The sequence below is a fragment of the Nicotiana tomentosiformis genome, chromosome 7, assembly GCF_000390325.3.
Source record: "Nicotiana tomentosiformis chromosome 7, ASM39032v3, whole genome shotgun sequence".
Classification (NCBI taxonomy): domain Eukaryota; kingdom Viridiplantae; phylum Streptophyta; class Magnoliopsida; order Solanales; family Solanaceae; genus Nicotiana; species Nicotiana tomentosiformis.
Window position 1 is genome coordinate 70,982,028 of NC_090818.1, and position 72,089 is coordinate 71,054,116.

Below are 72,089 nucleotides of genomic sequence, written 5' to 3' on the forward strand. Positions count from 1 at the left end.
AATGTATTTTTTTCCCAACAAAATGAGTACTTTCTTTTCGAGATATAGAAAAAGTATTTTCTTTCATTTTAACAAACTATCTTTTCCTGATGTAGAAAAAATATTTTCCTTCATTTTAACAAAACGAGTAATTTCTTTTCATGATATAGAAAAAGTATTTTCTTTCATTTCAACAAATTGAGTATTTTCTTTTCATTTTCATGATATAGAAAAAGTATTTTCTTTCATTCAACAAAATGAGTAATTTCTTTTCATATTGTAGAAATGATACTTTCTTTTTTAACAAACTAAAGTATTTTATTTTTAATTATCGAGCTCAAATTTCAACGTTGTTGTTCTGTGAAAAAGTAAAGTAGCACATTAGTTCCTTTGACTTTGTGTGAATCTTGCAAAGAATAATTAAATTTTTAAAGAAAATAGAGTCGGGGGAGGGGGGTGGAGGAGAACAGGAAACATGGGGATTTCGGAGAAGGTTGGTTGAGGAGAGTAGCATAAAAACTTATTATTCTAAAAATATTTTATACTCTCTAACCAAACACTAGAAAATATTTTCCGAAAAAAGTTACTCACCAACCAAACAAGGAAAAATAAATGATAAAATCACTCATTTTTCAGAAAAATATTTTCTAGAAAAATATTTTCATGAAAAATATTTTCCTTCGTACCAAACACACCCTAAATCAAACAAAGAGTCATCACAGTAGAAATAGTAAATATTCCAGCAATCATTGTTCAAGTGGATGTAATGAAAATAGTCTTTGATAGACTCGATCGATTGAGTCACATGTGTTTATAAGAGGTGTTAACCGGGCGGGCTCGTCCGGGCTGGACACGAAAAAAATAGCCCGTTCTGTTATTATTCCGGGCTAGTTAGTGAACTCGATAAACGGGCTGGGAAATTTCGGTCTATTAGGGTCCGTCCGGGTTCGGGCTTAACGGATCCGGGCCGGGCCGGGTTACTTATATTGTATTATTTATTTTTTAGTATATTTTGTCTTTATTATACAATGTTATTGATATTTAAGTGTTTGCAAACTTTTAAGGCTTAGAATTAAACTTTGAAATTTGAATTTTAAAATAAGTGGTTACAAATAAATTATTTAATAAGACCAATAGGTAATATGTAAGGATCAAACTCTGAAGGCTTTCGTTTAATATTTTCATTGAATAATAAATATGTGATGACCCAAAAGGTCATCTTATATTTTAGAACTTGAATCTACGCTCTTAAGCCTTAAAAATCTTATTTTACCCTCTTCGATTTACGTGCGCAGTCCGGGCAGGTTTTCCGGAAAGCTTTTATGTTGAAAACTAATGAAAATAAGAATTTTTGCCTTAAAAGTTGATTTTAGTTGATTTCGGTCAACATATTTGGTAAACGAACTGGATCCGTATTTTTATGGTCTCGGTGGCTCCGTGTCGAATTATGGGACCTGGGCGTATGCCCGAAATCGAATTTGGAGGTCCCTAGCTCAAGTTATAAATTTTTGATGAAAATTAAAAGTCTGAAAATTATTTATTTTTAAGAATTGATTGATATTTGGCATTGTTAGTATCAGGTCCGTATTTTGGTTCTGGATTCCGGTACAGGTTCATTATGATATTTAAGACTTGTCTGTGAAATTCGGTGAGAAACGGAGTTGATTTGACGTGATTCGGACGTCCAGTTGAGAAAATAGAAATTTTAAAGTATTCTTAAAAATTTTATTTGATTTGGTACTAAATTCGTAGTTCTAGGTGTTATTTTGGCGATTTGATCGCGTGAGCAAATTTGTATGATATTTTTAGACTTGCGTGCATGTTTGGTTTGGAGCCCCGAGGGCTCGGGTGAGTTTCGGATAGGCTACGGAGTGAGATTTGGCTTGAAAAACACTGCTGGTGCATCTGATATTGCAGGCCTCTGATCTCTCATTCGCGAGATCAGGCATCGCAATTGCGACCTCTGAGAGGTTCTCATTTGCGAGTTTCTCATCGCAAATGCGAAGAGAAACTGGGCCAATAATTTTCGCATTTGTGAGTCTTCTTTCGCATTTGCGAAGGGAGTCGGGGAAGGGCAGTGATCGCAAATGCGATCATTTAGTCGCATTTGCGAAGATTCAAGGTTCGCATTTGCGAACTTATCTTTGCATTTGCGAAGGCAGCAGAAGTGTGAAGTGCTTCGCATTTGCGATGACTCCTTCGCATTAGCGAGCTTCGCATTTGCGAAGCTCAGGTCGCAAATGCGACGTCTGCAGCTGAACAAAATGACTTTTGGACGGGAATTTTGATTCATTTTCCAAATTTTCAAGACCTAAAACACAAGAGGCGATTTTTCAAAGACCATCTCTTCCCCAAATCATAGGTAAGTGATTCTAAACTGGTTTCTTTCAATCTTTCACTATATTTTACAAGATTTCAACCTAAAATCTAAGGTTTTTATGGTAGAATTAGGGGTTTTGGGTAGAAAGTAGGGATTTCGAAAATTTGGGGATTTAGACCTCAATTTGAGGTCGGATTCCAAAACCAATTATATATTCGGGCTCGGGGTGAATGGATAAATGGAATTTGGTCCGAACCTCGGGTTTTGACCAAGCGGGCCCGGGGCCGATTTTTGACTTTTTGGAGAAAAATTTAGAAAATCTAAATTTATGCAATATAATTGATTCCTTTAGCAATATTTGATATTATTGAGTCATTTTTGAATAGATATGAGTAGTTTGGAGGTGAATTCCAAATGAAAAAGCTATGATTGAGAATTAAGTGGCCTTCGGAGCAAGGTAAGTGTTGTGTCTAACCCTGATTTGAGGGAATTAGGAATCTTAGATTACTTGCTAAGTGAAATTCATGTGAGCGGCGTATATGTGAGGTGACGAGTACTTATGCGTCGCCAATTTACCTGTTTTCCATGTTTCTCAGTTTTTCTTATATTGTCTCAATCCTATGCCTAATTGCGATGTGTTATACTAGTGTTGTTCAATTTATCGTTCTTATCATGTTACGGATTTTTCTGGTGATAATTGAGTTTTTATTTCAAAGTTGAGATTGATGTTATGGAACCAAATGTTGAGGTAAGATTTGTACTTGCTATTCTATCTCCCTGTTGATATTTATGCATTGCATTATGGTAAGGGAGAGTGTTAATGCACGAAGGGTGATGCCGTGCCATATTGTGAGAGTTAATGCATGAAGGGTGATGCCGTGCCATATTGTGAATGTTAATGCACGAAGGGTGATGCCGTGCCATATTGTGAGTGTTAATGCACGAAGGGTGATGCCGTACCATATTGTGAGTGTTAATGCATGAAGGGTGATGCCGTGCCATATTGTGAGTGTTAATGCACGAAGGATGATGTTGTGCCATGATATGAGAGTTAATGCACGAATGGTGATGCCGTGCCGTTTCTATTGATTTTTATGGTGAGATTGAGAGTAAAAGCACGAAGGGTGATCCCGTGCATGTTTTCCTTACTGTATTCACTATTCCTGTTTATTCATGGTATATTGACTGCTCTGGTGATCATTCTGTTGTAGTTCTTTATCTTGTATTCCCCTCAGTATGTTCCCCTCCCGACATTTTCTGTTTAGTTCTTCATTTCTATTTAGTTCTTCATTTCTATTATTTGCATATACACTGTTAAATTGTACAGGTTGATTTGTAGGTGCCTTGCCTTAGCCTCGTCACTACTTCGTCGAGGTTAGGCTCGACACTTACCAGTACAAAGGGTCGATTGTATTAATACTGCACTCTGCACTTTCTATGCAGATTTTGATACCGGCTCGTGTTGATCGAGATTTTGCTATTGGTTCGCTGTCCGGAGACTCAAGGTAGATCTGTCGGCGTTCACAGACCTTGAAGTCCCCGTCTATCTTTTCTGTTCTACTGTTTCTTTCATTCAGACAATTGTATTTCTTTCTGACTATTATTTGTAGCAAATTCTAGAATGCTCGTAAATTGTGACTCCAGATCCGGGTAGTAGTAATTAATACAGTTTTATGATATTTCGCGCTTATTATATTTCATCTTAGTTAATTATTATTATTTACTGAATGGAAATAAGGAATTGGTTTAATGATTCTCTAACGTTGGCTTGCCTGGCAAGTGAAATGTTAGGTACCATCACGGTCCCGTCGGTGGGAAATTTCGGGTCCGTGACATACTTCAAATTAATTTGCAAGTTCTATTTTAATTTTTTTATTTTTGAACTTGCAAATTAAAAGTTTACAACAATTATAAAAAATAAGAAAGAGTATATCACATGCTTTGCATCATTTTTGTAAGTTCATCCATGTCAACATGAGGTTCTTGATTTCTGGCATTGCTTGAATCGGAACCATAAACCATTATATCTCCAATTTCTTGGTCCTCCGCTTCATCTACCTCTTCACGCCCTTGATTTCGCCGTTCTAATCTTATCCAATCTCTAAAGCACACTAGAATTTTCAAAGCGTTGCTACCCAATGAATGACGAGTATCTCCTAGTTGCTGCCTTGCTTGGCTAAATGCACTCTCTGATGCGACTGTTGAAACCGGCACATTTTGCACGTCTCAAGCCATGGCCAAAAGAACAGAAAATTGATTTGAGTTGCTCCTCCACCAACTCAGCGGTAGAAATTCCTTTGTGCGGGGCTCTGGTGACTTTTGCAAGTAGAATTGAAGTTCATCAATGTTCCTACTACTGGTTTGTTGATGCTCTCCTAGTGTAGATCAAATCAAATAATCTTTAACACCATCATTATCCTCTAAAGCACCGGATGCAGATGTTGAAACTGAACTTGAAGGAATATTTGCATCTACAACAGCAGAAGCATCAACAGTGTTAACATAATAATTATATAAAGTTTGTAAATATTTGTGAAGCTCAGAAATACAAGTTTCAACATCAGGGGTTTCAATTGGTCTAATATCCTTATAAACATATAAAGTAGTGATTAGTTAGCGACAAGTGGCCATTTTGATAAAAGGGTTTAAAATAGCACCAATTAGGTAAATAGGGAGAATTGGGTAGAAATATTTCTTAAATTTATCTAGCATAGATTCAACAACAGAAGAATATCATTCTTTCTTCTTCAAATTATGGAGTAAAAGATAAATTTCTGCAACATGAACTAAACCATTTGCAATAGTAGGATAATAAGCTCCAGAAAACTCAAGTGTAGCCGCATAAAATTTTTGTAAAATTTTTACAACATCTTCAATGACATCCCAAGTTCTAGACGTTAACAAACGGTTAGGATTGGTACAATAAGAATTAGCAAGTTTAGTTATAGGCATCTTATATTTATGACAACATCTTAAGAATAAATAAGTATAATTTCACCTAATAACTATTTCTTCAGGCATGAGTCTTGGTTTTAGTCCATACTGTACATATTTTTCCTTAAATGTATTTAATCTAGCACTTCTATTATTTTCTTGAATTACACCAACAACTTTTCTAACTAAAGTGATGTCATCTCTAAATAATTCAAGGCCACTCTTCATAATTAAATTATAAATATGACATGCACACCTAACATGAAATATTTCAGGAAGTGGTGGGTGTAGATGCTATTTTAATATTGTAATAGCATAATTGTTGTTAGAAGCATTATCAAATGACATACACAAAACTTTTTCTGAAAGATTGTAAAATATAGCAACTTTATGGATAGTATTACTTACAAATGCACCGGTATGACTTTGATTTTTACCATATTTAAAAGCAATAATATATTTTTGCATACAAAAATTATCATCTATCCAGTGGCATGTAACAGTCAAATAATCATTTCCATTAACAGTACGACCAATATCAGAAGTAAGAGACACTCTACAAGAAAGACTGGCGAACAAATAATGAATATATATCTGATATTGTCCAAAAAGCCGAAAGATATTAACTCTACAAGTACTTCTAGAAATACCTTTAAACAAAGGGTTATAAATTCTTTGAATATAAGTAACAAGATATGGTGAAGCAGCAAAACTAAAAGGTAAACAACCTAAAACAATCATTTTAGCTAATTCTTCCCGATTTTTCGCTATATTAAATTTACTCATTAAATCGCCAGTACCCGAGTTAAGTTTTTGTTGCCCACCTTCCTCATCAGCACCCCATACAATAGGGTGGTTATCCACCATGTGCCTACGAAGTTGACCCGTTCCTCTGCCTTACCTCCAGTCTCATGTTTATAAACTTCCTTACAAATTTGACATCTTACGTAATTTTTGTCTTCTTCTAGTCTTTCAAAAAAATTCCAACACTTACTTCTTAATCTTCGATTCCTCTTAATAGGGATGGGAGGCCTACCTGTATTACAATGACCTTCACCCCTAGTATTTTGAATTTGACTAGCATTACCAGGTGTAGCTGGTGGTGTTTCAAGATTATCAGGTGATTGAATATCATCTATACCATAATTTTCTTGAAGTTGCTCATAATCTACATTTAAATTTTCAGGTGAACTTTCAGAAATATGTGTAAAGCTACTAGAAGAACTAGCACCACCTCTTGATTTTTTAGAAGTTTTACTCTTACTACTACCAACCCTACTAGTACGCGCTTTTTTAGCTGCTCTAAATATATCCATTATATAAATTAAATTAAAAAAATTAAATCAATAATTCTAAATAATAAAATAAAAATATCTACCAAAGAAGAGAAAGAGATGGAACGAGTGTACCGGAATTTCAGATGCCGCACTAAATTTGATATCAAACTTCAGTTGATATTTGATGATATTAAATAATGATACCATACTTCACTTGAATACTTGATATTTGATAATTATAATTTTGTAGTGGCTAAAGTAAATATTTGATGAAACTTGAAATAATAAGTAATTGAGAATTTAAGAGCAATAAGCAATACTATCAAGAGAGAATTGAGAGAGAATTAGAGTAGTAAGAGAGCAAATTGTGAGAAAAATATGAAGAACAAGGAGGGATATTTATAGTTTTTAAAAGGTTAAAATTATAATTTATCAATTATTAGGGATGGGAGGGGGCTATTTTCTTAAGGGGTAGGCCGAAATGGCCATTTTTATAAAAAAAAATGGTCATTGCCAACGGTCATTTTTGAATTTGACCATTGGCAACGGTCAAAAAATTTACAACGGTAACTGGGCTGGACCGGGTTGTAGCCCGGTAAAAAACCGATAAAGGGGAACCGGGCTAACAGGGTTCCAGGGCATCGGTTACCAAATATTATTCGTTCCCGCCCGGCTCCCCAACCCTCCCCAACCTGTCCCACCCCCTACTGTACTCGTGCTGAACCGGGTCGAACCGGGTTGTTATTGTGTTGTCCTGACCCGATTAACAGGTATACAGTTTATATAGATAAAATGAAGATTTCTTGTAAAAACCGAACCTGAAGGGGTCGTTTGGTTGATGGGATAATCTCTAGATATATGTGGGATTATTTTATTCCGCATTTGGTTAAATTTCTGAATCCAGAATTAACAATTCTGAAATTAATTTATATTATACCCTTAGTATTATTCTATTTTCGGATATTATTTGGGTAACATAGTAGAAGATCGTGGAGCGTTTGGAGATCGTGATCGTGCAGGTGATAGAGATTTCAATGAGACGGTGTGAAACTGAAGGCTTACGTGACTGAAGGGTCGTGTTCACGCTTCAAGAGGTAACCCGAAAAATTCTGTATATGCTAGTTGTCTAGATAACATGTGAATTGAATATTGGGATTGCTTCTGCCGTTTATTATAATCCATCAATTACCCCTTCAACTATTCTTTTTGTTTGATTTCAGTTTGTGTTGTCCTCTAAACATGTGTGGAAGCATCGACCATGGAATTTTATGTATGAACAAATTTGGAAGCCTTCAACTGATATTGATGTGTAAATAGATAATCTCTATGCTTCTAAGAGCCCGTTTGGTCAAACTGCCAAAATCTGCTTATTTTGAAAAGTACGTTTTTTAGAAATACTTTTGAAAAAGTACTTTTGAAAAAAATAATTATTTGTGTTTGACTAATTCATTTAATAAGTACTTTTTGCAACATTTGGTACTCAAATTTTGTTTGGCCAATCTTTCTAAAAAGTGCTTTTGAGTGTTAAATTACCAAAAAAGATAGTACCAAGGTCTTATAATTCTTTTAAAGAGAAAAATGAACTTAAATAATTATCGTAAAAGATTTTTATTATTTTTTATTTAATTTAATTAAAATATAAAATATAAAGCAAACAAACATATTAAAGATTTAAATTAATTTTACATATATAGTTATACCAAACACTACTAGAAATTCGGCTAAAATCGACCACGATCGACTAACCGACTTCGGTGGTAAAAACACCGGCCAGAAAACCGACTGAAGTCGGTTGGTTTTTTAAAATATTTTTTTTATAGTTTTTTTTAACGAAACCGACCAATTTGTTTTTGTGCAAAAATGTAGGAAACTACTTTTGCTTCCCGAGAAATTTATTTTTCAAGAAATCGAACAACGTTGGTCGGTTTTTTATTTAAAATAAAAAAAATTAATATTCAAAAAACCGACCAAAATCGGTCGGTTATGTCGGCCGGTCATTTTTAAAAACCGACCGATTTCGATCGGTAATTTTATTTTTTAATAAAACCGACCGACATTGGTCGGTTATTTTCGCGCAAAAATACAATTAAAGAATATAAATGAAATAAAAGACAGTCTTAAAACAAAAAATATTAATGGTCTAGTGGTAGAATAGTATCTTGACACAGTATAAACCCCGGTTCGATTCGCAGATGGTATATTTTTTAATTACATGATTAAAAATACCGACCAAATTCAGGAATTTTTTATTTTTTGAAATTAATTGACCGACCGAAATCGGTCGAAAAATACCGACCGAAGTCGGGCGGTTGGCTCTACCGACCATACGATTACCGACCGCCACGAATCGGTCGGTTTTTGGTCGATTTTTGTCAATTACCGATCAACATCAGTCGGTTTTGGCAGTCGATTTCCCCCTCTTTTTTAGTAGTGTAAGCATATAAGATTATCTAGTATAATTACTTATTGTTACATGATAATTTGAATAATCAAAATACATCATTCAGTATAAATTAGAAGTCTATTCCACAAATTGCTATATATTGATAATCCACCATGAAATAATAAGTAAAGTCACTCACACATGATAATATTTCTCAACAATTTCATCTCTACTTCTATCACATAACGCCTCCATATTAGTAAAAGACTTGTCTTGTATTTTTAAAAGAATATCAGAATGCCCATCTCATTCCTCAATCTCTGCAGTAATGTCTTCATTAGCATAATAGTTGAATTCCTTATTGGTAGAAGAATGTCGTCGGATGAAATTATGTATAGCTATGGTAGTTATAACTGGATGATTTTGACTGTCAAACTTGAGAGATGACATTGAGCATAAAATAGAAATATTTTAAATATATATAAAAAAATTGTAAACAACCTTCCTATCCTCACAAGGTAGGGGTAAGATCTGCATACACACTACCCTCTCCATACCCCACGGTGTGGGATAATACTGGGTATGTTGTTATTGTTGTAAAAGCAATTGTAAAAAAATAGTTAAGTATGTTTAAATTCAAATTCAAAAAGAGTAACTAATTATTAACAACACATAATGTATAATTTAATTTTTTTTAAATTTAAATTCAAAAAGAAACTAATTGTTACCTAACTTTACTAACTTTGTTCTAAATTGCCAAGTGGCCTATTGTGAGGCTGCCACTTGGCTTAATGTGGACGTTTTTTCTTCTTCTTTTAATAATATATAGATAGATTATGCGACGCAATTGTAAATTTATTACCTATTTGTAGGTAATTTTCAGAAATTAGATTTGATAACTATTTTAAAGATTGAACTAATTGCATATAACAGAAGAAATTATAAATGATTATTAGTAGGAAGAGAATTGATAATCCAAAGAAGGATGTAGATAATTTGCTTTAATGTGAAAAAAGAAGAAGATAATTTGGAAAGTTACAAGACATTACACAAAAAAAAAAATCAAAAAAAAAAGTCAATAAAGAATTTGGAAAGCTACAATATGATTCATGTATATGATATCTTTAATTTTAAAAGAATGGTAAAAACTAGAAAAAAAAAAAAAAAAAACTTAAATTAGTAAGGGATAATTTAGAAAATATAAATTTATGGTGAGGATAGTTTTGTCTTGAATAAATTAATTTTCTATTTCTGCTTCTGCTTCTGCTTCTTGGAAGAAGCTGGAATTTTCTGTTTCTTTCTAAAAGCAGAAAAACTGCTTATGTTGCTGGCCAAAAGTACATCTCTGTATTGGCCAAACAACTTAATTTTTTTTAAAAAGTACTTTTTTGGGAGGAAAAAATACTTTTGGCCTCCCAGAAATTTGGCCAAACAGGCTCTAAGTCCGGAGATTATTGTTTTTTTCTGCTTACGGAAAATAAGCCGATTAACTACAACAAGAATTACAAAGCCATTGTCATTCAGAACATGCTTACATGAAAATTTCTAATTGCATAAAAAGATAAAAATGTCTCTGTGGAAGACTCCAGAAGCAGAAGATCTTAGCAACAATTTTTCCTTATTTCTTCCCTGTTCCTTTACACATTTATCTTTGGCCTGTTAAAAAAGTCATAATTAAGCCAATTTGTTCAACTAATTTGAATTAGTATGGGCCTATGGGGTTGCAGAACTCTCCTAAAAAAATATCCTATACGTATTTATCACTTTCAGAAACAAAATACAAGTAAATATCACACTAAAATAACTAAGACAACAACAACAACAACCCAGTAAAATCCCATTAATGGGGTCTGGGGAGGGTAGTGTATACGCAGACCTTACCCCTACCCCGAAGGAGTAGAGAGGCTGTTTCCGAAAGACCCTCGGCTCAAAAAAAAAAAGGGCAAAAAGGGAGAAAATATTAGTATCACAACAACAATAAAATAACTAAAGTTAATTGAAAACATAAATACAATCAATCATATCTATAACAGCCTCGTATGTTTCAATATATTTTGGCTTTTATAGTGAATGGTTGTTATACACCTATAGCAGTATTTGATGTTTAAATTTTTTGGCTGTTATAGATAAAAATTATCCAGAAATCGATTTTTTTCCTTTTTTAATGTTACATATAAAAGATAAAAAAATTATTCAAATTTAAAATCTCAAAAGATATGCATATTTTACTAGTTAAAAATTGATGAGCTAATACATTATTAATAAATTTATAACAAAACGTATAAAGATTTAAACTCTAAGACAGACATTTTAAAGCTACCTAGAAAAGTAACTTCTTTCAAGATTGATGAAAGAACTTTAAATTATAACTTGTTTCTTAGATTTCATTCTCTCACTATAGATATAACGCTTGAATTGGCGAAGGTTCGTGTCCAAACTTTTAGCAAAATGTATCCAATAGTTTTCCTTCGTGACAATCTATGAACTTAACAGTTAGATTTTCTATCTAAATATTTTTTGAAATTTGTCCAATGGAAAAGATATCATGTGCAAATCTTCAAATCTTATATTTTATGAAAGATAGAATCTTTGTTGAATGGAAAAGATTATGTACATATTTTTAGAATTATTATTAGTAATCTTAAATATTCTGTATGCTGTTACAGAGATGTAATTTTACAAAGACCGTTCTGCTATAAATATGGTTGTTGTAATTATAGGTAAAAAGATGTTATAAAGAGGTAAAATATAACTTAAAGAATCGATTTTGAGGAAAACTTGACTTTTATAGTGAATGACTGTTATATAATGATGCTATTATAGAGAAGTCTGACTGTATATTCAAGTTTATCCAGTTTTAAACCAAATATATATTTTAGATTATACACCGTATATCCTTTTTTTAATCCAATAAACCAAACGAAGTACTAGCACTAAATAATCCAGGGATTATTAATCTCAGGATTACAATTCCAAGATTATAATTCCGGGATAACTCTATCCATGAAACAAACGACTCTGATTTAGGTGAAATACAATTAGCCTAACGTACTACTAATAAAATGTTTCACGACATCAAAGAAATCACTGGATATTTGCATAATTACCTAATATTATTTGACATATGGGAGATCATTATAATTAATCATTTGACTTAATATGTGAGCCATCTTTTTCTAATTTTCCACTCTGGTAAATGTTTTAGAACTCCGAATAATTATTTGCGTCATGTAAGGCCTATTAAAGGAAAAAATATTTCTTATTATGAATTTTTTTATTACAGCCACTTTAACTTGAAATCACTAGTTAAAAATCGAAAAATTTTACCTATGCCACGATAATCTTCGATGATTGTGAGCCACATTAAATGTCGCATTTGTAACAGAGGCTACTGCCATCGAAATAACCTCTCTCGTCTGACCCATTATTTACAGCCAAAATATGTACAGGGTAAGGGTCTGCCAAAAGATCTTTGTCAAATGAAGCAACTCGTGTCTCTGTGACAGTCCCATGTGATTGAACGTTGTGATTATAGGGACATCATAAAATTGACTATATCTAAGGGTTGAATTCTTTTTCAATTGGTGCACAAATATCAAGCTGGCCATCACTAAGCTGAAGATTGTATTTGTGTGGGAGAAATTTCAAAAGAAAAAAAAAATGCACATACACGGACACAGTAGTTATACTATAGCCATTTGTAGAGCAGAAAAATAATTCTGAATACTATAGCCATTTATAAAGATGTAACCGTAGTACCTCCATTTGTATCTATTTTCAAGATTGGTGAGGTGAAGTAACGTAGTCGGCAGAGGCATTAAAAGTAGTAATTAAGTACTATTGGTTTGACAAATAATATAATAATGATATTAAGTTCTACCGATGGTGGCTAGACTTTTTAACACACGGGTTATAAGTTATTGGTGGATTTAGTATTTAAATTTTATAGGTGTAAGATTCAAAGACAGGACCTCAAATACTAATTATCCGATCGAAATTATATATTTGCTCATATATATGAATTTTTTCAACACATATAATTTTTGGGTAAAACTTATTGGGTTCGGCCGTTCATATACACAGTACATTCATCGTGACATAGTCATGATACCCAATATAGAACAACTAATAAATAACCTAGATTAAATTGAATTCATAGTGTTAAAACTATTTAAGCTATCAATATCTATAACTTACTAATAATAACAAGAGGAAAAAATCAATAAATAGTCTTGACCAATATAGAGACAAATACCATACAAGTTGCAGAAAAACTTGGTCAAATGTTTTCCCCACGTTAGTTTGCTACTATAAATAGGCTTCTCCTTTCCTTCAAAACTCCCCCAACCATTCATTCCTCTTTGTATTGTCCTTTTTCTCTTCCTTTCTCCTTTTATTTTCTTTCATACACTATAGTGGAGAATTTTGGAGTTTTTTTTTTCCTTATGGAAATGTGTGGGAGAATCTGTAAAGCTCAGGAGGGATAGCGCCATGGATGAATATTAGTAACACTATTGCTTGTTTTAGCCATCTGTAGCGCTATCCATCCTGAGTTTCATAGCTTCTTCATGCTCTCTTTTTAATGCATACAAAGCTGGATCCAAAATTTTCAATCATATATAGAGATTCTTAATATTAAACTCATCGTATTTCATATATATGCAGCTATTTGTGACAATTTAGTGGATTATTTCGCATCGAAAATATTGAGTTTAGATGAATCCGACGTTGCAACACCGCGTCTGCCTTTATTGCATGATGCTACATTATCTCCTTTACTACACTCATTGTGTACTTCAACTTTCAGCTTCTGAGAGTAAATGGTGATTCTGGTTGTCTTTGATATGCTTAACTTTTTCATGTCCGGCGTTTTGTTTTAGAGTTTAAGTTAAGGGTAGTGATCGGGTATACTTCTTTTCTTACACCTAACATATACTCCTTCAGATCCACTTTAATTAATTTTTTGGTTTTTTTTTGTGATCCATAATATTTAATTTTTTTAGATATCAAGAAAGAATTAACTTCTTTTTTTCAAAGTTGCCCTTGGAGTATAAGGCCTATGAGTATTTGTTATATTTTTAGTGAACAAATTAAGGTTAATATGGTCAATTTGGTTGTTAATTAATGCTAAAGAGTAGATTTTTTAATATGTACGAAAACAATTAAAAAATTAATTAAAATGAACCGGAGGAAGTAACTATTTATAATTAGCTCATATAGTATCCTGAAAAACTGAGATAATAACTTGTTATAACCGGGGGCGAAGCTATGAAGGTTAAGAGTTTCAATTAAAGCCCTTTTATCGAATAAAAATAAATTTGTATGGGTAGATATAAATTGTTGAATTTTCTTAACATAAGGGAAGTTTTTGGTGTACTAGCAAATTAAATGTGATTCAAAAATTGTTTCAAGTCGTAAGCTCAAATTTGCGGCATTCTTGCATTTTTTGAAATCCGTTATTAGAATTTTTAATTTTGAGACATAGCCTAAAACTTACAAATTACATTGACAGTGTCAAATTTGCATATTCAACAATATATATAACTTAAGAGTTAAGTCTTTGGTTTTAACTTCATAGAGTATATGGTATACTGTATATGATACTTATCCAGGGCGTGTGCATATGTGAAAACCTTGTGTGGAACAGATGTTTGTGCATTCAATTAATTCGACTAACACATAGGGGACTCCTATTCTTAGAAAAAACAAATTTCAAGCCATTTTTATGGTTAAAATGTTATTACGGTCAGAATTTAAATTTAGATTAAAAATGTAAAAGAATTTATATTATCAAATATCGATTTGATGGTAAACTTTTTAAAACCGTCAATATATAAGCTTCTCTTTCAGGATCTCACTTTAGAAATCCTAGCTAGAAATCTTATTTGATTTTACAAACAACATGCTTAAAATAAAAGGAAGCTAACAAAAAAAAACTCAAATTGTCAGAGAAACTCTTATTGCTGTTAATAATAATTTTTATTTTATATGCCTTTTTTTTTTTTTTTTTTTTTTTGTGAAATGATATTTCATTGGCATGACAGCTAGCTATGAAATAATAGTTGTTGGGTTCTTTGATCATTTTTGTGGTGCTAAGATTCGGAACTGTGTATTCATTATTTCTGCTTTAATATTTGTTTCTTGTGCAGGTACAAGGAATCTTGTTTATTATCAGAGTCCTATAACTATAGCATAGTCCCTTGAAAAAAAACAAAAGAAAGCTAATATTGGGTGAGTTGTCAGCTCTGAATATAACTTGGACCTAATTCCATTTTTGGGTAACTCATATTCATAGGCTTGATAAGTCTTTTCCTTTCTTTTTCTTTTCTGCTGATGGACAATAGATTCTGGATCTAACGCATTTTCATTTTCAATTTTTATCATTAAGTAGTGTTTTATGTGTGTATAAGAATATAGACAGAACTCATCTACCTAAGTTTTAATGAGCGATATTTGTACTGGTAGAATAATTGAAATGCACAAACAAATTATTCTAGACTATCACTTCATTAAAAAAGAATAGATAAAATTTGCAATTTTCTGAGATTTATTCCCCTCTTTCCAGGTAGCTGTGTTCCCACGTTTGCCTTTGAATGATATCCACTAAGATACAAATAGCAAGTGGCTGAAAATATATTTTTCTTTTTTATAGGAAAACTCAAATTACTTGGTCTTGCAAACTTTTGTACCCTGCAAACATTGATGAGTGATATTGAGGTGGCAAATGGGGGAATTGGGCTAAATTTGGATAGATCTAATTATTTTCTCCCGTTCACAATAAGTAATTATTTTACATTTTTATTTTAGTCTAAAATAAGTGTCAATTTACATAATCAAAAAAAAATTAATTTTATTTTTCTAAAATTTATCCTTATTTACATATTCCAATGTGTAAAGATAACAATTAATTAAGGTTAATTTAGTGAATACATATTCTTCTTCTTTTTCTCGGGGAGTTCGTATTTCCTTAATGGGTGTGCCAAATGTAAAATAGTCACTTATTGTGAACTAGAGGGAGCAATAAACAAACACGATTCAGCTCGTCCAAATTTGTTCGAGTCAAGATGGATCGGGTCATAAGTAGCCTTGTCTAACATGACTCAATCTCTTTTCATTTTTTATTTTTTATTTTTTATTTTGCTATTTGAAAACAGATGAAAGCTAATGTATATTTTTAAAATTATTACTTTAAATTTACATAATTCTCAACCTTCAAATCTGATTTTGTATGTTTGGATATAGATTGCATTTTAACCAACTAGGTTATACTAGCTTTACCCAATAATTTGATAAGTTATTTTGAGTTCAATCTATTGAGTCAAAGTCTGACAAATAAGATATGAAACAACTCATTTAAATTTGAGGAATTTTCAGAAACCACTATTGTTTAGTGGCTATTAACTTCCTATATCTATTATATACATAATTACTTCTTATAGCTACTATTTAGTTGTTACGATAGTGTATTCGTTGTATTCGCGCTGCTGTATTCATGAATACAATAGCAAAAAAGCCTAAAAATCAGGGCAATCCAGCTGTACGCGCATGTATTCACATGTATTCGCGTCATGTATTCATGAATACAGTAACGACAATTACCTTAAAAATAGGTCTGTCCAGCTGTCTAATAACGGAAATAATATCAATTAGCGTGATACACTCCTAATATAACTTAACAAAATTAATTCTAACATGCCTCATTATCAACCCAATTAATTAGAATAATTTTTCAGTTGTATATATCTGTTGTATTTAACTTTTGTATTTAGTGTGTTTCAATATTTTTTTTATTGTTGCATTCATTATATTCAATATTTGTATTTACTGTATTCGTTATTTTATATTAAGTGTATTCAAATGTATTTGTATTATCAGTATTTTAGTTATTCTTAATACATGTTATTACTGTTGTATTCAGTATATTTCATTGGTTGTATTCACTGTATTTTTATTTGTATTTAGTATATTTTACTGTATTTTACTGTATTTTAAAATTAAATATATTCACTATTTATATTCTATTCTATTTTAATGTTTGTATTCACTGTATTTCAAAGTTTATATCATGTATTCATGTATACTGTATGTACAGTATGCATGAATACATGTGTATTCAGATGTATTAAAAAATACAGACCTTCGAAATACATAAATACAGGCAAACAAATATATTTATATAAAAATACAATGTGTTTGAGTGAATTTGTAAAGAATACAATGTATTTGTATCATTGTATGTGGCTAAATCGCAAAGAAGAGAAGAAAGTTCGTCGGAGATGACATTTTTCGGCCAAGCAAAATACTGTATACATTATATTAAAACTAAAAATGGAGACGAACAAAAATCCTGGGCCTCAAATCTTTTTTGGCATAGAAAATATTACAGTATCCGTCATTCATGTTACCGTACCCATGCTTTACTCGGATTATTCCGACATCGTTTTTGCTCCCCGCAGAGTGGCCCTATCCTCAGAACGACAAGAGAGAAGAGAGAGACCACATTGATTAGAAAGAAATATGTAAGTGGCCATTTGCAATAATCAAACAACAAAAAAACTCTCTGTTTCAAATTATCTCATCCGAAGGAAGTTTCGAGGCATAAGATAGCTAGAGAAGGTAGGAAAAGGGAGAAACTCCAATATGTAACTTCCATAAGAATGTCTTTCATGTAGTTGCACATTAGATAACATGAGATTTGAAGAGAGTTAAACACAACATATTATCTCATAAGAGAGAGAAGGAAGAAAAATTCTGAAAGAGAATCGTGTGTTAATTGAAAGAAAGAGAGAGAAAAATCATAAATAGCGCATTTTATGCTTCAATTGTAGTATATACCATAAATATCTATTTTGGTATAAAATATAAAAGATAGCTATAAAAAATAATATTTTAAAATAATTTTGCTTTCAATAAATAAGGTGTATACAAGGCAAGATAAAATTTCCTTTAAATTTGGGCCGATCGGGTTATTATGGGAGAAGTGGGTTGATTTTTGCCACCTGAAATATTTGCTATTCAACTCGTACGAATGTTCCTTGTTTATATTAGGATAAAGAAAGTATATTTTCTTTTCCTTGGGAAGTAGATGTGAATATAAAACTGAAAATTTGTATTCCATTGAATTCAAACTCCACGTGAACTATTAATTGTAAAATACTGACGTAATAGTTCCCTAGATATGCAAATCAGCATGAAATCTATGAGTATCAACTCAAAATTGTTACATTATCGAAACATTGTACAGTTTCAAGATAAATCTCATCATAACTGACTCCTTCCTTTCATTAAATTTTCGTGAATTCTATTAAATACTAATTCCTGGCCTGGGAACAATCATTATACCCACTCCTCCCTCTCCTAAACCAGAGGCCAGATTTAGGCATGTCTAGTGACAGAGTCGCCGACTTAGTCGTTGTTCATGTGTTAAAAATTCATTACTTGAATTAAATAAGACGGGTATAATAAAATTTCGATCTGAACTCATAAAGTTCAAGTCATGAATTCGTCTCTGGATTAATTGTTCAAGCTGGTGTAGGTGATTGTGCAATGTTAGTAGATATACTTGGTGTTCAAGTTTGATAGACATTATCCATGTAACACTCTCAATATACTTAGGTATTTCCAATAATATTCATGATTATGCTAATGTTTTTAGCTGATGCAGAGAATTCTAATCATCCTAAAGCAAGGAAATAATGTGATACAAAAGAGATAATATTTCAATAGTGCAACCCAAATGAAATGTAAGAAGAGTAAATTCTTTTGTTTTTTCACCATAACTATGTATTTTCTTTTTGTAATAGGAAGCTGAAATCACACTGTAGCATGACTTTGCTTAACATATATCTATTTATCTTTCTATGGACTAAATGCATATTCAAAGAGATATGAACTCTAACCTATAAACTTCCTATCTCTAGTTTGGACAGACTCACAATGCCTAAAAGGATCGGTAACTTTTTCGACGTCAAAAAATATCACCTAAAATGCTGGAGATATCAAAATCAGAATTCGGAATGTACGAATCTTCCATATTAACCTCTGTTCCATGGTCCTCAAGTCCAGGAATATTGATGCACCGCTCATTGGATTCACCTCCTTTACTTAGTACTCCATTTGAATGATTCAAATTGCTTACACCGAATGATTCGTCTAAGAAAGACTGAAGGCTATAACTTTCACCAATATTCTCATTTAACCAAAATATATCTGATACAGTTGTTGTTTCGGTTGTGTTATTGTCTTCCATTAATAAGTACTCCGCGTATTCTAGATGACTACGAATATCTGCACTCGTATTATCGAATGACCTGAAATCCAATGGTTGTTCTTGCAATGCATACACCGAACAATCATAGTCTGGTAGAGCAATGGGATCACAAGGAAACAATACTTGGTCACCAGATTCATAATTCTCATTTGGTCTCAAAACATCATGTTGAAATATGCTGTCATTTGGCTTCATATCAGTGGTTTTCTGGTGTAATATGTGCAAACTATTTGACACCTTGTTAGGATCATCTACGCATTCCAAACGTCTATCTTGCACGAAGTCATTGTCCGAGGGTGTCTCAACTTTAACACAAGAACTTGTAGGCTCGAGAATTGGCTCTGAATCAATTCCTGTGCTGCAATTCAAACCTTTTATATCGTCTAAAGAATCGTCCATTTCCATTACTACTGATTCCATATTCAAGCAACAAACAGAAGAATCCTGCTGTGCCCCATCAGCTCTACCATCGGAACATAAATTCGTTGGATCATCCAAAATAGTTTTTTCATCTGTAATTGCAACCATACCATCATCTGATGTTTGTAAGTCAGGTTCAATTCTTGATGAAGTTGTTTGCGCAATAGAAACACTCGTGGAGTAATTAGCTAATTCGGAATTCTGTACACAGTAATCAGGGAAGTTAAGTGTAGCATTGTGGCCATACATAGCCTTAGCAGCCTCATCATAAGCAATAGCAGCTTCAATAGCTGTAGAAAAAGTACCAAGCCAAAGTCTCTTTCCATTACTATGATACTCATAGTCATTGCTATTATAAACAGGTTCTCTAATTTCAGCAACCCACTTTCCCCAAGTCCTTTGCCTAACACCTCTGTATTTACACCCTAAATTCTCTGGTCCACCTTTACCTCTCATACAACCTTTTTTAGAACCTTGAGCAGGAAATTTTCTTGTTTTTTTCTTTATCCCGCCATCTAAAGTAGCATTAAGCTCTTGCTTTTGATTCTTCCACATTGACAAAGTCTCCTCTATAGAAGCTGATCCGTTACGCCTTCTTCTCATTCTACAGTTTCCACAAAAATCCATTAATTTATAAAACAAGTAAAGATTACAAAAGGGTTCTTCCCTTTTTGCAAAATAAACCACTAGTATTACCCAAGATTCTTGTTAAAGTAGGCAAAAAACTATACAAGAACCCCTTATTGCATATAACTTTTATAAGATTTGAACTTCTTGAAGACCAAATTGGACAAGGAACTCAATTCCTACTATAGCAAAGAATTACCAAAAGCCTTTCTTGCATGGCAATTTATAAGTTATCATGACGCAATAACCAATTCCTAATTAAACTTTCAAGATATGTCTGTCAATTGAAAACCAATAAGCTTAAGGACTTGGACAACATTTATAATACAAAGACATAAATTAGAATTCATATAAAGTTTCCATTAGTACATAGGAAAAGGATAAAGGAGAAGAAAATCACCTTTGGAAATTGTGAGAAGACATTCAGTGTCAAAAGCAAATTGATAAAAGTCTTGGTTTTGCTATGGGAGATTGTCGTTTTCGCAGTCTCTGCTCTCTGATTATTTTATCTTTTAGTTATTATTATATATACTAAATAAAATAAATATTTCAGTTATTTTTTCTCTCGTAGCCCAAATCCTTTTCCTTATCAAACTAGGATTACAACTCTTTCTTTAAGAATTTGAGAAAAAGACAAATATAAATAAAGGCGTCAGGCGTGCGTTTGGTTTTTCTTTTTTTCTTGGGGATTAAGTAAGTCTGTTAATACCCTATGGTTGAGGAAACAGATAATTACGTGGCGCGTTTACGACTATGTAGGTTGATGTTGAAACTTAACACACTAGCTATCTGATTAGGTACGTTTTTAATTTACCTTAAGTGTCATTTTCTTGGGACCCAAGCATTTGTCTTCTTCGTGTTCTTTGCAAAAGAAGTTGCGGCTTTGTTTCTTGCGGGCAAAGAAATTAGCAAAAATATCCCTATGACTGTTATAAGAAAAATTAAATTATGGTGGATGTCTACTCTTTTTTCATGATCTTCTCAAATGCTTAATGACATATTCAATGACATATTTCTATGCTTAATGATATATTTAATGACATATTTTTTTTATTTTTCATACATATATAAAGGCCTTGTAATAAGTAGAAAAATACACACAATTGAAGAAGAAAATCTCTTCCTTCTCTCTATCTCCATTTCTGGTTCATGTTTTACTAAATTGCTTTTATTTCATAACAACATGTCTTGTTCATGTTTTACTAAGTTGCTTTTATTTTATAACACGTTATCAACACGAATTGCTCATTTCATGATCTTCTAAGTCAAGACTATGTAAATTATAAGCAAATAATGAGATCAAGTACAATGAAAAATATCTTGGATGATAATACAGAGATAAGTTTTACATCCATCTAAACCCATTCATACTTTCATATCTTTGCATTAACTTTATATGCAGTGTTTAGTAAAAATATATTTTTCAATTGTATCCAGTGAAATAAAGAACTGGAAAGGTATGTCTTTATTTGCTACATCTCTTATAGGACAAAGATAATATTCCAACGTATATATATGTTCTGACCTTTTACATACTATGATAAAATATTATTAAGGTAATTTAGTAATAATATTTTTATCATAACATGATGTATTTCATTGAAAGCAAAATTGGCATATATCCTAACTAGCATTTTTGTTGCAGAGGAACTGTTTCAAGATTGAAATAGTTATATATGTCTTCTTGAAAGTTAATTTACTTATACATATAATTATGAAGTAATAATATTTTAAAGGTTCGAGTGCGAGTCCTAGTGAATTTTGGCCTATTATGCCAAAGATTGAGGGTAAAACGATGGGTTCAAGTCCTAACGCACTATGTTGATGAAAAGACGTTGGATTCATGTTCCAACGCATTATGGCCTAGCATGCCTTTATATGGGTAAGGCATTGGGTTTGAGTCCTAATGCACCGTATTGATAATGATAATAATAATAATAATAATAATAATAATAATAATAATAATAATAATAATAATAATAATAATAATAATAATAATAATAATAATAATAATAATAATAATAACTAAAGAAAAAATAATGTAATTTTCATGAAAAAGTATGAAGCTTGTCCCACTTGATTTGCTCCATTCTTGAAGTGAATGTGATAGCAGTGCATGATAAGTCTAAATAAAGACAAGTGGTTGACCAATGAATGTGGGCGTGCGAAAGGCCAAAATAATAATAGTTATCACTATAGTAATTATAAAAAAGGAGAAATTCTTTGAAGAGAATGTGACTTGTGATAAACATTGAGATTGCATACTCATTCCTGAAAGTGAATATAAAAATATAGATTATGCATAATAATGTACTTGTGCATAGTTGGATAAATACTACAACTCACCTCTAAGGGAGGTTTGAGACAAAGAAAGATAATGAATATTATTGTGTAGTTACATGAATATATCATTGGTCGCATGCATATGATACACCAAAAATATTTTGTCATGCCTTATGAAAGTTATTAAAAGCAAAATTAAAGCAAGAAATTATTTTACTTGTGATGATTTTGAACATGACAATTATTATGATATGATTCTCTTTGTGAAGGAGACATTCATTATATGGATGGTGTGACAAAAGATCTTGTAGTACAAAAGCAGTTAAGAGCTCTGAAAGAACTAATTTGTTACTACCCGGATAAATGAAATTGTTCATGACATTAATATTGTAGTAAATCTCAAAAGAAATATTTTGATTTACAAATATATTAGCCAAAGTGGTTGGCATATTGAGACTATAAATGAAAAGAATATTGAATATCTTTATATTACTATAATCATACCGGGTAAATATAAAAGGTTACCTGACTTTTCTTCTATTTGTACTACACAAGTATAAGCATTATGATGCAATCATAAGCCACAAGTAAACTAGAGGTTTACTGAAATAAATATTAGTTGACATGACCGGTTGACCATCTCGGTTCAATTATGATACGAAAAAATTAATTGAGAATTATATTGGCATATATTGAAGAAATATAAGATTCTTCAAGAATTATCTTGTGCTGCTTATTCTCATGATATACCAGTTAAGGTTGAGATTGAATCCCTTGATTTCTGGAACGAATAAAAGGTGATAAATATATGGGCTTAGTCACCTTCCATGTGGACCGTTTACTATTATATAATTTTAATAGAAGCATCTATTCTATGGTCACATGTGTATTTGTTATCAACTTGTAGTTTGGTTTTTGCAATATTGATTGCTCAAATTACTAGAGCACAGTTCTAGAATATAAATTATGATGATTTATCTTGATAATACTGGTTTAAATCCAAGTTGGTTTAGCAGAAATTGTATGTCTCAAATTATATCTAAATCATTTGTTATGAGAACAAAATTGCCAAAATAAAATTTGGTATGTGATGTATTATTTAATATACAACAGCACTTGTACGTATCTAGCCAAGTTATGATAAGTTCTCCCTATCACAATCGGTTCAGGGTCAGGAACCAAATAATTTCCATCTAGAAATATGAATGTACTATATGATTTAATTATTCCACCACAATGCACAAAGATGGATCCCCAAATAAGGCTAGGGATATGTGTTGGTGATCTCAACAATAGGGGGAGAAAATGGGCAGCTGAAAAAGTAATGCATGTAATGAATTATTATGAGTACATCGAAATCCTCGTACGAGAAAATGTGCACTTGAAGTTCAAGTGATAATTCATTTGAAAATATTGCTAGGCGTATTTGCTGACCCAAAGCTAAATGTCATGTTCAGCTGCTAATGCTCCAAATAAAATAAAGTTCATAATGAATAGAGTCCATGGCATGCATAAAGCATAATAGACTAATCGATTCCAAAGATAAAACTCCTTGAAGAAGGAGATGAGCAAATGTTCAAGATGGTCATAATAAGGAGGCAAGTGCTCTAGAAGAGCACCACGACATAACACTTCATAAGACCTCATGGGAGAGGCTCAGGTACCTGAAAATAATAAGATAAAGAGATCTCAATAAGTTATGTCTTTATTGGGTAATAGTAGAACCGATATAAAATGATCGTCAACGATATTGTTAATATAATGTAGCGCTCAATATTATTAATATTGACGAGGATCTTGAGCTCAAATCTGTCATGAAATTTGGACAGATAAATGATTGGCCAAATGAAAAATACGCAATGAAAATTGATTTCACATGAAAAATATGAAGTTGGACGGATAGTCCCAACACCTGAAAGTATAAAGCCAGTGGAGGTATAAATGTGTTCTTGTGCGGAAAAAAAAAGGTCAAGTCGATAGACATAAAGACGACAAAGATGACTTGTGTCACAAGAAGATTTGTAAATATCCTGGCATTGATTATATAGAGACATGTTCTCCTGTGGTGGATGTCGTCATTTCAGATTTTAATCTGGCAATACAAGAAAAATGTAATATGCGTATTATGGAAATCATTGAAGGATTTAAATTGTTCTAAAGCATATTAAGGTTTCCAAAAAATTTATTAAATAAAGCTTCAAAAATTCTTATACGGATTGAAACAATCAGGGCGCATGTGGTATAATCGCCTGAGTGAGTACCTGTTGAAAGAAGGGTACAAGAATAATTCAATTTGTCCTTGTGTCTTTATAAAAAGATCTAGATCTAAATTTGTTATAAGCACCGTGTATGTTGATGATTTAAATATCATTGGAACTCATAGGAAGCTTCCTAAAGCAGTAGAGCTTCCTAAAGTAGTAGACTATTTAAAGAAAGAATTTGAAATGAAAGATCTTGGAAAGACAAAATTTTGTCTTGGTCTACAAATTGAGTATATAAAAGATGAAATTTTTGTCCATCAATCAACATACACTAAAATGATTTTAAAGCGATTTTATATGGATAAAGCACATCCATTCCGACCTCATAAAAATAATAAAGAGTTTCTTGGTCCCGGCGTACCATATCTTAGTGCAATTGGTGCACTAATGTATCTTTCTAATATTACAAGGTCTGACATAACTTTTTCAGTTAATGTCTTAACAAGATATAGCTCTACTCCTACAAAGAGACATTGGAATGAAATCAAACACTTACTGCGGTATCTAAAAGGGACTACCGGTATGGGATTATTTTATAGCAATGATTGCAGTCCTGATCTTGTTGGTTATGCCGATACTGGGTATTTATATGACCCACAAAAAGTTCAATCTCAAACAGGCTATGTATTTACATATGGACTTATGGAGGCACTACCATATCTTGGCGATCGACTAAGCAATCAATCGTGGCTACTTCATCTAATCATGCTGAGATAACTGTTATTCATGAAGTAAGTCGAGAATGTGTATGGTTGAGATCTATAATACACCTTATTCGAGACAAATGTGGTTTGAAGTGTGACAAACTACCCACAATTTTGTATGAAGATAATACAGCATGCATAGCCTAGTTGAAGAGAGGATTCATAAAAGGGGATAGGACAAAGCACATTTCACCAAAGTTATTTTTCATAAATGATCTTCAAAAGAATGGTGATATCAATGTGCAACAGATCCGTTCAAGTGATAATATGGCTGATTTGTTCACCAAATCTCTACCGACGTCAACCTACAAGAAACTAGTGTACAAGATTGGGATGCGAAGGCTCAAGGATGTGAATTGATGCTCTCATCAGGGGGAGTTAATACGCGTTGTACTCTTTTTTTCTTACAAGGTTTTGTCCCACTGGGTTTTCCTTGCAAGGTTTTTAACGAGGCAACCAAAAAGGCATATTTCTAAACATGTGTACTCTTTTTCCTTCACTAGAATTTTTTTCCCATTGGGTTTTTTCCTAATAAGGTTTTAACGAGGCACATTATCTATGGACATCCAAGGGGGAGTGTTATAAGAAAAATCAAATTATGGTGGATATCTACTCTTCCTCCATGATCTTCTCAAATGCTTAATGACATATTCAATAACATATTTCTATACTTAATGATATATTTTTTTCACTTTTCATGCCTATATAAAGGCCTTGTAATAAGTAAAAAAATACACACAATTGAAGAAGAAAATCTCTTCCTTCTCTCTATTTCCATTTCTTGTTTATGTTTTACTAAATTGCTTTTATTTCATAACAACAGGTCTTGTTCATGTTTTACTAAGTTACTTTTATTTTATAACAATGACGAGCATTTAATTCTAATTTTTGTTTTCTTATTTAAACCTTTACCTCCGTTAGAGGATATTGTGAGGGTTCCTTAACTTTTGACCTACCCCATCTACCTGTTAATGCTGGAGTTTCTTATACTGAGCCAATTCTCTCTCTCTCTCTCTCTCTATATATATATATATATATATATATATATATATATATATAAAGCCAATTCTCCCGTAATTTCCATTTTTCTTTTGCTATTTTTGGTTTTTCTTTCTTGTTTTTTTTTATATGACCAAGAAATCGTTTCCCCACTTAAATATCATGCTTAGTTCGCGCACGTTAGATCTAAATCACCAATCTCTCAACCTCTGCCATCCTTTGTCACTTGACTAAAGTCCTGACTCCTGACCGTTTCTTCTTCTTTACTTGTTATCTATTTTTTTCCTTTAAACTGCTTGTCCAATAAAATAATAGTTTCTAAGCAATGGTGCGCAAAAGTAGATTCTAAGCAGATTCAATGGATTCAACTGAATTCATCTCTGGACTCTGATGGTGTGATGCTAAAAGGTCAATAAAACAACGATACTTAAAACAAAGAATGTAATAGAAAGTGGAAGACCGTGAAAGTGTAATGAACTCATGAGTGGATTTCCATGTCTCATTCTTTTCCAATGTAGAGTAAAATCACGCAATTCTTAGTGAAGAAGCTAACAATTTCAATATTTGTTATCACTATGTTCAAATAAAAATAATCGGATGAAAACTAATGCCGCAATTTTTTTTAAAATTTTTTGAAAAGTAATCAAAGATAATATATATGTATGCACTAAGCCCGTGCATCAGGCATAATTACAGGTTGTGCAAACCCTCTATTGTGTCTAGCATTCCATCTATATCATGTTCAATTACCAGATTGCACCAAAAAGCTAACAAAATAATATATCTCAGCACCAAAAAACTAATGCCGCAAAAATTATAGTCCTTCAACTCTTCTAAGAATTTGCCAAGTCGAACGTTAGGAATTGCAATGGATCAGGATGCGCGGAGGTGGGACTGTGCAGGAAATTACTCAATTTTGAAGTCCTCCCTCAGTGCCATCCCAATTCTGGATAAAAACTTACCCGCATCAAATATTTACCCTAATGCCGATTGCTATTTGCGCCAAAAAGGACAAAAGCAAAGTTCTTCACAATACAAGTGTATATAGAAAGAAGAAAAAGTCCAAACCACACGTCTCGGAGATTCAATCCAAAACAAAGCGAAATTTTTAACCAGCTAGGAAATATGAACAAGAAAGCAGTCTTTTTTTGGGTAAAAAACAAGGTTAGACATTCGGGAATGGCAGAACAAGAAGAGGATATCTTCAAATCTGTTCAACGAAAATGCACACCCGCAGTAAGCAAGCAATTCTATCATTTAATCTTACACATCAAGCTGCAAAGCTTCATCAGCAGTTATCCTCGCCACCCAGTGATCTACGAGCAAGACAAAAATTGAGTATCTCAGATAAAAGATAAACACTGCTCTCCTACTTCTTTCCAAGCAGCTATCAAAGCAAGAAAAATTTTGTGCTTTCATCATTCGGTTGACCTAAATATATGTAGGTTAATGCAAAGTGCATAGCTAATAGGGTATAAGAAAATAAAGACTTCACAAGTGCAACTACAGAAATGTTTCAACGTTCATTCTCCTGCAAGAAGAAATGGCAAACCTTTGAATTTTAAAGAAGGGAAAATACATAATTACCCCATTGGAGTTATCCCATTTTACCGATTGCACCCTCACACTTTGCGGGAGTCCTATGACCCCCTTGCATTTGTTAGAAGTGTAATAAGTGTACCATCCTTTGAGCTGATGTGGCACTTGCTTTGATTTGCACGTAATGTCCGAGCGTTAAAAGTTCTAAAATTTCATTTTTTTTTATTTTTTATTTTCTTTTATTCACTTTTTTTGTTTCTCCCTTATTACTCCATCCGCCATTTTTACATCCCTGGCTAGCTTCTGCCCTTTCCTTTTCTTTTTTCTTTTCTTCTGCCTTTTTTTTCTTCTTTTCTATCCTTCTCTATTAATGCCTTTTCTTTTTTCTTTCTTTTTTCTTTTTCATCTTAGGTTTGTCTTCATTGCTATATTACTCGCCGGAAAAGTTGGTGATTCCGGCGAGAAGCAAATCTTGTTTTTGTGTGTAATGACCCGACTTATTATTTTGAACATTTACTCTCCTTCCAACTATTTGAAGTCTTGAATAGCTTCATATGATGTATTATGACGTGTGTGAATCGTCGGTTTTGGTTTTCAAGTGTTTCGGGATTAGTTCGAAAGAATAAATTCCACGTTAGAAGCCTTAAGTTGAAAAGAGTTGATCGGAGTTTGACTTTTGAGCAGAACGACTCCGGAATGGGATTTTTATAGTGTCAATAGCTTCGTATGGAGATTTCAGACTTAGGCGTATGTCCGGATTTGGATTTGGAAGTCCGTAGGAGAATTCAACGCATTTTGGCGAAAGTTGGAAAATGGAAGATTTTAAGAAAAATGTCGACTGAGAGTTGACCTTGATGTATCGGGCTTGGACTTCAATTCCGAAAATTTGAATAGCTTTGTTATGTCATTTACGACTTGTGTGCAAAATTTGTGGTCATTCCGGATCGATTTGTTATGTTTCGGCATAAGACCTAACTTAGAACGAGATTATCTACATATATATAAGGTGTTATGTGATGCACAACCTATCAAATAAAAGATCTTCGAGTCTAGTTTCTAGCGCTTCAAACCGTTCGTCATTTGGACATTTCTACAAGAAGTTATGACCAAATTACCAAAAAGGGGCTGGCAGTGAAGTGCTGCCATAGCATCCGGGGCAGCATCCGAAACCCAGAAATCTGGGCCTATAGATACAATTTCGGGGTTCATTTTCCCCACTTCATTTGGACGAATTTTGGAGCTCTTCTCCGCTCTCTCAAGACCACCAACTCCTCTCTTCTTCAAGGTAGCAATCCCCCATTATCTTGATGTGAAATTCCATTATTTCTACACTAGTATTGATGAAATCTACATATAAAATACTTAGATCTTCAAGAAATTTCTTCAAGAATTCAAAGGAAGGTTTTGCAAGATTTCTTCCAAAAAGGTAATCCTACACCCTTAGACTTACATGTATGGATATATTATGGGAATATGAGTATCAATTAAGTATTAGAACTTATGGTATGGCGATTGGAAGCCATATGTTCTCAATTTAAATACATGACCATTGTAGAGATTGAAAGGTGATTATATTTGATGAAATTTTGTTGGTTGGGTGTGGATGGATGGTCATGTATGTGATGTTGGAAGTTATGAATTGTTTAAGAATGATGGTGGGATAAATTATTGGTAAATGGTAGTAGTTGGATGAACTAATTCTATGGTTAAGATATGTAGAGATTCATGCCTACTAGGTGTTTGATAAAATGCCTAAATGACCAAAAATCTAGAAACTTGTTTACTAATATTGGTGCAATTGTTTTGCATTGTTATAGATTGAAATTTGTTTAGTGTGGTGGACCATCGTAGTATTATTAAGGGGTGAATTTCAGATTTGAGCCGTCCGAAGGTAGCTTCACTCACGAAGATCATTTAAAACATTGACTTAGTTTCGTCGAGGTAAGTGTCTTGCTTAACCTCGAGTGGGGGAATTACCCCTCAGGTATTGAGTATTATGTGCAAATTGTGTAATTGAAATCCATGTACGCGAGGTGACGAGTACGTACTTGGTTTATATGTGCAAATTTCATGGATTAAAAATCCTTAGACGCCCTTATGTATTAAATTGGAAAGTATAAGACAAATTAATGTAATGACCCGACTTATTATTTTGAACATTTACTCTCCTTCCAACTATTTGAAGTCTTGAATAGCTTCATATGATGTATTATGACGTGTGTGAATCGTCGATTTTGATTTTCAAGTGTTTCGGGATTAGTTCGAAAGAATAAATTCCACGTTAGAAGCCTTAAGTTGAAAAGAGTTGACCGGAGTTTGACTTTTGAGCAGAACGACTCCGGAATGGGATTTTTATAGTGTCAATAGCTTCGTATGGAGATTTCAGACTTAGGCGTATGTCCGGATTTGGATTTGGAAGTCCGTAGGAGAATTCGACGCATTTTGGCGAAAGTTGGAAAATGGAAGATTTTAAGAAAAATGTCGACTGAGAGTTGACCTTGATGTATCGGGCTTGGACTTCAATTCCGAAAATTTGAATAGCTTCGTTATGTCATTTACGACTTGTGTGCAAAATTTGAGGTCATTCCGGATCGATTTGTTATGTTTCGGCATAAGACCTAACTTAGAACGAGATTATCTACATATATATAAGGTGTTATGTGATGCACAACCTATCAAATAAAAGATCTTCGAGTCTAGTTTCTAACGCTTCAAACCGTTCGTCATTTGGACATTTCTACAAGAAGTTATGACCAAATTACCAAAAAGGGGCTGGCAGTGAAGTGCTGCCATAGTATCCGGGGCAGCATCCGAAACCCAGAAATCTGGGCCTATAGATACAATTTCGGGGTTCATTTTCCCCACTTCATTTGGACGAATTTTGGAGCTGTTCTCCGCTCTCTCAAGACCACCAACTCCTCTCTTCTTCAAGGTAGCAATCCCCCATTATCTTGATGTGAAATTCCATTATTTCTACACTAGTATTGATGAAATCTACACATAAAATACTTACATCTTCAAGAAATTTCTTCAAGAACTCAAAGGAAGGTTTTGTAAGATTTCTTCCAAAAAGGTAATCCTACACCCTTAGACTTACATGTATGGATATATTATGGGAATATGAGTATCAATTAAGTATTAGAACTTATGGTATGGCGATTGGAAGCCATATGTTCCCAATTTAAATACATGACCATTGTAGAGATTGAAAGGTGATTATATTTGATGAAATTTTGTTGGTTGGGTGTGGATGGATGATCATGTATGTGATGTTGGAAGTTATGAATTGTTTAAGAATGATGGTGGGATAAATTGTTGGTAAATGGTAGTAGTTGGAGGAACTAATTCTATGGTTAAGATATGTAGAGATTCATGCCTACTAGGTGTTTGATAAAATGCCTAAATGACCAAATATCTGGAAACTTGTTTACTAATATTGGTGCAATTGTTTTGCATTGTTGTAGATTGAAATTTGTTTAGTGTGGTGGACCATCGTAGTATTATTAAGGGGTGAATTTCAAATTTGAGCCGTCCGAAGGTGGCTTCACTCACGAAGATCATTTAAAATATTGACTTAGTTTCGTCGAGGTAAGTGTCTTGCTTAACCTCGAGTGGGAGAATTACCCCTCAGGTATTGAGTATTATGTGCAAATTGTGTAATTGAAATCCATGTACGCGAGGTGACGAGTACGTACTTGGTTTATATGTGCAAATTTCATGGATTAAAAATCCTTAGACGCCCTTATGTGTTAAATTGGAAAGTATTGGCAATTATTAAATCCTCTATTTGTCATGCCTAGATCCTTGTTTGTTGAAATTGTTTTTACATGATGATTTGGTGTGATTGCCACCTTGATTTTTATGTGAAATATTATTTTGTTGAGTTGTTCACTTCCGGATATTTTGTTAAGATTTTTGTACACATTATGGTTGAGCCATGTGCTCTTTATTGTAGAAAATAATGTATTGTTGATTTATGTGGCAAGTTGTAATATTTGGGCACTTGATGTGCAATTTGTGATATGTTGAAAGATTTGAGCACCTGATGTGCAATCTGTGATATGTTGTAAGATTTGAGCACTTGATGTGCAATTTGTGATAAGTTGTAAGATTTGAGCACCTGATGTGCAATTTGTGATATGTCGAAAGATTTGAGCACCTGATGTGCAATCTGTGATATGTTGTAAGATTTGAGCACTTGATGTGCAATTTGTGAAATGTTGTGATATTTGGGCACTTGAGGTGCGACTTGTGAAATATTGTGATATTGATACGCATGCGGTGAGATAAGGGTGGCTTGAAACGCGTGGCTAGTAGAGGAACTACTAGAAGCCATGCGGTGATATAAGGTCAGGGTGTTGAAAATGCATGCGGTGAGATAAGGGTGGCTTGAAACGCGTGGCTAGTAGGGGAACTACTAGAAGTCATGCGGTGAGATAAGGGTGGCTTGAAACGCGTGGCTAGTAGGGGAACTACTAGAAGTCATGCGGTGTGATAAGGGTGGCTAAAACGCGGGATGCTATTTCGGAAAAATGATTTCTTTAAAAATTTAATGTGAAGGCTCCCGCGGTGATATAAGTAAATGAGATATTGTGAATTTATTTATGATTTGGGACTACGAGGCGGTACCTCGGGAGTGCCCTGTTGATATTTCTTTATTCATGTTCTTGCCTTGGGTGATTTGGTTTTATTTAATATGTAAATTCTTGTCTTCTTCCGTGGTGTACTAGTTGACTTTATTATTATGTGTTTTGTGCTCCTAGTTGTATTGTGTAGACTTTGGCTTTTTAGCACGAGACTCTGAAGAAGTATATTTCTAGTTTTTCTTACTGATTTTCGATGATTGAGTTGATTTAAATAAAAAAGTTATTATTATGTTTTAAATTAAATAGTTTTACAACCAAACCGGTAGTTTATCTGATGCTTTGATATAAGTGCAAGGATATTTTTTTCACCCAAATGATTTCAAAAAAATAAAATAAAATAAAATTCAATTCTTTGTTGATTTCTTACTTGATTTAAAAACTTTTAAATTCACTTTAGTGGAAATAAATTGATCATGTGGATCTTATATACATTGAGGATATTGGCATGTGAATTGTTCGTGTGATTGTGATATGAAATGTGGGCACGAGGTGCTGTGACTAAATGATAATGATATTTGGCATGTGAGTTGTCTGTGCAGTTGAGATATGAAATGAGGGCACGATGTGCCGGAGAAATATAATGATTTAATAATGGGCTGAGACCCATATTTATGAAAAATATGAAATTGGGTTGAGACCCGTATTTTTATTATTATGAAATGAGGTGTCACATGGTGACTTTTTAATTGAAGAATTATATTCAAAATATTTATTTGGAAGGATTTCTTTTTATTTAGAAAGTATTATATGAAAGAATTGTATTTGAAAGATAATTATTTGAGGAAAATTATATTTGAAAGAGAGTTAATTGGTAGAATTATATGTGAAAGATATTTAATTGAAGAACTTGATTTAACTGGGTGTAATTGTATTTATTAATTGTTGAGCGATATTAAATGGTGATCTTATAGTCTTACTGTGCATATCATTGGTTGTTTTATGTTGCCTTGTTGTGATATCACTGATTGAGTTGTTGTTATCATTGTTAGTTATTTTCCAGTACCATTGTATACTGCTATATTGCACAGGGTATTAGACTAGTGAGTGTCTTGACTGTACCTCGTCTCTACTCCATTGAGGTTAGTCTTGATACTTACTGGGCACCGCTGTGGTGTGCTCAATCTACACTTTTGCACATTTTTGTGCAGAGCCAGGTATTGTTATCGATAACAGACTTGAGCAGAGTTAAAGTGGGGTCTTAAGGATTCAAGGTAGAGCTGCTTGGTCGTCGCAGTTCCTTGGAGTCCTTTCATTTCATTGTACTGTTAACTTGTAATCAAACAGTATTGTATATTCGGTTCTCGTGATCATTCTATGTATTCAGTTAGAGTTCGTGACTAAGTACTACCAGTCTTGGGAGGTTGTATATTGTAATTATTTCCACTGTTAGTTTTGGTTACTTATTTAATTAAAAAAAAATGGCTTCAAAAATGAAATGGAAATCGGCTTACCTAGTCTTAGAGACTAGGTGCCATCACGACGCCTGTGGTGGGATTTTGGGTCGTGACATTGTGTTTTCTCCTTTTCTTTTACTTTTTTCTTTCTTCTTTCCTTTTTTTTTTTTTTGTTCTTTCTTTTTTTTCTTCTTTTTGTTTTCCTTTTTTTTCTTACAATGTTTCTCACCGGAAAAAAGGTGATTCCGATGGTGCCATCTTTCTGATAAGTCATCTCCACCATTTATTGCCCCGTTCCCACAGATTTAGAAGATCATTTTCACGCTAGTCAAAAGATGCTCATAAAATTTTATCTTTTCTATTATTTTCAGGCAACCTTTTGATTTAAGATAAGAGTTTCTTGATGGGTGATGGGTATCGACGACGAGGAGCAGGGGGCGGGGGATGTTACGGGTATAAGGGGGAGAAAATGGTGAAGCAAAAGAAAGAGATAAAGAGAAAGAAAATGCAAAAGAAAAAATAAAATAAGACAAAAAAGACAAATAAAAAGGTAAATTGAAAAAAAAAAATGAATTTGACAAGTGGCAAGCAAGGATTGGTGTGTAATTTGAACTTCTTTTTTTATTCAAACTGGGATTGGCTTGAAAAGTTGGTACTTATTACACTTCTAACAAATACAGGGGAGTCATAAGAGAAGTATGAGGGTGCAACTGATAAAGTGCGACAACCCTAAAGGGGTAATTATGTATTATCCCTTTAAAGAATGCAAGATCAATGCCCAGATATTCCACTATGCATGTTCGTTTCCGCCTCATGTGATGCGATTCTGCTGTTGCCCACTCAGGCCCGACATTCCACCTCTACCTCTACCCCTTCCCATCGGCGGTTGCATACCTTGTTCACGAGGGTGTGCCGTCGATAAAGAAGCTGTTGTTGATCCCACTGGCGGCATCACGCCACCCATACTTCTCACTGGGCAAAAGCGCATGATATGATCAGGCTGCCCACAAGAATAACACAAATCTGAGCCCTGGCGGCAACGCCCAAAATAATTCCTTCCACATCCGCCACAACGTGGCATCGGGGATCTCATCCTGCTAGTGTCTCCACTATTCTGCGAACTCTGCCCTCGAAAATCCCGACCCTGACCGGAATAAGTGGCCCGTTTTCGATACTGGCCCTGGGACTGTGACGGCACATTGGCCACCGAGCTTGGTGACTGCCGAGGAAATGGGGATCTAAACCCGCCTCGAAGCTCTCCCGTATCTCCCGTGGACCGGGCCCTCTTAGAGACCTTGGTCGTGCTCTCGAGCAGCTTGCTGTAGCCTTTTGCGATCCTCTATGTTCTGTGCGTAGGCCTGAATACGAGTAATATCCATAATCGAGTTCAGAGAAGTTGTGGTGCATTCATTTATCAGATGCGACCCCAAACCGGCCATGAAGCAATGCACCCGGTCACTCATCTCGGCCACCACCGATGGAGCATACCCAGCCAAGGAGTTAAACTGCATGATGTACTCCCGGACGCTCATATTACTTTGCTCCATCCGCAAGAATTTGTCTTGTCTAGCCCGGTGGAGTTCAACAGGCATATACTGTTGCAAGAATGCCTCAGAAAATTTCCTCCATCCCGCAACTGGGGCTAGAGGTCCCCTAGACTGTTCCCAAGTCTCATACCACACAACCACTATATCCCTCAACCAGTAAGAGGCAAGTTCTACGGACTCAGTATCAGTGGCATGCATCACTCGTAAGGTCCGCTGCACTTGATCTAGAAAGTTATGAGGATCTTCGTTTGGATATGTTCCTGTGAATACCGGGGGGTCTACATTTATGAAATCTCGAACTCTTGTACTGATTGCTTTATCTGAAGTGGCAGGGGCCTGACGTTGGGCATGAGAGGCCACTAACCGAGTTAACAACTGCGCTGCACTTCTCATATCTAGATCCTGTTCAGGCTCATCCGGGGGAGAAATATGAGGGACATTAACTTCTCTATGTTGTTCCGGGGGTGGTGGTGCTGTCACCAAAACCTGTGTCCCAACCTTATCGTGGGGTCCATGTTGACCCATCAGGGCAGGCGACACCTGACTGGTACCTTCTCCTGCTTCTTCGTTCAATCCTTGGGCAAGTGCTTGACGTCTCGTGGTAAGCATTGCTATAAACACAAGCAAGATGAGAATTAGAAGCGAATACTTATGACTCAGCTCTATCACACGATCTAGATTAGAAAGAAGGGTATTATTCATCCAGGATATCTTGTAGCCTCCTGTTTATAAGATTGGTGCACAACATACTCATAAACAAGACTCTACTGGATACAGCTTGCAGACATCCTAGGATACGACCGGCTCTGATACCAAATTTGTCACACCCCAATCTTGGAAGGTGTGACCGACACACGATGCCCGGAGGCCCGTGCGAACCGACATCCGTGCTTACATCCTTCTTATTCATAAAATTTGGGCCGTCGAGGCCTCCAAATAATAGTCACCAAAATTAAGATGTGTGCAATTGATTAACAAAAGAAACATTGACATTTTATCATGATTATCACTGTCACCAACATCGTCATACTCGACCATTAACACTAGTCTGCAAGCCTCTAAGAGTACTAAAAGAGATATACATATTACATCACCTGGTCGGGACAGGGCCCCACCGTACCCAAAACGTTTATGATATCTGCTTCAGTACCTATTGACTTCTGAACGGATACTCTGAAGGAGTGAAGAGCAACAACCAATCAGCTGGAACAGCACCCTACGGGGGAGGGACGCCACCGGGTCTATCTGCACCTATGGGCATGAACACAGTGACCAAAAGAGGAGGGCATCAGTACGGAAAATATACCGAGTATGTAAGGCTAAATATAAAAATCAGAGATATAACATAAGAGATATGAGGGCATGGTTTCAACCTGGTACCGGGGACGAGCTACCGAGGGCATAAACTATAAGAACTATGAACTTAACAACATGCAAGCCTTAAAAGGGTTAAGCCACTCTGGGGGTTATACACTGAAGTTAATATAACATTACTTAGCCCTATTTTGGAGCATATCACTTCATATCGTACCCGGCCTCGTAGAGGACTTGGTAAGTTTCTTTCTTTTATCATATCGTATCCAGCCTCATGAGGTTTCGGTCGTACCCGGCCACATGAGGGCTTGGTAGTGTCTTATCTTACATTATCTCGTACCCGGCCTCATAGAGAGCTCGGTGGTACCCGGCCACACAAGGGCTCGGTAGCATTTCACATCGTACCCAACTGATCAGTGGTTGCACAATAGGTGTCGTTCCCGGCCGTCTATAGCGCGGCTCGGTAAAGTGTAATGGATACATACACATACAAGTAAAACGTAGAATCAACTTCAAGAAATATTAAGTTAGACTCATAACTAATTATACTTCCCGACCTCAGGATACCAACTGGGAACATTTTAGACTTGAAATAAATGCTACCAACAAGAATGTACAAGAACATAGCAACATCGTTGAGAGGGGTTAGAACTACCAAACCTTACAATGCAGGAGTCATTTAGGAGGAAGGAGGGACTTACACTAACTCGTGCCAAGAAAGAAGGTTGCCCTACATACCTTTGTTGAAGAACTAACTACGCTTCTATGGTGATTAATTTTGCCACTAACGAATCTTCAGAATCAATACCACCAGATGATAGATGTTACGACAACGATTCTCAGTTTCTTCAAGCTAAATCTTAACATAACCGTCTTCTAATTCAATTTAGGCTATTTTGGAACTTCAAAGGAGATGTGAGAACGTTTTTGGTGAATTATAGGGAGTGATACTCCTGGAAAAAATAAAGAGAATGAGCCTTACTGCATTTATATATGTACACCAAGCATTGGAAATTCCGCCGCTCCACATGCAAAATGGGTCGCCCCGCTTTGGCTGTCGTGCCGGGGGGAGACAGCTAGCGAAATCTGGTCGCATGCAGTTGCCTCCTCTGCTCGGTAACGCGTCACCATCTGATTGGTTGCGCTTAAACCTCATAGATCCTCCAACTTCATATGTGGGGTGTAACATCTTTACGTGCCAACGCTTCAGCAGATGCGAAGAAATTTATGTGCACGTCTTCCTTATTGGTGCCATGATTAGCAAATTTACAGTTTCTTGGAATCTATTGTAATGTTATCATCTGTTCGTTGAGCTACTAGCTCAAAGACGCACATATCTAACATCTGCCTGCAACACCTCCTAACCTAAAAGAGTATAAGGAACTATGCTCCAGAGTTTCTCTTAGGCATAACAAAGCTAATGCCTTAATGGGGGCATCAAATAGGCAACTTAGGCAATGAGCAGAGGCAAGAAGGAAAATGAGGAAATGCCTATAGGAATAATAAGACAGCAATCACTGCATAGCATGCAATTATGGAAGTACCACTACCACAAAAAAAATTTGGAAAACATAGTTAGAGATGTGTCCATTTCCTTAGAGAGGAGAGAATGTAGTTAGTTATGTGCAAAGCATCCGACTCTCTAGTCGGGTTTACTTATATAGTCCGCCAGCTGTTACATGCTAAGATGATTGGGCGAGTTGTATTCATTAAAAAAAAAGATGATTGGACGAGTTTTGGGTAGGGTTCTTATACAGTGCTCAATGTGCATGCATCAAGCAAATTGCCCTTCTTTCACTGGCATATGTAATGTGACTAATCAGATATATATACATCCACTGTGATGAGTCCATAAGAAACCTTTTTCTTCTACAGGTTATAAGGGAGTCTTTCAGAAGTCTTGGAAGAAATGAAGTTCAAGAATGCAGTGATTAGAGAAGGAACGGGACAGCTGATGTCTACTCTCTAGCAATTACAACCGCAGAAACAGTTCAACTTAGATGAAAAATAGACATAGTACGAAGATGAAATCAGTTGTCTGAGCCTCTCATTTCCTTTATCAACTCCACTGAGCTAGGAACACAGCACTCTACCTTCATCCTAGCTCAATGGAGTATATAAAGAAAATGAGAGGCTCATACAACTGATTTCCTCCTCGTACTAAGTCTAACATGTACAAGATATTATGAATTGAGAACCTAAAGAAACAAAAAGTTCAGAGACATAATTACAGTACATATACATTCTTAGTTGCTCTTTTGAAATATCTTAGTCCATAACAATGACCTAATCTGATTACAATGACCACTTTTAAGGATATCACATTCAATTGTTGTCTCAATCTGCTAAAGTTTTCTTCTTCACATCCAATGGCTCTCTATGAAGAAATAATCCAAGGTGACATTCATTTTAGCTACAATCAATTTAGTTACTACAAACATATTAAAAATATATCACATGCAATCAGAATAAACCACTTTTAAATTTCACACCCGAATGTTGTCTCTGTTGGTTAGAATGATTTCTTAATCAGAGACGTATGCCGTGTAGAAGCTATGGGTTCAATCGAACTCGTAACTTTCATTCATACCCTGTGTTTTTGCCCAAAAAATCATTAAATATGTACAAATAATAAATTTTGAACACATTAAAATAGATGAGATGTGGCAGAATTGCGAATATGAACCCATAAAGTTTAAATCCTGGATCCGCCTCTGTTCTTAATCACATAAAATGGTTGTCTATATCGCGCATGCAGTTAGATGAGTTCGGATAAATATTTTCTATCCACTACGGTCTTCGCAAATTGATCGGTTGCTTAAGAAGGAAACACAATGATAACAAAATATCATAATTGTCCAGCATCTGTGTGGGATAACCGAAATTTTAGTAAACAACATTACTGCACAATTTACTAACACGGCAAACAGTTATTACCTGGAAAAATCATATATCTGCAGAAAAGGACGAATTTTTACCTTACAAAAGGAGAAATGCCACCTGAAACATCAGAATTCATTTCAAGCCAGCAACTTTGTACCTCAACTTCATATTGTGGTTTTCCTGCCAGCGTTATTGTGAATACAAAGCTCAATCCACCAATATCCTCACCAAAAAAAAAAAAAAAGAAGCAAAGACAACTATGCCTCAATTCAAAGCTAGTTCGGTTCTACAAAATTCATACAGAAGATGAAATCCAAATGTTACAAATGTTATTTCTTCCTTTCTAATTTATCAGATGTGTTTGACTGAGCGGAATTTAGGGAAGGAAGACAAACTTTTATAATTTGTGATCTCATTAAGCCATAAATATTTATGTGACTAGAAATCATCTCATTGAGTTAAAATATGAAGTTTAAAGGTAAATTATTTCTAAATATTGAAATGTGCCATTTTTCTCGAGATCGACTAAAAAGGAAATACTATCACATGAGTATACTACAACTCAACTAGATCCCAAACTAGTTGGGTCCACAATCCATACAGAACCCAAAATCCAACTACTACTCAATCCCAAACTTTATTCATGCATACAGCATACCTGCTCAAGAACCTTAGCAGAACTCGTTTCCACCAATCTAGCCAAACTATCAAGCTTAACAAGCATTTTATCATACAAATGCTCCAATTCAACAGTATAATTTGAAGCATCTGAGCCCATCAACTTGTTCAATCTCCCAATCTCAAATCCTTCAGCACATAAATCCAACTCCTTCTGATCCTTCAAACCCCTTTTAATACTCAACAAAGATTCCACCTTTTCATCTTCAGCCATTGCATTTGGACCCCTTAAGTCACATGAAATTAAAGGAAATGGTGAATTAGGACTAAAAGAACCATAATGGGATCGAAAAGATGGACCAATGTTGATAATATCTAAACTTTTTGGGTCGAATGAATCAGTGGAAATACGGTACTGAAAAGCTTTGTACTCGTGGGTATGTATCAGCTGTTCATGAAACGGCGTCGTTAACAGAAGGAACAAAGAGGGGGGCAGAGAAAGTAAATACGGAGCATTTTGAGGGGTAAAAGAGTGAGAAGCAGAGGAAGTTAAAGAAAGGGTAGTTGTAGAATCCTTTAAAGAGGGTCTTAAAGGGGTTTTTCGGCGACCGGAAAACCAACCAAGAACGGCGGCGGAAGGATCATCAAGCTGGTGTAAAGGGAGGGGAAAGTGGGAAGGGATAGAGAGAAAATCGGTGATAGTGGCGGTACGAATTGGGCCGTCGTCGGAGGCGATGGTTACGGCGGTGGAGGTAGTGGCGGGGTCGTCGGAAAGAGGGATGGTGGTGGAGAATGACACGTGGCCGAATAATAGGCCGTGGATGTCGCCGGAGGATGAGAAAAGACGGTGGAGGATAGAGGCTAAAGTAGTGCCGGAGATTTGAATCTTGTGTATAGAGAGATCATCCATGATTTGCTGAAAAAATTTGGGTGAAGCTAGAAAGTAATAAATTGGTGGTGACCAAATTGGATACAGAAAACGGTTTTTGTATTTTCAAAAGAAACAATGCGACCTGTAATCTGTATATGCAATACGATTTGTTTTTTTTTTTTGGTATCGCTCCAATTTTATTGGATATTGAGTCAGTCACTTCAATCTAATCTGTGTTAATTTGTATTTGTGTTGAGTTTCTTTTTTAGAATGTTCCTAAAAGAATAATATATTTTTAATAAATTTTTTGTATTTCAAACTTTTTAATATATTTTTAATAACTAATCTTAGGGTAGTGTAATTATATTAATAAGAATAAACGTTTTGATAACAACATAAATAATATTCAAAAAATATTTTTGAATTGTAAAATAAAAAATTAACAAAAAAAAGTTTCTTAAAGATAATTATTGTTCGTATTTATATTTAGGGCTTTGCATCAACTACAAACTTCGGGTTTAAATAAATTTCTTTTTTAAAAAGAGAATAATCACTCTATTAAAAGAAATTCTTATTATATCCTTTCAAATAAAGCCTTACGATGTATCTTAGTAGCTCGATTGGTTGGCTAATTAAAAGAAATTCTTATTGGTGAGGATTTGATTTCTACTTTATAATCGGCTTCCCATTTCCCTTCTCCTACCTCCAATGTAATAAATAAATAAAAAATGAAGCATTGCATGTTTCAAAAATTTTGGTTATCTCAAAGAAAATGAAACAGTAAAGAAAATAAACAGGTAATAGGCCTATCTCACACTACAACTATTTAGATGAGAACTTTTTAATCAATAGGCATACTGTTTGATTCTTAGCATAATGTATTCATTTTTGTTGTGATTTAGCCAATGTAATATAGGTAGAAAATATTAATAAAATTTTTTAAATATTTTTATTTTCGAAATACAAAGGGAAAAAGGACGAAAAGTCACAAAAAAATCAATTTATAGGCATGTGGTACATATGTTACATCCTCTCTTCCGCAATTTCATGTATAAAATTTCTACCATATCTTTCTTTAAGTCTCCTAGCAAACTCACTAATACTTCGTTGGTCTTCCATAATTTATGAACAAATAATATAAAGTTGCTAGAAAATAAAATTTTCTTTTGCTGTCAGAGTTAAATTCGGTATCATTAATAAAAATCATCTTCGCCCTCTTCCCCGTCCCTTCCTCATCATTGTCAACGTCTGATTTGCTTTTGAGTCGGAGAACTGTTAAATATATTTGTATAAAACATGCAATTCACTTCTCAAATTTATTTAGTAAAGAGATTCCTTTGCAAACATGATTATTCAGTGATATTCTATTACAAAACTGTCTATAAAATTTTAGTTAATTTTAAAGTCCTAAATCTTGGGCAAGAGATTTTTTTTTATAAAATCTTGATTTAAAATCCAAAAATATTAAAACTTTCCAATATCCTTAATATTACAGCATAGGGTTCATGCCTTTGTCACTGAAAGTTAGAAACCAATTCCAACTAACTAAGCTAGAGGCAAATAACTATGCTCCAAAAGAATGAACCCAATAACTAAAGTTTTAGGAAATTTAACCTTGCAAGTAGAGGTTGGACTCCTCAATGATAAAAGTGCATATCAGTGTAGATAAGTGTTTAAAACTAATAAGATCGTGAGACAGATAATTAGAAATTTACAACAAACTTTATGTTTTCGTAATTTGTGTAGTCAACCAAACCAAAGTTTCTGATATGAATAATAAGATTTAGAATTATACACATAAGCACAGTCAAAGACAAGTGATTGCGTTCCTTGCATATTAATTTTTATGGGAATAATAGGGTGGAGTTATTTGTGTTGCTAGAATTAATCGGTTAGAACAAAGACTCCTAAACTAAAAAGAATTCTAAGTTCGAACTTTTCCTACTTTGATTTTTATTTATTGCTACTTTTCTTTACAAATATGGTATATCACATAGTGCAAATTAGAGAAAATTTAACATATTAAATCTAATTAATTTCAAATGCTTAAATATTAGGAAAATAATTAAAAGGCTATTTCTAAATATTAAAAAAATAATCAAATAACTATTTTATCCAATGTGAACTCTTATTTAAAAGGATAAAAAGGGCGAATGATATTTCGATAAGGGCCTTCGTTCATACGCATAAAGATTTGGTGTTATTTAATCATACTTTAATTATTAAATTTATATAAAGTAAAACTTTAATGATTTTAAAGTCCTAATTATAAGGACTTCTTACTTAATTCAAATAAGCAAAATTTAATAAGTAATAAATCTGATTTAATTTAATACTCCTAAATATTAGTTAGGAGAATAATCAAATGACTATTTTGTCTAGTATGAACTCTATTTTAAAAGGGTAAAAAAGGCGAACGATATTTCGTTAAAGGTATTCGTGCTTTTACGCTACTGGTCATAGGGTGCATGCTTTACGTGTATCTCACATATCAATAAATATATTATTTAAAAAAATAATAAAAATATTATTAAATAATGTGTTTGAGTTATAAAATAAAAATTAAAAAATAATTTAAATCCTTAAAAATGATGAATCTCTTTTAACTAATTTAATTTAAAAAAAGGAAATCTTGTCTCGCAGAATTTTCCAAATGCGTTATTATGATTCCTTAAGACTTTCTTGGTAAATCAAACAACAACAACAACAACAACAACAACAACAACAACAACAACAACGACGGCCTAGTGAAATCTTACTAGTTGGGTTTGGGGAAAGTAGTGTGTACGCAGATCTTACCCCTACCCCGGGGGAGTAGAGAGGCTGTTTCCGAAAGACCCTCAACTCAAAAAGACGAAACATAAAAATACTTTACCTCGATTCATCAAAAGTTTAATTAAAGTGACAAGCATTCAACTTAGTTCATAATACGCTAGATTTGAATAATTTTTCTTTGGACTCAGTTTAACATATCTTACCAAGTTAATTTAAACTTCTAAAAGTTATTTTTATATTATGATTTAGCTGCTCATCTCATAGTGATTTTATTTGATTCTTGTTAATAATTAATATTCGTTTGTATAAACTTTATCTCAAATTGAGTTCTTTTTCAAGTACACTCAAGGGTGTCATTAATGACTTACTGTAATGACTCGACCAGTCATTTTGAATATTAGACACCCATTACCCTATTTGATATTTCCCATAGGTTCATTTGATGATATGTGACTTGTAGGGACGGGTGATTTGGTTTTTGTGGGGTTCGGGAGTGAATTGGAATATTTACACTCTGTTTGGATCATTGTTACCCATTTGTTTTAAAGTATCGTATTGTATCGTATCGTATTATTTTATGAATACAACGTTTGGATAGATTGTATTGTTCGCTGTTGTTAAATAATATTTTTTATGTTTGGTTTGACTGTATCGTACTATACTATAACTGATAAGTTTACTAAAATACCCTCAATTATTTTAAATATTAAATTTTTAAGAATTACGCATAAAGATAAGTAAGGGACAAATTGGTAAAGGGAAGAACCCGGTGGTTGATAAAGAAACAAAGAAAGAAACGAAAAAATAAAGAAAACAGGGTAGAAAGGAACAAAGAAACAAAGAAAGGGCCGAACCTATTCTTGTTATCTTTGACCGTGGAGTTGGCAACGGCAGAACCAGTTATGAAAAAAAAAAAAAAAAGACGAAGACAAAGTAAGTTATAGGTTGGAGGTTTGGAAGTTTAAAAAAAGGTAAAAGGTAAAATAGAATTATGGAGTAATAAATTAGGGCATAATTGAAAAAAAAATAGGAAACAATCCCACCACACCAAATCGGCTGTTTCAAAAAATAGGACTTTTCATTATTCCGAAATAATGAATTTAACAATATAATATAATTAATTTTAACTAAACAATCAAAACAGACATTGCTTTGCGATAACAATATAATACAATACAATGGGTAACAACCATCCTAACAAGCTGTTAATTTCTATTTGAAAACTTTAAGTTGTAAGAGTTGACCAATCTCGCCACTACTTCGCCGAGGTTAGTCTTGATAATTACTAGTATATTGGGTCGGTCGTACTCATACTATACTTGTGCATATTTTTATGCAAATCCAGGCGTCGGCTAGCAGAGTTGAGGAGTAGATCATTGCAGTTCTAGGAGACTCGAGGTAGTGCGACATGTTCATCCGCAAACCTCGAAGTCACCTTTTTCATGTTTTAAGATTGTTGTTTACGTAAGATAATATTGTATTTATTTCAGACTGTTGAATTTTGATATTTTTAGAGCTCATGTACTCGTTGATATAAGTTTCTGGGGCATTGTATTACTGTGACGCATATTAGTGCTGGTTTTAGACTTATTTATGATAGAAATATTTATTAGACTTGTTATATTTCTTCATTTCTATTGTTCATTCGATTGTCGTGTGATTGGTTCGCCTAGCTGGCATGTTAGGTGTCATCATAAGCATTGGTGGGATTTTGTATCGACAACTTGATATCAGAGCCTAGATTGCATAGGTCCTACGAGTCATGAGCATCTCTAGTAGAGTTTTGCGGATCGGATGGAGACGTCTATATTTATTTTCGAGAGGCTATGAGACATTTAAGAAACTTCACATTCTTTCATTCTCTACCATGTGATTTTGATTTATCCCGAAATTTAAATTTTTACCCTTTTATTCTCTCACAAATGGTGAGGACATGTGCGTCAGCCGTAGCTGAGCAAGAATTGGATTGTCGGGTTGTGGTGGCCACTAAAGGTAGAGACTGAGGCAGGGGCAAAGCTAGAGCCCAGACTAGAGCACGTGCAACACCACCTACAGCTACTCACGCTCATGCAAGAGCGGCATTAGTTGAGCCACAAATAGCTCCGGATAGTGAGTAGATTCCAATTCAGGATGAGTTGGTAGGACCAGCTCAGGTCTTAGAGGAGTTCATTGCTATCCCAATGTATTAGTAGAAAATAAACCCACCACGTGGACTAATATTACAATGACATGTGTCATGAAAGTTAAAACAATAAAGATGGATGATGTGCAAAGAATATATGAACAATACCCAAGGGATCACTTATGAAGATACTATGCATGCTAGTCTTAAAGTTGAATAGAAGAAAATAGGTCAATGTTGATAATCAAGACCATTGAAAGTCACATATGAGGAAAGGTCAATAAGGATTGCGAATATGGAAGGAATCAATAAAATCCCTGATTATATGCGATTTACCCTAATTGCTTCAACGGTTACAAATCACTTATGTAACAGAATTAATACAATAAATGTTGGTAACATGCAAGATCCAAATAAGACAGATCGTTACAAATTGTAATATTATTTAAACCCCCTTTTCATAACTTGTATCTCCATCGAGAGAACTGCTAAATTATATTATTAATTACCAATATTCTTACTGATTTCTATTATTGAAAGATTTGTTCTTTCCTACTGGAAGAAAGTAGCAATCATCAATAAGATTTCTATTCCCTTATTCTCTTAGTTTTATTCTTTATTATTATTATTATTCCTTTTTCATGTCAATCATATTTGGAAAAGTGAAGTAAATTGGTTGTTAGAAACCTGAATTATTTTATTTATTTATTTTAACTACCAAAACTATTTTTTTGTTAAATAAATTAGTTTCATTATCGAGAATTTAACAATCATTCCACTTTCCATTTACACACTTTGTCTTTAGCAATAAATTATGTCTGGAACTGATCAAATTACTTAGCAGGGGAATAGGCAAAGGGATCGCTCCTACACCATTCACTCATATATTCCCCACAATGTTCACGAGACAACTCACCAGTCAGATATACTAATCATAACACTGAGCAGCGAAATGAAGAGCAATCAAGTTCACAAGATGACTTGAAGCAATTTATTGCTTAGCAGATCGGTGAAACTTTACGTGCCTTGACAGGTGGTATGCCAAGTATAGTTTAGGCTCCACCACCAATTAATACAATTGTGGAAAATCCTAGTTCAGGTCTTGAAAACTCTAAAAGCGGAGAAATTCTAAATAGTTCTTGACCTGGAGGTTCAGGTACGCCAAATAATTTTGATTTACCAAATCTAGTGCTAACCTTGCAGAAATAACTTAAGGAACAAAATAAACGGATAGAACAGATATCGGGAGTACCACCGGTAATTAAAGGTGTGGATATGGACATATTCACAACACTTGTGGAAACCAAGCGCAAACCATTACCGATACCAAAGAAGTTTAAAATGCCACATATTCCTAAGAATGATGGAACTTTTAATCCACGATATCATGTGACTACGTTTACCACTGGAGTTAAAGGCAATGATTTGATTAAGCAGAAAATTGAATCAGTGTTGGTAAAGAAATTTGGTAAAAATCTTACAAAGGGTGCACTAACCTGGTATTCTCTTTTACCTGAGAATTCAATTGAATCGTTTGTTGAACTTGCAAACTCATTTATTTGCACATCCGGGGAGCTCAAAAGGTAGAAAATAGAATGGAAGATATCTTCAAAGTAAAACAAGGAAGTGCAGAATTGCTCAGAGAATTTGTGGATCACTTCCAATAAGAAAGGATGTTGTTGCCTTACGTACCTGACAATTGGGCAGCGATGGCATTTGCAAGCAACTTGAACGAGAGAAGCTCAGAAGCCACGAGAAAATTGAAGGAAAGTTTGCGAGAATTTTCGGCAAACACTTGGAATGATGTTTATAATAGGTATAGCATGAATCTTTGAATAGAAGAAGATATGGTATCTCAATCAAAGGTGGAGGACAGGTTCAGATCTAGAAGATCAGAACCAGAACAAAGAAATAGAAGAAATAGGTACGAGCCTTACATGGGACCAGAAAAGCAAGATCACATGTCAAAATCGAAACAGGCACGATCTGATCAAAGGTCGAGGCTGAAGGAGGTAGGTTCCTCTTCTCGATTCGGAAAGGAACAAAATGTGGCGAAAAACAACGACCAAAATTCTCGATCAAAAATATCAGATTTTAATTTCAATGTGAGTACTTCTGAGTTAGTAGCAGTGATGTTGGATATATTTTTATATATTTTAATATTACTTTACCCATGTCTTAATCACTTTTTAGTGCTATTTGATCTTTAAAATGCCCAACATGTATTAGTTATTGGTTATATAACTAATTGAGTTGTGTGTGATGATTTAGGGTGTTTGGAGTGCAAAAATATGAAGAAAAAGGTGTTCCAACTATAAGAGAAGAGGTTAGATGCGTCGCATACAACCTAGGAAAAATCATATTTGGTGCACCCCTAGTAGTGAAGTTGGGCCAAGGCATCCGCCTTAGCATCCTCACCTGGGCACAACAGAGATGAAGGAACAAAGGGTGGATGCGAAACATCCACCCTAGCATGCGAAGATGAAGAAGTGGAAGCTGAGGCGGATGCGAAGCATCCACCCCAGCATCAATCCCTGAAGCTGAATCGGGTTAGAAAAAGGAAAACTTAAACCCATGACCCATGTACGCATTATATAAGCCAAAAATATCTCTTTTAGGTCATCTAATATACTTGGAAGGAGGAAAAAACCATCACAGAGTTTGGAGATCTTGGAATTCATCTTGAGTTCTTCTTTATCCCTTCTTTTATTGATTTTTATGTATTCTTGAAAATTATTTGAGATTTTTACCATGACTATGTGTGGCTAAACACTTTTATTCTGGGGTTATGGTTTTACATGAATGTTGATATTCGAATATTGATATGATGAGTTAATTTATCATATTGGGTTGTTTATTCATATCCTGAGTTTAATTATTTTACTGCCTAGCTAACAGTGAAATACTATGTACGAATCTTGAGTTGAACGTGAAAGAGGTAATTCTTGATTGCAATAGGAATGAATAGAGCGCGATCTTAAACCTAGTCATTGGGGAATTGATTTGCGAATACATATAGAAATATATCTGTCGTGCTTAGCCAATTGTGCAAGAGATTGTTAATGCGTTCCTTTTATCTCTAATCTCATAGGAATATAGGGTTTAGAATAAATTGAATAGGCTAGTAGAAGTTGTCAAATTTATACTAGTATTATTGTCCTTGCAAGTTAATAATCCAGATAAATTAATAAGTCGAGTTGATTGAAGAATTCAACAGGATTGTTACATAACCATGACCCTGGAATATTATTTCTCATTGAATTACAATCCTTCATATTAAGTGTGATAGTTCATTAGTTTTTTCGTTTACTTGCAATTATAATTAGTAGAATTAATTAACAACAACCACCGTGAAATTGTTCTTGACTCGATAAATTAGGATTCACTTGATTTGGTTGATAATTAATCACAAGTCCTCGTGGGAACGATACTCTACTCACTCTTTATTACTTGATTGACCATGTATACTTGCGTGTGCGATTTTGTGCAACAAGCAGCGTTAAGAGGCATGGGTGACAAAGTACGATGGCCCAAATAAATGAGGTCAGATCCTAGCAAAAGAAGCCAGGAATTTTGGTGTGAATTTCATAATGATCATAGGCACAGAACATTGAATAGTAGGCTCCTACAAGTAGAAGTTGACGATCTGTTGAAGAAAGGTTATCTCATTGATCTGTTTAGTAAGAAAGTTAAGCAATATTATATGAAAACCCCATCACCAAAAAGGACAGTTAATGTAATAACCGGGGTGGGGTGGGGGGGGGTGAGGGAGTTAATGGAGTAACATATATATCGGCAAAGAGAATAGTTAAAATATCGGTGACTCACGGGAAATGAATTCGGCAAGTCCTAGAGGGAGAAAGCATAAAGTTCGATGATGAGTATGCATATGAATTGTTCATACCTCATAATAATGCGTTGGTAATTTCTTTACTTGTTCATGATACTAATGTAAAGCGAATTTTGATTGATCCAGGTATCTTAGTGAACATTATATTACTACGAGTGGTCAACAAAATGCAAGAAATCGATCAATTAATACCCAAGGCTCGATCTTTGTCTGGGTTCAATAATTCAAGTGTCATAACAAAGGGAGAGATTACATTGTCCATATTCGTAGAAGGAGTGGTAAAAGATACCAAATTCTAAGTGGTGGAGGAACATGTGGCTTATAACATGATTTTAGGAAGGGCATGTGATTCAGGAGAGTATGCCTTCTATCTCAGCATTAGATACGGGGAGCAAAGCTGACATAGACGCAAGACCTAATGTGATTCAGGAACCAGAGGAGAATGATACTATCAAAATAACAACGGAGGAACTTGAAGCTGTAGCTTTATTTACTCATTGGCCTGATAAAAGAGTCTATATTGGGACAAACTTAAGCCCATGGTTAAAGAGTAAGTTAATTGAACTTTTATGCACTAATGCTGATTATTTTACTTAGTCGCACACTCAGATATGAGAGGAATTCTACCGAAGGTAGTGACTCATAAGCTAAATGAAGATCCATTACATCCAACGATGAAACAAAAAATAAGAAAACAAGGTGCTTTAAAAAATCAGGTAATACAGGAAGAGGTAAGCAAACTCTTAAAAATTGATTCGATTCGTGAGGTAAAGTACCCTGACTGATTAGCAAATACTGTTGTAGTTCCTAAAATGAATAGAAAATGGCGAGTATGTGTAGATTATACTGACTTGAATAAGACTCATTTTCTTTACCACATATAGATCAACTAATTGACTGTACTGCTGGTCATGAGCTTTTATATTTTTTAGATGCTTATTCTAGGTATAACCAAATTAACATGGATCCCAAGGACGAATAAAAAACTTCTTCTATTACAGACAAGGGGGACTTATTGTTACAAAGTCATGCCTTTTGGTCTAAAGAATGTTGGAGCCAGGTATAAAAGGTTGGTGATGAAATATTCCAAGAACATCTGGGGAAGACTATGGAAGTCAACATTGATGATATGCTAGTGAAATTAACACAAGCGAAAGATTATCTCAAGCATTTGAATGAAACGTTTATCATTCTTCGGAAGTATAATATGAAGTTGAACCCAGAGAATTGTGTGTTTAGTGTGGCGTCAGGTAAGTTTTTGGGTTTCTTATTTCTAACAAGGGGATTGAAGTGAATCCGGCTCAAATTAAAGCAATCAAAGAAATACCGGATGTGCTTACAAGTAAAAAAGAAGTACAAAGGCTAACTGAGAGAATAGTAAGTTTGGGAAGGTTCATATCTAAATTTTTGGAGAAATGTTTCAAAATTTTCTCACTGCTAAACACGCAAAATAAGTTCGAGTGAACAAATGACTGTCAACAAGCAGAGAAAGGTTTGAAATCATACCTTTCAAAGCCGCCTTTGCTGTCAAAGCCAAGGGAGGGAGAAATATTGCTCGTTTATTTAGCTATATCTGAAATTGCAGTAAGCACAATATTGGCACGGGAAGAAAAAGGTAAGCAATCTCTATCTATTATGTTAGTAAAACATTATTAGAGGATGAAATAAGATATCCGCATTTAGAAAAATTAGTATTAGAATTTATAATGGCATCAAGGTAATTATGACCTTATTTTCAATGTCATCCCATATATGTTGTAACTACTTTTCCATTATGGAATATTTTGCATAAGCATGAATTATCAAGAAGGTTATTGTAACGACCCGACCGGTTTGTGTATTTGCATCCCGTTTCTCCTTTTGATGATTCACACATGTGTAATTTAGGTTTTATGACTTGGGGGGGTTGATTGGTTTCATTTCGTGAAGATTCCAGGTTGATTTAGACCCTTTGGTTCTAGACTTAGAAGCTTAAGTTAGAAATATTGACTAAACTTTGACTTTTGTGAAAATGACCCTGGAACGATGTTTTGATAACTCTGATAGCTTCATATCATGATTTTGGACTTGGGCGTACGCCCGAAATCGAATTCGGAAGTCCGTAGGTTTATTTGTGTTGTTTTGCCAAAATTTGGCAATTTGAAATTAGAAGTTTGTAGGTTGACTTTTGGCCATCGGGTTAGGAATTCTGTTTTGGGACTTCAAATAGATCCGTTATGTTATTTAGAACTTGTATGCAAAATTTGGTATCGTTTGAAGTTGATTTGATAGGATTCAGACGCTTAGTTGCAATTCTAGAAGTTCTTGAATTTTACTTTGAAATTCATACGTTTTGGTATCCGATTCGTAGTTCTAGATGTCATTTTTGTGTTTGATCGCGTGAGTGAGTTCGTATGATGCTTTTAAACTTGTGTATATGTTTGGTTTGGTGCCTCGAGGGCTCGGATGAGTTTCAGACGTGCTTAGGAATATTTGGGACTGAAAACAGAAAATCTGGTGTGCTGATGCCTCTCGTGTCGCATTTGAGAACACCATGGTCGCAATTGCGACCTTAGCAGGGGGATCACAGTTATCGCAATTGCAATGCCTGGGTCGCAATTACGAGGGTGACTTGGGTTGGGCTAGATTCGCATTTGCGATATATGTGTTGCTTTTGCGAAGGGAACAAGGTTCGCATTTGTGAACCCATTTTCGCATTTGCGAGATTTTTCCTACTACTGTCAGAGCCGCAATTGCGACAACTACAACTGGACATAAGGTTAGAAAAGTGTGGATTTCATCTCATATCTCTCATTTTAGAACCCTAGACTCGGTAGGAGACGATTTGGAGATGGGATTTTCATCTACAAACATTGGGTAAGTAATTTTAATTAATTTTCAACTATATTTCATGATTATATCTTAGATTTAACATCAAATTCATGTGAATCAAAGAGGAAAAATTGGAAAATTTTGTCAAGTTTTTAAAAAAATGAGATTTTGAGTTTTGAGAGTCCATTTGGACTCGAATTTGCAAACTAACCACATATATGGACTCGTGGGGTTATGGGTTGTCAGAATCTACCCTTGGACTCGATTTTTGATCGGGCGATCCTGGGGTTGACTTTTATTGACTTTTTGAGAATTTTGTAAAGATCAAAGTTTTATCTATTGTAATTATTTTCCCTTTCATTGGTTAATGATATTAAGTCATTTTTGGTTAGATTTGAGCCATGTGAGGGTGAATTTTAGGGGAAAAGCTATTTCTGAGGGTTGGGTTGGCCTAGTTGAGGTAAGTATCTTTCCTAACTTTGTGTGGGTGAACTGCCCCTTAGGATTTGGGATTGATTCTGCTATTTGTATTATGTGAAAGCCGTGTACGCAAGGTAACGAGTGGGTATACAGGTTATATGTGGTAGTTGACCGATTTAAGTTATTTAGACTCTTTTCATGCATTTAATTGAATTGTCTTACCATGTTATAATTCTCATTGGTAGTCTACTCCTACAAGTGTTAGTCTATCCTTACATGCTTTATTTTACCTTGTTAACACTTGTTCTACCTCTTACTTGATACTTTGCTCTTAAATGTCTTAGTTGAAGTTATTGCCTTCCTTATTGCTTTGTTACATCTTTACTTGTTGGATTGCCCTTACTCGAAGTTGTTATTTCGTGAAATATCCTCTTGTTGAGTTATTAGTGTTGAATTTGTAAAAGTCGTTATCACGTTGAGGTGAAGTTGTTAATTTTGAAATATCATTTTTCTTGTGCAATTCACATTCATTTTATTATTATTGAGATTCTTGTACACATTGTGGTTGAGCCATGGGCTAATTGTGGTGGAAATATTGATATTGTTGATTTCTTTTGGCAAGTTATGACATATGGACATTTGTGGTACGAGTTGTTATTGTGTTGTGATATTGATGCGCATGCGGCAATATAAGGATAGGGGCTAATGTGCATGCGGCAGCATAATGTGGGATTTATGTGCGTGTTTCTAGTAAAAGAATTACTTGAAGCCACGTGACGACATAAGGTAGGCTAAAGTGCGTGTAGCTATTTCGGAAAAAATATTTTCAAAACTATCTAAATGTAAGGCTCACGCTGCGGTATAAGGAAAGATTGTGATTGCAATTGAGAAATGTGAATACGAGGCGGTATCTCGGTTGTGATTCTTGTTGTGAACTTCATGTTGAAACGAGTTATTGGTTGAACAAATTCTTGTTGCTTTTGCTCTTCCTTGTCTTACCAGCTTTGTCCGTAGTTGACTATTTGTGCTTCTCATTAATTGCTTCCTTCTTGTTATCATTCATTTCTCTATTTCTATTACTTCTTATTATTATTTTTTATTCTGTTTATCATGTCCTAGTAAGTGTCTTGACCTGGCCTCGTCACTACTCTACCGAGGTTAGGCTTTATACTTACTGGGTACCATTGTGGTGTACTTATGCTATACTTCTGCACATCTTTTGTGCAGATCCAGGTACGTCTGCCCGTGCCGGACGCTAGAGGTTGACTGAGTAGTTACTTTTGGAGATTTCAAGGTATACCTGATCGATGTCTGCAGGCCTCAGAGTCAGCTTCTAATCTAGGCATTCGACTATTTATTTCATATTTCAAAATAGTATTGTATTACAAGACTATTAGTACTTTCTTATAGAGCTTATGACTCTGTTCCACCAGGTTTTGGGGAAGTGTTGGCTATTCTACTGTTGAGTTTTATTATATGAGGTTTTTAGTATTATATCCGCTATTTCTATATGCATGTTAGGCTTACCTAGTCTTAGAGACTAGGTGCCATCATGACATCCTACAGCGAGAAATTGGGGTCGTGACAGTTATCCAAGTGGGCAATTGAACTTAATGAATATGATATTGTTTATAAGACACGAACTGCCGTAAAGTCATAGGTACTAGCAGATTTCGTAGAAGATTTTAGTTCAAGGCTACTTCCTGAAGCTGAATATGAGGTACGAACATCTACTAGATCTAATATGGGAACTGAAACTTTATACACCGAGGGATCCTCGAATCTAAATGGTGCATGTTTGGATATTATCTTAATAGCACCTTTAGGGGAGATTATTAGATAAATAATAAAATATTATCCTATTACTAATAATGAAGCAGAGTATGAGGCAATGATTGTAGGTTTGGAACTTGCAAACCAAATGGGAATTGATCAAATTGAAATTAAAAGCAATTCTCAGCTGGTGGTTAATCAAATGCAAGGGAATTATGTGAACAACGAGACACGGATACAACAATACTTGGAAAAAGTACGAGACTTATTACACCAATTTTGAGTGTGGAAGGCTATTCAAATTACAAGGGAAGAGAATGCGGAAGCAGATGCATTGACAAACTTGGGATCAATGGATGATGTAACATATTCTAAAAATGCAATCGTGGTGCATCTATTTTATTCAACACTCGACCAAACCAAAAGCGAGGTAAATTTTAATAGTTTAACATGGGATTGGCAACATGAATTTGTAAATTATTTGCAGTATGGAATATTGCCCGAAGATAAAAAGCAATGTCAATGGCTATAAGTACAAGCTGCTCCATACTACTTGATAGAAGGAAATTTATATAGAAAAATGTTCGGCGGGCCTCTAGCTAAGTGCCGTGGGCCGGGACAGACTGAATATGTAATGCGAGAAGTCTATGAAGATCACTACGGAAATCACGCAGGTGGTAGATCATTGGTAAAAACATTGGTAAGGGCTGGATATTATTGTCCACGAATGGAAGAAAACGCGAAAAACTTTGTAAAAAGGTGCGACAAATGTCATCGGTATGCAATAACTTGCATCAACTGGCGGAGTTGCTTCATTTAGTAATTGCATCATGGCCATTTATGAAATAGGGAATGGATATCGTAGGTCTATTACGGACCAATGAGAGATGGTGATGAAGTCAAAAGTCAAGTGTTTAAGTTTTTATATCTCAAACTCAAACACGTGGGGACTATATGAGGAGCATTTTGAGAAAATTTCAAGAACTTGAAGAAATTTGAATTTGAAGAATTTTTAGCTTGAAGATCAAATGGGAAGTGAGAAATCGAAGAAGAAAACTCCCAAGAGCTATTAAATTTTAATTCAAGTTGAGACTACAAAAATAGTCACGGGACAAAATATTCACAAAGTCTACTTGTAATGGCATTTTGCTGCAAGAAAGTAATTGTAAAGATGATATATATTGTAGCGATCCAACCAGTTGTTTTGAGGTTTGGAATTTTGTTCATGGTTTGAGGTCTTGAATAGCGTCATATGAGGTATTAAGACTTGCGTGCATGGTTGGTTTGGTTTCGGGAAGATTTCAGAGTTATTTGAACACTTAGTTCCTAACTTGGAAGCTTAAGTTGGATGTATTGACCAAGTTTGGCTTTTATATATTTGACCTCGTAACGGAGTTTTGATGGTTTTGTTAGGTCTAGATAGTGATTTTGGACTTAGGCATATGTCTGAATTTGGATTTGGAGGTTCCTAGGTTGATTTAACTCTAATTGGTCAAAGTTGGAAGGTTGATGGCTTGGAGAGTTGGTAGGTATGACCCATAGTTGACCTTGTGGTTATCGATGTCCGTTTGGGGTTTCAAGCCTTGGAATAGGTTCGTAAGTGATTTATGACTTGTATGTAAAAATTGAGGTTATTCCGAGTTGTTTAGGCATATTCGACGTTAGTTTGGAATTCGAAAATTTGGATTTGTTCATTAAGCTTGAATTAGTATGAAATTTGTGGTTTTGATATTAGATTATGTGATTTGAGGCCTCTAGTAGGCTCGTGTTATGTTTTGGGATTGGTTGGTGTGATTGGACGGGGTCCCGGGGGCCCCAGGTGTGTTTCGGATGGGGTTCAAACCATTTCACTCATGTTAGAGTTGTTGTTGTTCTGGTGTGCTGGTGTTCATAGCGATCACAAATGTGGTGTCGCGATCGTGGAGTGTGTTGGGTGGCTGGCAGTGATAAGTGTAGATTTTAACCACTTATGAGTACCTTCTTGCTTTAGTTTTTGTCTGAAAGTATTGATTTCTGTTCCCAAAACTAATGAAATTGCACAAATTGCAGGAATGTAGGAGAATTGGACTTTAACGAACAAATCTAACTCAAAAAGGAGTGTTCCAGCTCATAAGGCAAGAAGGAGTGTAGCAGACCAAAAGTGCGATCCGCAAAAGTAATTCTGCGGCTGCATAAGAAAGCGCGGATCGCAGATCTAGTGTTGAAGCTCAGATGATGGTTAAAGCAAAGTGCGGACCGCATAGAAATTTGCTGCCACAAAACATGGTCGCACTCACAAGAATTTAAAAGGTTCAGAGAGTGTGCAAAACGACCAAGAGTGAAGCCTCGCCAGAAGTGCAGCCGCATAAGGAAAAGTACGGCCGCAGAAGCTGAAATGCAGCCGCAGACCAAATTGTGCAGATGCCGAATCCCCCAACCTGCAAAACCAAGTAAAGTGCAGACCGCACATGGAATTGTGCGGCCGCCGAACCTCCCGAAGGGCATTTTTGTCAGCGAATTTTGGGCCACTATAAATAGACGGAAAACACTTTCTAGGGAAAGTTTTATAGTTTTTTGAGTTGTAGCCATTGTAGTTTACTACTTTTGGTAATTTGTGATCAATTTGGCTTAAAAATACTTTAGTTTATCATTTTAATTTTGTATTATGTATGGCTGTAATTAGTGTTTCTTCTTTATTTTCTTCCATTTCTATTATGAGTAGCGAGATATTTTATAGGGTTGTGACCCAACCCTAGTGTGTAAACCTTATGGGTAATTAATCTAATGCTTGTTTATGATTGGGTGTTTGTTATTTTGCCTTTTTCATGCATTATTTATAGAATTAGTGGTTGTAAATATTGATTCATGCCTTTTTGACTTGGTTCTTCTTTTACAAAGAGGGACCTAGTCTAGAAAATCTTGCCTAACAAGAAATTGGCTAGTTAAGGTTTTGGCTAGCCTAATTAAAGGGTTTGAACTAGAGATAGGGAAAACCCTACTTGAGCTCATATCAACTATTTGACTTGATGCCCAAATTGGGCGTGAGAAAGATAAATTGGGCAAAATCACTCCGAGAGGTATTGAGTGGGTAAATTAGAGTTGAGAGCTGTAATACACCCCGATCACTTAAATAAGCGTTAACGTAATTAACCCATTAGGCTAACACCTAGGTGAAGCTTACATCCCTAGGCCTTTTACCCATTTGAAAAACAATAAAAACAATTACTCAATCTCTAGTTTCTTTTCTCTAGTTAATCATTGCTAGTATAGATTGTAGAAGTAAATTACAAAACACTCTTGTTTGGAAGTGTAATGAGCTATTTCATCGACGCTCATCAAGTGTACATCATAACACCCATATTTAACTCCCTGCGAAAATCGACCCCGACTCATTGTTAGGTACTATTCTTCCAACGACCGTTTCCACTCATTGATTGAGTGTGGATTGGGCGTGGATCAATTTTTGGTGCCATTTCCGAGGAGTTATAATGGTGTTAGCTATATATTTGAATTTTTTTTGGAATATCTTCTTTCTCTTTCGTGTTACTAACTTGTTGAAGAAATCATAGGTACAAACATGGTGAACAATGAGCTCGGAAATATGCCTTTGGGGGAGTTGGACGGTGAAAAGGAATAACTCGATGAGGTACCTCAAGTGCCACAACCTAATCGGCGAGGCCGGGTGCCACAAGACAAAGTACCCGTACTACCCCCACATCCACCACCTCAACCATAAGTGGTTCAACACCGGATATTGCCCAATGAAAGTTATGCTAGTGCAATAGTTCCTCCCCTTATTAGGGCGAATAACTTTCAAATCACCAATGTGATGCTCACTTTGCTTGAGCAACGGGGCTTCTTCACTGGTGCACCAACTCAAAATGCTTACAAAAATTTGAATGGCTTTGTGGATACATGTTGGGGGATCAAGCAAACTAATATTTCTGAGGATGCCTTGAGGCTAAGGCATTTTTCCTTGTCTCTACAGGGTAAAACTTTATATTGGTTGGAACGTTTGCCGAACTATTAAATACACACTTGGGATGAGTTGGCGGCTAAGTTCATTGCTAAGTTTTTCTCTCCCGGGCACATGGCTACCCTTCGGGATGAAATCTTGGCATTCAAGCAAGAGCCGAATGAACCACTACATGAAATTTAGGCATGCTATAGAACAATGGTTAAGGAATATCCTAACAACGATATGACGGAGAACATGTTGCAACAAACCTTCAATCGTGGGATTAACATAACCAACCAATGTGTAGTGAATCAACTAGCCGGTGTAAACTTCATGACAATGCCTTTTGCGGAGGCGTGTGACATTCTAGATGAGATGGCGGAAACATCATCGGCTTGGCAATCCCAAGCTAATGTTCTACAAGGTGATCCGAATATGATACATCTCCACAAAAAAATGCAAGACCATGGGTAAGCCATTGCCGAATTGACAACAACCATGATTCAACTAGTAAAGGTTCAACTCAATCAAGTGCAAGATCCTAAGCAAGTTCATGCTATGGAGGGAGTTAATGTTTTGGTCAACAAGAAAAGGACCAAGGGTCCACAAATGCAAATCCGAGTGGAGAACTATATGCAAGATGATGGCGGTTTTGATCAAGATGATTCTTATAATGAGCAAGAGGAGGAAGTTCAATATGTGAACAATTTTCAAGGGCAAAGAAATAACTTCCAAGGCTCAAATCAACAACAATGGCGATCACAAAATAACCATGGCAATTGGAATTCTAACAATCAAGGGAATTGGCATAATAACAACAACCAAGGAAATTGGAGTGGAAACAACCAAGGAAATTGGGGAGGCAACAATCAAGGTGGTTAGGAAAATAATCAAGGGAGCCGGGGGTCAGGTTTTCAAAGGCCCCAAATATATCAACAACCAAGCAAACCTCATCCTTATCCTTCCCATGGTTCAAGTTCTTCAAACAATAAGATGGAACGTATTGAGAATATGTTCAAGTAAATAATGGAAAAAATGCCGATTCGGATGCCCAACTTGCCTCACACAACACATCAATCCGTAATCTAGAAGTTCAAATGGGGTAAATCTCTCAAGCTCTAAATTCTCATCCTAAGGGTACACTACCAAGTGACATGGTGGTGAACCCAAAGGGTGGTAACAATACAGGGCATGCTATGGCAGTTATCAGAAGAAGTGGAAGAGGCGGGAATGCACCCACCTCAAGTGAAAGGCAACTTGTCGATGATGACCAAGTGATGCAAGAAGAAGAGATCCCAAACAATGTTGTTCAAGAAAATGAAAAAGTTTGTATTGATATTAATGATAGTTTTGAAGAGACTCAAGAGGAGGTGAACCCGTCTAGGGAATACATCACTGACATACCAAAACTGGTAGTGAAAAAGGCGAAGGCACTATTTTCTAAGCCTCCACCTCCATACTCTCAAAGACTTGTCAAGTAAAATGGTGAGAATTAATTCAAGAAGTTCATTCAAATGAAGAAGAGTCTTTAAATCAATGTGCCATTGGTAGAAGCTTTGGAACAAATTTTCGGTTATGCAAAGTTTATGAAAGATCTTGTGACCAAGAAGCGGTCGATGAATTTTGAAACTATTAAGTTCACTCATCAAGTGAGTGCAATAGTTTATTGGGCAACCAAGACCCACTTCTATGAGATTGCAAATGGCCGATCATACCATGAAGAGGTCGTTGTGTGTGATTGAAGATGTTTTGATCCGGATTGATAAATTTATACTTCCGGTGAACTTTGTTATTCTAGATTGTGAAGTTGATTATGAAGTGCTTATCATTCTTGGGAGACCTTTCTTTGATACGGGTAAGGCTCTTTGTGATGTAGAAGCCAGAGAACTCATTTTCTGGGTTGGTGATGAAAAAGTAGTATTCCATGTGTGTAAGTCCATGCGGCAACCAAATAGCAATGAGGTATGTTCTTTTGTGGACTTAGTGACCGATGTTATTGTTGATTATACAAGTACTACAATGAATGTTGGTGATATGTTGGAGGCCGTTTTTCTCAATTTTGATGGTGATGAGATGGATGGTTTCATGGAATGCATGAACTCTTTGCAAGGAATGGGGTTGTACAACTATGCACCCCCAAAATTATCTTTGGATCTTGAGAATAAGAAGACTCCTCCTACAAAGCCTTCTATTGAAGAGCCACCTACTTTGGAGTTGAAGCCATTGCCTCCACACCTTCGGTATAAATTTCTTGTCCCTTGTTCTACTTTACCGGTTATTCTTTCCTCTTGTTTGACTAATGTGTAGATTGATTCCATATTAGCGGTGTTACAAAAGCGGAAGAAGGATATTGGGTGGACTTTGACTGATATTCGAGGTATAAGCCCCTCCTTTTACATATATAAGATCAAGTTGGAGGATGGTGCTAATCCGTCCATTGAATATCAAAGAAGACTCAATGAGGCTATACAAGAAGTTGTCAAGAAGGAAATTATCAAGTGGTTGGATGTCGGGGTTATCTATCCCATCTTCGATAGTTCATGGACCTCTCTGGTTCAATGTGTCCCGAAGAAGGGGGGCATGACAGTGGTTACCAATGATAAGGGATGAGATGATTCCTACAAGAACAGTGACTGGTTGGAGGGTTTGTATGGATTATCGCAAGCTCAACAAAGTTACAAGGAAGGATCACTTTCCACTTCCTTTCTTAGATCAAATGCTTGATAGATTGGCCGGCCGTGCTTTCTATTATTTTCTTGATAGGTACTCGGGATACAACCAAATTCTCATTGCTCCAGAAGATCAAGAGAAAACAACCTTTACATGTCCCTATGGTACTTTTGCTTTCAAGCGGATGCCATTTGGTTTGTGCAATGAACCGATGAATTTTTAACGGTGTATGATAGATATTTTCACGAACATGGTGGAGGACTACCTTGAAGTTTTCATGGATGACTTCTCGGTGGTTGGAGATTATTTTGATGATTGTCTTGCAAATTTGGACAAAGTGTTGGCTAGATGTAATGAGACCGACTTAGTGATCAATTGGGAGAAATGCCATTTCATGGTTGAGGAAGGTATTTTCCTTGGCCATATAATCTCAATGAATGGAATTGAAGTTGACAAGGAGAAGATTGAGGTGATTTCTAAGCTTCCACCCTGACTTCGGTGAAGGGTGTGCAAAGTTTCCTAGGCCATGCGGGTTTCTACCGGTGCTTTATCAAAGATTTCTCTAAAGTGGTGAACCCATTGTGTAAGCTCCTTGAGAAGGATGCCAAGTTTCATTTCAATGATGATTGCATGAGGGCTTTTGAACTATTGAATCTCAAGTTGACCACTACTCCTATCATTACCGCTCCAAATTGGAGTTTGCCTTTTGAACTCATGTGTGATGCAAGTGACATAGCAGTTGGGGCTGTTTTGGGGCAACGTATCAATAAAAAATTTCATCCGGTTTACTATGCTAGTAAGACCATGAATAGTGCCCAAGTAAATTATACCGTTATAGAGAAAGAACTCCTTGCTATTGTATTTGCAATTGAGAAGTTCCACCTGTACTTGATGGGTGCCAAAATTATTATCCACACGGATCTTGCGGCGCTTCGATATCTTATGAGCAAAAAGGATTCTAAATCCCGGTTGATAAGATGTGTACTCTTATTGCAATAATTTGATATTGATATCCAAGATAGGAAAGATAGTGAAAACCAAGTGTTGGACCACTTGTCTCGTTTGGAGGAGGAGGGGAGGCCGCATGATGGCCTTGAAATCAATGACTCCTTTCCTAATGAGAAACTTTTGATAATTTCAATGAAAAATGTGCCATGATTTGCGGACTTGGCAAATTTTCTTGTGAGTGGAATCATTCCGGATGAGTTCTTTTCAAACCAAAGGAAGAAGCTCAAGAGAGAATGTCAAGATTATTATTGGGATGAACCATACCTTTTTCGGATTTGTATGGATGGGGTGATTAGAAGGTGTGTACAGGAAGAAGAGCAAGGCGATATTCTTGGGGATTGTCATTCTTCACCATATGGTGGTCATCATGGTGGAGCAAGAACGGTGTCCAAAGTTCTTAGTTGTGGTTTCTATTGGCCCACTCCTTACAAGGATGCAAGTGATTTAGTGAAAATATGTGATGGATGTCAACGGGGCGGTGGAATCTCAAAGGAAAATGAAATGCCTCTCACAACCATCTTGGAGATTGATATTTTTGATGTTTGGGGCATTGACTTTATGGGCCCTTTTGTGAGTTCTTGTGGGAACACTTACATCTTGGTCGCGGTGGATTATGTGTCCCAATAGGTTGAGACCGTCTCCTTACCTAAAAATGAGGCGAGAAGTGTAGTGGCTTTCTTAAAGAAGAATATTTTTACAAAATTTGGTACTCCACGTGCAATCACAAGCGACGGGGGTCACACTTTTACAACAAAGCTTTTGACACTTTACTTAGCAAGTATAGTATTACTCACAAGGTCACGACTCCCTATCACCCACAAGCTAGTGGGCAAGTGGAAGTCTCCAACCGGGAGATAAAAAGTATCTTTTCTAAAACGGTGAGTGCTAATCGAATGGATTGGTCCAAGAAGCTTGATGGTGCGTTATGGGTTCGGACGCCTTACAAAACACCTATCGAAATGTCTCCATACCGGTTAGTGTTCGGGAAAGCTTGTCATCTTTCGGTGGAACTAGAGCACAAAGCAATGTGGGCATTAAAGAAATTGAATCTTGATTGGGATATAGCCGCTAACTTGCGGGTTGCACACTTGAATGAATTGGATGAGTTCCGGTACCATGCATATGCGAGTTCGTCCTTATACAAAGAAAATATAAAATATCTTCATGAAAAATACATTTGGAACAAAGATTTCAAGGTGGGCGATCTTGTATTGTTGTTTAATCAAGGTTGAGGATGTTTCCGAGGAAGCTAAAATCCAAGTGGGGTGGTCCGTTTGAAATTATCGGTGTGACACCTTTCGGTGCATTATACTTGAAAAACAAGAACAATGAAGTATTTCGAGTCAATGGTCACCAGGTGAAGCACTACTTGGGCAAGGTTGGGGATAGCCATGTGGTGGCAGTCATTTACTTCGCTTGAGGATTCTTTGACATCGCATCGTACCGTGACGTTAATTAGGCGCTTCTTGGGAGGCAACCCATGTTATTTTCATTTTTCTTTTGAAGTTAGATGTTATTTGTTGTTCTAACTTGATTTGAAGTGTGCTACAGGGTTGAGTGTTACATGCAAGAAGGGTGGACCTAAAATGGCTAAGTGTTGAAGGAACTACGGACCACACTTTAATTGTGCGGACCGCAAAATTTTGTCTGCCATAACAGAGATGCTTGTGCGGCCGTACATTTCATAAATGGACCGCACAATTGGAAGCTTGAAAAAATGTCAAAATGCAAACTCTCTAAAATTTGAGGCTATCAGTGTGGGTGTAATCTGCGACCGCAAGAAGAATTGTGCGGAGGCACTCAAAAAATGTGCGGACCGCACATGAGGAACAGAGAACTTAGGCCTAGGTGAAAGAGTGCGGACCGCACTTGGATTTGTGCGGCCGCACTCGGTCTTTTTCCACCTCAATAACTCTAAGTATATAGGAGTTTTGATTTCATTTTACAGTTTTCACCCTCCTTACAATCACTGTTGCTCTGCAAGTTTTACTAAGAGATTTTCACTGTCCACCACGCACACCTACATGTGCTTACACACCTAGTGCACTCACTTTATCTGGTATGCTTCACTTCATGTTAATCTTTGTGTTAGTTTAATTTTTGAAATTTTAGTTTTTTTAGGCCATCTGTTATTAGCGTTCATCCATGTGTCCATGTGGGGTAGATCTGTAATGGGTAGTTATTAATACATGCTCAAATGAGTTGGGTTAGTTAGATTTGCTGTGTATACCATGTTGCCATACTGATTTATACAAGTAATTGCAAAATCTAAGTGAAAAAAGACTACTGCTCGTAAAATTTTGAAATTCTCGGCCGCACTTGAATTTGTGTGATTAGCAGTTTATTTATTTTAGGCAACTGGTGAAGGCAACTGCTTCTTCGGTTGCACTTTAATTGTGCGGACCGTTGAATTCTGAGAATGTCTGCACTTAGGTCCGCATTGTCTATCAGAGATCTGTCCCTTGATAAAACAAAAATCCGGACCGCACTTTAAATTCTACGGACAACAGATGAATTTTGCGGCCGCCGTTTAGCTATCGCACTGTCTTTAGAGAAGAGGAACTTGAGCCTCTGGACTTTTTTGTCAGAAGCGTGGCCACACTTGAAATTGTGTGGTCCGCACTCCTTTTTTGCGACTGTATATCAGAAATGTGCGGACTGCAGTTCCCATTTTCTTGCAGCATGTTAATCTATAGTACCCAAACTGTGTCCACAATGTTCTCCCTTGCCTACATGAGTCTTGACTATGTTGAATGATGACTTGCAACTAGCAATCCTCCTTGTTTTGATACAGACAATGGTTCGATCACGAGCCTGTGGTGAAACTGAAAAAGGTAGAGGTGAATCTTCTAGGGGTTGAGGCAGAGGTACCTTGCCCCTCAGTGTGCCCAAAACCATCAGGAAGAATGCCACAACAGGCAGAGGGAGGGGTGCCGACCTCTCTGAGTCTAGCTCTTATGTATCGTCTAGGGAAGCTTTCGAGGGCAACTCCGTGTCTATTCCGAAAGAGCGGGCAGTTGTATAGTCCAGGCCATATGGGCAATCTGATCCCATGGATGTGGCTTCATCATCTCACAGCACTTCCGAGGGTTCAAAAAGTGCTAGCCAGGCTTTCGAGCCAGCAGCTCTTCTAGATTCAGATGCACAGCATGTTCAGGATATCCCTGATGATGGTAGAGGGGAGAGGGTACATCCACTAGTGTTGAGAGGTCAAAGAAGAAGGAAATATGGGAAGACAGATTTGTTAGTTTGGCTGCTTTCACTGATTTCCAGATATGGTGGTTGACAAGATTATTGACGCATGAGAGGTAGTTTCTGTTAAAGGATCTAGATAGATATAACCCTGCAGTGTTGAGGCAATTCAGATCGAGGAAGGGTTGGATGTTGCTCACTGAGAGACTTGTAGATTCCAAGAAGAACCTTGTCCGCGAGTTCTACGCCAACACTTCACACATCCGCAAGGGGACAAAGGTGACCAGAAGTACGCAACCTCATGGTGAGGTTTGATCAGCACACGCTGAACACGTACTTGGGGTTTGAGGACTTAGAGCAAAAAGAGTACCTCGAGAAGTTGGATTTTAAAGAAGAAGCCCGGCCATGGCTTGCTAAGATCTTGGCACCATCAGGACCACCACCACCATGGATCACTGTTGGGGTTCCCATTCAGCAGAACACACTAAGCTTTGAGGCAAAAGGTTGGCAGACATTTGTGTGTAACAGGCTTGACCCGAGCTAGAATGAGAACATCTTGCCTATTCCTCGTGTAGTTCCAGTGGCTTCTATCATGGCTGAGTACCTGATCAATGTGGGTGTCATGATGTCGGTCAACATCTCATTGGTAGCATAGCAGACCAACACGATTTACCCTTATCCCAGAACTATCACAGAGTACTTTACTGATGCAAAAGTAGAGCCAAGAATATTCGATATAAAGGTGAAGCCGAAGAAGCCATTTCAGTGGTACTCGTTGATGGATTCGACTAACCCGAAGAAGAGCGCTCAACCTTATACCACTACAGGCCTGTCTGATGAACCGATAGTAGTAGTTTTTGACACACCTAATATTCCATCTACATCAACCGAGCCCTCTTCTAGTGCAGCTCCTATGCCTCCTCCACCATCATTAGCTCCATCCTCATCTCCTACCACAGCCACCAAGGTAGCCCCTACTCCAGTTCTAAGGTTGGTGCCCATGCCTACAGCCCCACTATCTGCTCTGTGAGTCTCCCAGACATTGGCGAGTCTCAACAACTAGATGCAAGTAGCTACTTAAAAGTTGTCTGACATATCTAGGATTGTTGCAGGGCAGTCATCCACACAGGCACCGCAAGTTTCTACTGACCTTGATGAGAAGTTGCGCAAGATTATGGAAAACCAAAAGTTGATCAAGGACACTCTGGTACAGCATGAGTCAGTTATTGAGGACTTGACCAAAGAAGTGAAGAAGCTAAAAAAGTCCCAAGCCAGCAAGAAGTCAGTTGATAAGCATAGGAAGGAGGTGACATGACTTGCAACAGCTGGGGATTTACCATTTGACATGCTGCTTGACGTAGACCAGTCCACCCCAAATCCATCTGTACTAGCTGGCCAGTCTGATGAGCCATGCCTTGTTGCCGACACTACTGACATAGTGCATGCGATGTTTGCTACTCCCTACACTCCCAGATATGATAATGATGAGATATGGTTGGCTGAGCCAACGGGAGTTGATGTTGCTGGGGACACTGAGATGTCCAAGGATGCTTAGGAAGTTTCTTCGCCCTCTCTCTTTTCACTCTTATTTTGTTAAGCATTAGGGACAATGCTTACTTTTATTCGGGGGGGGGGTGGAGTTTATTTGATGATTGGCACATTTGGATACATTTGGACTGTAATAATTAGATAATTTTGTTTCTTTTCTTATTTTTAGTTTATCTATCTTTAGTTAATTATTGCTTTCATTAGCTTCTTTAATTGTTTACTTTGATTCTTTTTATGTTAGTAGCTTTCATGTTTTTCGTAGTAGTATGGATAATAAGCCTTTGGTTTTTTTAATACCACGATTTTTTCCAAAGGTAGTTTTATGTGAACAGAGTGACTCTTCCCGAGGATGGATGTTGTGATAACCTTATTAATGGAATGAGTTCGTTTTTGGGTTTAGGTAATAATAATAGTAATAGTAATGAATAAAATCTCTAATAAAGTCTTTCTCGAAAAAGAGTTATTCATACTTCATTTGGCACCAACACACTTAACTACGTGCTTATGGTTTGAAACAAGGTTTTTGAAAGAAAATAGCTCTAGTTAGTGACTTTGAGACACTTGCATTGACTTTGATAATTATTGAGTGGTTGATGTTTGGCATATTTCGATATGTGTTGATGTTACTTTACCCATGTTTTAACCACTTCTTGATGTTATTTAATCTTTAAAACGCCCAACATGGTATAATTATTGGTTTGATGACTAATTAAGTTATGTGTGACGATTTAAGGTGTTCGGAGTGCAAAATATGAAGAAAAGGTGGTTTAGCCAGAGGAAGAAGAGTTGGATGCGTCGCATCCAACCTAGGAAAACATCATCCTGCGTGCAACCTTAGCAGTGAAGTTGGGCCATAGCGTTCGCCATCGCGTGCGAAACTGGGAAGTAGAAAAGAAGGCTGGATGCGTCGCATCCACCTTCGCAGGCAAAAATTGAAATGGAGGACAAGGTGGATGCGTCGCATCCACCTTAGCATCAATCCCTGAAGCCGAATTGGACTAGGAATAGGAGAGCTTTGGCCCACGACTTTTGTACGCAATATATAAGCTAAAAAGGCCTCTTTTAGGTTATCTAACATATTGGGAAGGGGAAAAAAGCCACGACAAAGCTGTGGAGGCCGGAATTCATCAAGTTTCATCTTTCTCCTACCAAACTTAGTAATTTTTATGTTTCTTTGTATGATTTGTTGTTTGGCTACCATGTCTATATGGAGCTAAACTTCACGTTCTAGGGTTGTGGTTCTTTCATGACTATTGTTATTCGGATATTGATTTTGACTTCTTGATTTATCATATTAGTTTATTTATTCAATCTTGCGCTTAATTATTTAATTGCTTGATCACCAATTGAATATTATCTACGAATCTAGAATTGAACTCGAAAGTGGGAATTCTATATTGCATATAGGATTGAGTAGGGCAAGTTCTTGAACTCGGGCATCGGGGAACGGATTCGTGGTTAGGATAGACATATACCTAATTGCCTTGCTTGGTTGATTTACAGGAATTATAAATGCGTTCTTGTTGATTCTAACTCCATAGACATATAGGCGTTAGGTTAGCTTGAATAGGCGAGTAAGAACTCGACAGATTCTTATGAGCAATATTAACCCTGTCAACCAATAAGCTAGATAAATTAGTCGGTCAATTCAATTGAAGAATACAATAGGATTGTTAGATAGCCCATAACCCTAGATCGTTTTCATTACATTGATATCATTAAAATCTGCTCTTTCTCTGTTCAAAGTTTATTATTTATATTTTTCTTATTTAATTAGTTAGAATAAAATATTTTTAGATTTAATTCTTGTTTAGATAATTAAGATAGGCTAATTTAGTTAATAGCTAATCATAAGTCCTCGTGGGTTCGACATCCGACTTTTAGTCACTTTATTACTTGACGACCGCGTATACTTGCGTGAGTGTGTTTGGTCGCAACAAGTTTTTGGCGCCGTTGCCGGGGACTTAGAAATTTGCTATTTTTCTAGATTAGACATTTTTTTTTATCTATTCATGTTTTTTTTATTATTTTATTTTAGTTAGTATTTTTTATTTATTTTAGCATGGCATCTTGGAATAAAAATTATTCGAATGATGGTTATTCTTATTTTGATGATCCTTGTCCATATTGTGGAGGACCCCACTGGTGGAAAAATTGTCAGAATGTTCCCAGGAGCGAGTTGTGCGCACAATCTCAATCCTTTGAGTGGAATATTTGTAATATGTGTGGTGGTCAAGATGGCCATTGGGATGGTTGTCCTAATTTTGTTCATCCTTCTCTGAGCCCTTATTATGATCTTTCTAATGATATTTCTGAGTTTGATAGGGGCAATGAAGTGCAGGATATGGAGCCTGATGCATATATTAGGGATATTCTGAGGCAAGTAGCAGAGCAACAGGATGAACTCAAAAAAGATATGAAAAGAATGAGGGCAGCAATCACAAGAATGAAGGCCAATATGGAAGAATTGAATGAAGAGAGCGAGTACCAGCAAGAGAAAATTTTTGAAAAAGAGGAGATTTTGAGCCAAACTTGGCTGGCAGAACAGGCTGAAAAGTTAGAAATATATGAAACTCAACATGAGGAACTTACTGATGGGATGAGACACTTTATAGAGGGAAGATCTAAACTGGGACAAGGGATCTATAAATTTGTCACTACTATTCACGACTTGCAAGATAAATTAAATGCAAAGGTTGTTGCGTCTATCGCCCAACAAAATAGTAATGAGTTGTCAGAAGCTGAAAAGGAGCTTATACGCCAAATTGAGGAGCTAAAAGTGGAGAGCCAATCATTCGAGCATATTTCTGTTGATGATGCCCATGTTGAGAAAAGTACACTAGAGCCATGCGAGGTAGCAGATAATGTTATATTTGAAGACTCTAATGTGTGCACATATGAGGATATAAATAGTAATACAATTCTAAAGTTGGGGCGTGTTGGTCCTCATTCTAAATATTTTTCGACATTGTATTTGGATGATGACATGGAAATCGAGTCATCTAAGCCTTTGGAGGAGTCAATGGAAGAGGAACATGATGCCTATATTTTTGAATTTGTCATGCCAAAAAGCAAAAAATACATTCCTCATCTAAAGGCCGAGAAGTGTAGAGTGAAAAATTTATTACTTGGCCTGGTTATCTTTGTAGCCCCACCACTGGAGCATAGCCGCAAACTGGATGCCATGTTAGGGGCTCAATTCATAAGTTCGAGGTGGAGGCAAAAAGTGGTTCACGTCGTGCCGCTACGTTAAATCAGGCACTTGTTGGGAGGCAACCCAGCGTTACTGCTTTCTTTTATTTTTGTTTACTTTTTATTTTATTTTATTTTTATTATTTTGTAGTATTTATTTTTGTTTTGTAGGATTATGAGCATAGGAAGCAAAGCCATTAGAAGAGTGCAAAAGTGAGCTAGATGGTGAGGACTAAGTGTGGGGTGCCCACACAAAGGACGATGTCTGGGGGAAGTCTGAGTACCTCGTGAGCCGCTATTGCTTCGGCCTTTGGCCTACCAGGGAGTCTCGTTTACCCTCTTATTATTTATAATGTGCATTGAGGACATTGCAAAATTTTAAGTGTGGGGTGAGAAGATCGTTTGGATGAGTTTCTGTGCTATTTTAGCTTAGTTGTAGTACTCATTCTTAAGTGTAGTAGCTTTTGTGAAAAAAAGAAAAAAAGAAATTAAAAAAAAAAAACAAAAAAGTAGAAAAATTGGACTTTTCCCGACGATTGATCTCCTAGACAGTTTTCTTGAGGGATTAAAGTCTAAACAAAAATTCAAAATATATCTTTTAGCTTTCTTTAGGTAGTAATAATCCCCTGTGGTTTTTCTTTGTGCCTCGGTTCTTTTCCATGGGATGTAGTTTGAACCGAGTAATTTTTTTCTTTCCGAGTAGATTAGGAATTTAGGGAATAAAAGGAGCAAGAATGATGAACCTAGGCGCCCTTGACTTGTTTGATAGTAACATATTTATACTTTTCGCATGTGTAGTATCTTCTGTATGATTTGAATTTATTGATGATGCCTTGTTAAATTGGATAACATGTTTTGTGGCGCCTATGTCTCGTTTACATGACTTATGTTCACCTTGTGTTTAATACTTAATATCTCGTGGCTCCGTGAATACTTGCATTGCTTGAGAGTCGGAATGTGATCGTCCTTAGTGAGTCATGTGCCATGTGTGGTGAGTTTTTTTTGTGTTGTCCATGTATTGTACTTGTGTCTAGAACTTGCCCTGTATGTGAGTTGAAGCGAAATTTTAGGTGATGCTCGGTTTGAAAAATAATTTTAGGCTTTCTTTGATCTTTTTGAGCTTATTGCTTATCACAAATAAAATCTATCCCTAGTTAACCCTTTTTGAGCCTGTAGACCTTTTATTTGGTACCCACATTACAAGCCTATACCCTTTTTATTCTTAATTGACATTGTTTTGATCCTTTTACCTCTTAAAGCACTTTAATTGTTAGATGAGCGCTAAAAGAAGTAAGAAGGGACTAAGTGTGGGGTGACTTTTGAGTGGAACCAATGAAAGAAAGAAGGGTGCACTTATTTTGTAAAATAATACGCCACTAGCGAAAAAAAAAAAAAAGAAAGAAAAATATAGAGGAATAAATTGTTGTCTTATTCTTGCTAGTGGGTATGAATTAAAGTAGTGCTTAAAGAAAGAGGAAATATTGTTGGGGTGATATTATTTGTGAAATTGAAGTGGTGTTGA

General features: G+C 35.6%; 3 protein-coding genes and 1 long non-coding RNA gene across 11 annotated transcripts; 2 read left to right on the forward strand and 2 right to left on the reverse strand.

The window, feature by feature from the left end:
• The first annotated feature begins 13,232 nt into the window (after positions 1-13,232).
• Positions 13,233-16,095, forward strand: LOC104094873 (uncharacterized). The gene is made up of 2 exons (XR_011409820.1): positions 13,233-15,171; positions 15,459-16,095. It is a non-coding gene; the product is annotated as an uncharacterized lncRNA (long non-coding RNA).
• A 2,520-nt stretch (positions 16,096-18,615) lies between these two features.
• On the reverse strand, positions 18,616-20,821 carry LOC104094874 (uncharacterized). Its single transcript, XM_070181662.1, has 2 exons — positions 20,611-20,821; positions 18,616-20,187 (listed from the first exon to the last, which is right to left on the reverse strand). Exons 1-2 carry the CDS (start codon positions 20,631-20,633, stop codon positions 18,861-18,863), a joined length of 1,350 nt encoding a protein of 449 aa, XP_070037763.1. The 5' UTR covers positions 20,634-20,821; the 3' UTR covers positions 18,616-18,860.
• Positions 20,822-23,807: 2,986 nt separating this feature from the next.
• On the reverse strand, positions 23,808-41,463 carry LOC104116065 (uncharacterized). Of its 8 annotated transcripts, none has more exons than XR_011409822.1 (4): positions 40,439-41,463; positions 39,876-39,960; positions 36,734-36,834; positions 27,481-27,773 (listed from the first exon to the last, which is right to left on the reverse strand). XR_011409822.1 is itself a non-coding variant. In XM_070181666.1 (3 exons), the coding sequence occupies exons 1-2, from the start codon at positions 41,306-41,308 to the stop codon at positions 39,913-39,915; spliced, it is 918 nt and encodes a 305-aa protein (XP_070037767.1). In that variant the 5' UTR covers positions 41,309-41,463; the 3' UTR covers positions 23,808-24,157; positions 39,876-39,912. The 8 variants fall into 8 exon arrangements, 6 of the variants coding, with proteins under 6 accessions (XP_070037767.1, XP_070037766.1, XP_070037764.1 ...); XR_011409821.1 differs by having other exon boundaries at positions 36,678-36,834; XM_070181666.1 differs by lacking the exons at positions 27,481-27,773; positions 36,734-36,834 and adding an exon at positions 23,808-24,157.
• Positions 41,464-59,173: 17,710 nt separating this feature from the next.
• On the forward strand, positions 59,174-59,839 carry LOC138895774 (uncharacterized). Its single transcript, XM_070180502.1, has 2 exons — positions 59,174-59,381; positions 59,469-59,839. Exons 1-2 carry the CDS (start codon positions 59,174-59,176, stop codon positions 59,837-59,839), a joined length of 579 nt encoding a protein of 192 aa, XP_070036603.1.
• The last annotated feature ends 12,250 nt before the right edge of the window (positions 59,840-72,089 follow it).

Coding starts and splice junctions, on each gene's coding strand:
- LOC104094874 (XM_070181662.1), bottom strand. CDS start 20,633: ATGTCTTCTCACAATTTCCAAAG. Junction 20,188..20,610: donor TCTTCTCACAATTTCCAAAG/GTGATTTTCTTC, acceptor TGGAAACTGTAG/AATGAGAAGAAGGCGTAACG.
- LOC104116065 (XM_070181666.1), bottom strand. CDS start 41,308: ATGGATGATCTCTCTATACACAAGATTCAAATCTCCGGCACTACTTTA. Junction 39,961..40,438: donor CTGCTAAGGTTCTTGAGCAG/GTATGCTGTATG, acceptor TAACGCTGGCAG/GAAAACCACAATATGAAGTT.
- LOC138895774 (XM_070180502.1), top strand. CDS start 59,174: ATGGTTAAGGAATATCCTAACAACGATATGACGGAGAACATGTTGCAA. Junction 59,382..59,468: donor CCAAGCTAATGTTCTACAAG/GTGATCCGAATA, acceptor TGATTCAACTAG/TAAAGGTTCAACTCAATCAA.